This window comes from Gastrolobium bilobum, unplaced genomic scaffold, assembly GCF_033153095.1.
Source record: "Gastrolobium bilobum isolate Gb01-03AN ecotype WA unplaced genomic scaffold, APGP_CSIRO_Gbil_v1 utg18356, whole genome shotgun sequence".
Taxonomy (NCBI): domain Eukaryota; kingdom Viridiplantae; phylum Streptophyta; class Magnoliopsida; order Fabales; family Fabaceae; genus Gastrolobium; species Gastrolobium bilobum.
The window spans coordinates 78,063-148,866 of record NW_026896303.1 but is presented as its reverse complement, the minus strand read 5'-3'; the positions used below and the strand labels follow the sequence as shown (position 1 = coordinate 148,866).

At 34.2% G+C, this 70,804-nt stretch overlaps 5 protein-coding genes across 9 annotated transcripts; 4 read left to right on the top strand and 1 right to left on the bottom strand.

Moving 5' to 3' along the window:
• Positions 1-22,330: 22,330 nt before the first annotated feature.
• On the bottom strand, positions 22,331-24,344 carry LOC133298788 (transcription factor bHLH162-like). The gene is made up of 3 exons (XM_061498131.1): positions 24,096-24,344; positions 23,627-23,965; positions 22,331-22,641 (listed from the first exon to the last, which is right to left on the bottom strand). The coding sequence occupies exons 1-3, from the start codon at positions 24,231-24,233 to the stop codon at positions 22,492-22,494; spliced, it is 627 nt and encodes a 208-aa protein (XP_061354115.1). The 5' UTR covers positions 24,234-24,344; the 3' UTR covers positions 22,331-22,491.
• A 14,330-nt stretch (positions 24,345-38,674) lies between these two features.
• Positions 38,675-40,883, top strand: LOC133298783 (uncharacterized). The gene is made up of 5 exons (XM_061498125.1): positions 38,675-39,030; positions 39,169-39,414; positions 39,515-39,596; positions 40,210-40,424; positions 40,528-40,883. Exons 1-5 carry the CDS (start codon positions 38,783-38,785, stop codon positions 40,646-40,648), a joined length of 912 nt encoding a protein of 303 aa, XP_061354109.1. The 5' UTR covers positions 38,675-38,782; the 3' UTR covers positions 40,649-40,883.
• Positions 40,884-44,178: 3,295 nt separating this feature from the next.
• On the top strand, positions 44,179-50,112 carry LOC133298780 (E3 ubiquitin-protein ligase SIS3). 2 transcript variants are annotated; one of them, XM_061498119.1, is made up of 10 exons: positions 44,179-44,409; positions 44,523-44,561; positions 44,768-44,834; positions 44,957-45,030; positions 45,937-46,075; positions 46,156-46,248; positions 46,527-46,592; positions 48,593-48,712; positions 49,003-49,116; positions 49,306-50,112. In XM_061498119.1, exons 1-10 carry the CDS (start codon positions 44,381-44,383, stop codon positions 49,705-49,707), a joined length of 1,143 nt encoding a protein of 380 aa, XP_061354103.1. In that variant the 5' UTR covers positions 44,179-44,380; the 3' UTR covers positions 49,708-50,112. The 2 variants fall into 2 exon arrangements, with proteins under 2 accessions (XP_061354103.1, XP_061354104.1); XM_061498120.1 differs by lacking the exon at positions 44,179-44,409 and having other exon boundaries at positions 44,523-44,602; positions 44,957-46,075.
• A 4,297-nt stretch (positions 50,113-54,409) lies between these two features.
• On the top strand, positions 54,410-60,562 carry LOC133298777 (protein EXECUTER 2, chloroplastic-like). Of its 4 annotated transcripts, none has more exons than XR_009749862.1 (12): positions 54,410-54,780; positions 54,856-54,972; positions 55,044-55,109; positions 56,373-56,479; positions 56,550-56,631; positions 57,035-57,742; positions 58,400-58,526; positions 58,616-58,785; positions 58,886-58,960; positions 59,566-59,658; positions 59,768-59,970; positions 60,154-60,562. XR_009749862.1 is itself a non-coding variant. In XM_061498113.1 (11 exons), exons 1-11 carry the CDS (start codon positions 54,553-54,555, stop codon positions 59,867-59,869), a joined length of 1,824 nt encoding a protein of 607 aa, XP_061354097.1. In that variant the 5' UTR covers positions 54,410-54,552; the 3' UTR covers positions 59,870-60,562. The 4 variants fall into 4 exon arrangements, 2 of the variants coding, with proteins under 2 accessions (XP_061354097.1, XP_061354096.1); XR_009749861.1 differs by having other exon boundaries at positions 60,150-60,562; XM_061498113.1 differs by having other exon boundaries at positions 56,373-56,432; positions 56,554-56,631; positions 59,768-60,562.
• Positions 60,563-62,424: 1,862 nt separating this feature from the next.
• On the top strand, positions 62,425-64,572 carry LOC133298784 (CASP-like protein 4A3). The gene is made up of 3 exons (XM_061498126.1): positions 62,425-63,026; positions 63,312-63,447; positions 63,683-64,572. The coding sequence occupies exons 1-3, from the start codon at positions 62,509-62,511 to the stop codon at positions 63,872-63,874; spliced, it is 846 nt and encodes a 281-aa protein (XP_061354110.1). The 5' UTR covers positions 62,425-62,508; the 3' UTR covers positions 63,875-64,572.
• The last annotated feature ends 6,232 nt before the right edge of the window (positions 64,573-70,804 follow it).

Below are 70,804 nucleotides of genomic sequence, written 5' to 3'. Positions count from 1 at the left end.
AAAGGCACCAGGTCCCATGTGCCATTATGATGAAGAGCACTCATTTCATCAAGCATAGCTTGTCTCCATCTCGAATGTGAAAGTGCATCATATGTGGTCTTAGGAACAGATACAGAGGACAAAGAGGAAAGGCAAGCAAAATATGATGGAGAAAAACGATGATAACTAATATTGACTGTATACCTGGCCGGAGGGCGAGTATCACGAGTACCCTTACGAAGAGCAAGGGGAAGGTCAATATCCGAAGGTGGGACCGAAGCCGTTGGAGGAAATGCAGTTGAATGTGAGTCCACAGATACATCTGACGAACTATGCTCGATCTCATCAGCAGAAGAGGTGATAGAAGGAGAGTCAGAAACATGGACGAGTAAAGACGGAAGGTAAAGAAGGTCACTTGGGAAGGACGACTGTACAGAATCAGTATCCACAGGAGTAGTAGAGGTTCCAAAAAAGGGAACTGATTCAAAAAAGGAGACCTCCGCCGAGATAAAGTATCAACGTAAAGTGGGAGAGTAGCAATGGTAACCCTTCTGAGACCGAGGATAACCCAGAAAACACATTTATGAGACTTGGGAGCTAATTTATCCAAACCTGGACCAAGATGATGAACAAAACACGTAGAACCAAACACATGTGGAGTTAAAGGATATAAAGCTTAATGGGGAAATAAAATATAGTGAGGTACCTTATGATTGAGAACAGATGATAGCATGCGATTAATGAGATAGTATGCAGTAAGTATAGCATCACCCAAGAATGTGTATGGAACATTACCATCAATTAACAAGGCACGAGTGGTTTCAACCAGATGGCGATTCTTGCGCTCGGCTACACCATTTTGTTGAGGTGTATGAGGGCAAGATGTTTGATGAAGAATGCCATGAGATGAAAAGAATTGTTGAAATTGATGAGATAAGTACTCACATGCATTATCACTACGAAAAGTACGAATAGGAATACCAAATTGAGTTTTTATTTCATTATAAAATAACTGAAAAATAGAAAACAACTCAGATCGCTTTTTCATTAAAAATAACCAGGTACATCTGGAATAATCATCAATAAAAGTAACAAAGTAATTAAAACCCAAAGTAGAAGAATGACGACTTGGTCCCCAACCATCAGAGTGGACCACAGAAAAAGGAGAAACAGCTTGACGACTAAGACGACTCGAAAACGTACTACGAGTATGTTTCCCAAACTGACAAGACTCACAGTTTAACGTAGAAAGAGACGATAAATGAGGAACCATCTTCTGAAGCTTTGCAAGGCTAGGATGGCCCAGACGAGCATGGATAGTAAGAGGAGAATCCACAGTGGAGCAGGCTGAAGAAGAGGGAACTAGTTGATAGAGGCCCTGAGACTCACATCCTTTGGTAATCTCCTTCCCCGAACTCCGATCCTGAAAGATGACAGAGGTTTTAGTAAAAGAAACAACACAGTCAATGGATTTGGTCAACCGACTAATAGAAAGTAAGTTAAAAGGAGAATCGAGAACATAGAGAACATGATCCATAGATAAATTAGGTAAAAAAAGAACCGTGCCAATCCCCCTTGATTGGACCAGAGACCCATTGGCCATAGTAATAGTGGGAAAAGAACCAGTAGTACAAAGGGAAGTGAATAAGGACTTATTACCAGAAATGTGATCAGAAGCCCTAGAATCTAGAGTCCAAGGGCCAATAGAGTGCAACTGAGATATGCCAGCAAAATAATTACCAGAATTACCAGTGGGAGCAATGGATGCAGTAGGACCTGATGTTTGCTTCTCAGTCCACCTAGTCATAAAAGCTTTAGCCTGACTCCAAATAGCTTCACAGGTAATAGCAGGTCGAAAAATCTGCTTGATAGACGGATGAAGAGTAGCTTTAATGAGGCTACACAACTGAGCATCAATCATTTTCCATCGTGTGCGCTCATTTTCCGCCACAAATTCAGCCTTAGTAGTGAGATGGGATGTATAATTCTGCCCATCCAACCAGAGTCGCAGATCGGAAGACCAAGTATCATAATTGGACCCATCCAATTTATCCACACTCAACGGAGCAAGGATATAATTTGAGAAAATAGTAGACTCCGACTTTTGTCCCGCCGGAGTCCCAAAAACAGAAACATTGGAGACAGGAGTGTCCATAATCAAAGGAAAAAGGCAGAAAAAACAGGTCAAAAACTAGCCGGTAGAAGAGGGATCTATGCGTCAACTCAAAAAAAGGTCCAAACACCAAAACAAGACCAGATCCAGAACCTACGCAAGGAGACGAGAAGATCGCAACCAGCCGCGGCCGGAGAAGGGCCTCCACGCGCCACCGGAGTGAAGGAGAGTGGCCGAGCTGTCACGCGCGCGTCAGGGCACGTGTGACCTTGAAATTGGACGAGATCGGTGGCATTGGAACCGCGCGGCAGAGACGATCACGGCGGTATGTGGATCGCCGGAAAAGGTGACCGGAAGGTGGTTCTGGATGAGACAGAAGCTGTATGCAAAGAGAGAAGCGTCCGAAAAGTGACAAGGAGACAGCTCCGGAAGAAAAAAAAAATTAACCGACGATGAACAGTGGGTTCATCGAAAAAAAAAAAATTCAAAGTTCCGTAGGCTCTTGATACCATGTTAAATAACAAGAGAAAAGAGAGGAACATTTGAAATATTTTTGTGTGTATTGACTGATGAAGGCTGTATAATATACAAACAGACTAATGGACTAAGCTCAAACCTAATGTAATCTGACCTAATGCAAAATAAAGAAACCCTAATTACAAAATAAAGAAACCCTAATTACAATATATTTCTAACAGATGAGTTGGAAAAGACAGCAAACAAATAATATGGAGATTGACATTGGATTGGATTCTCCGAAATGCAAAATGCGAACGTGAAGTGTGAATTTGATCATTTGGTGTGTGTCTAGACTAGAAGCACATTTTTTCTGCCACTGAGAGTAGGTACTTTTATACTAAAAAGAAAAAAAAAACACAAAAAATAAAAATAATGTACTTTTTTTTTCATATTTAATAGAAGATATACTGAGCACTCGATACTCTCGTATGACTAAAAATATTTTCGATAGACTAGATTAAACTTTAGGTTGGATCTTACAAAATGCAAGAAATATCTCATGGAGTCTCGTACAGCCGTGTAGGAATTCCCTTTGTTCGTCCAAAAGTGCCATTAACATTACTCTACCTGCCACCATTTTAGATTTAGGTTGACTCCAACTCCTAGCTAACGTGATTCACTTCAAAATCAATTCTTCAACCGTGTTTTAAAAAAGTGGATCACCGAAAGCAAAAAAGAATATGGTCGTCTGAGACTGAGACTAATCTTGTCCTCACAAGCAACCACATAAAAGTCTAAAAAACCTCCTTTGCGCTTTACCTGCCCAAGATTTCCAAGTTAGATATATTTATATTATTGCATCATATAATCCTTAGAACAACTCTAACACTACTACCTTCAATCAATATTTTTTTTTTTGTGTGGAGAATCTTCAATCATTATTATTGTCCTTTGTCCCTGAGCTATGCACCTTTGTGTACCAGTAAGAGACAAAATGTCCTTAAGAAACTGTCAACGAACTTCACTAATCAATTTTGTCTAAAATTGTCTTGTATTTCTTTGAAAAACTAAATTAGTAGCTAAAAATTTTATCACAAATAGACAATTTTAAATATAGTATATAAAAAAAATTATAAAATTTTCGAACTTATATTGACATAAAATAAGACAATTGAAATATTTCTATTAAAGGAATTATTAACAAAAAATAAATAAATTGTTTCTCTTTCAAAAAATTTAACAATTGATGTTTATTTAATCTAAGTATGCGTGTCAGTATATGGCAAGATTGCGTTGGATATAATGAAAGGATTTTAGATTAAAGCAAGCTTCGAGCTCGTTGGCGCTATGAAGGTGTCTGTTATCTTAAATATAAAATAGAAATTAGCCCAAGCCCAAGGAAATCAAGACCTTAACACAATCAAATGACTTTGACAAGCCAATTGTTTTGGGCTCCGGTTAACAAATTACTAAAAGGTTTTATCTGATGGCACAAAGGGTCAAACGTTTAAATAGCCCTACCCTACTACGGTAGTTCAGTTAGTAGAAAAAAATTTGAGTAACTGAAAATGAAATGATTTTGATTCAATCTTCGCATATTATTTTTGGAAGAAATTTAAATATTTTTATTCTTAACTCGCATCGCATTTCGGATTAGTCTTATAGTTAACTCAAAAAATCAAAACTTATGAATATATCGGGAGAAATTAATTTGCCTAAAAAAAAAAACAAGGTTGAGTTAATTAAAACAAAAAAAAAAAAAAAAAAAGCTCTGGCCTACCCACTGACACAAAATCTCCAGAGTTCTAAACAGATCTAGAATGCCAACAATTTGATGATATACGCAGTTAAATTTTAAAGAGGCAGGAATCCACTTACGATTTTTGTTTTTATTTTTATTTTTATTATCGTTAAATTAAAATTACATTATTTATTTTTAACTTTTTTATAATAACAAAAGTAGTAATAAGAATAAAGAGATTGTATCTATAATCTCCCTCCATTTTAAATAAAAAATCACAAACATTAAATAGGTGCTTGTTCATAATTACAGATAAACTCATTACATTATACTTTTTTTATTAAAAAAATGTATTTTTGTGATTATTATACATATTAAATAAAAAAAAAAACTGTTGCCAAGGTTTTTTTTGGCCGAATATCCAATTAGTCTCACTTCGAGAAATGCCGATAAGAAAATCGTAATTAAATATTCAAAGAAAATAATAATTTTAATAGGCGCAGAAAAAAACACTTATCTTTGAAATTTAAGTGGGAAGTACCACACAATATTGATGGAGTTAAACGTACCAAGAGAAAAACTCTTACGTAGTGAGGAAAAATATTTATCTTTTTAAAATATAATTGTGTTATTTTAAGGAGAAAAAAATATAAATTAATATTTTTTATTTAAAATTTAAATTAAAAAACTCATTTTTTTTCACATAATTTTTATTGCTTGTGTTTTTCTTTTATTTAAAATGACATAATTTTATATACAAACGTTAAACCTTGTAAGATACGTGTAAAAATATTGTTTAGAGATAGTGTGTTTAATATAATTTACACATCCTTACATATGTTGAATGAGATATCTAGGACAAGTTATATATGAGAATAATAAGCACTTGCGTATTTAAAATAATTTCAGGTAGGTGGTTGGAAACTTTAGTGTCCCCATTCTGACTTCGGAGCACATACAAAATAATCCGAAGTTTGAGAGATACGACTACGGCACGCGAATGGGCATAAAGGGGAAAGATTTTTTATTTTTTGTTTAGTACATAAGGGGAAAGATTTTCAATAATGATAAGAACAACTACGCAATGTACAGAACTGTCCCAATTCATGGAATCCATTGATGACCCATGTGCCATGTGGTGTTGTTGGGCCAGTGGTCCTTTTTCCGGCACCAAAGAAACGTGAATTGAATTAGAAATTAATCGATAGATATTTGCGTACAATAAAAAGAGCAATGTTGGCATGTTTCTTCTAAGGGTTTTATAAGAATAATGACAAATTTGTTACGCTGAAACAAAAAAATTCGTGAGGTCCAATTTTTCTTTTAAAAAAAAAATATATTGGTGGGAGTTTCTATGTATGTGCATGACTTGAAATTGTTTTCCTCCAATATGAGTAAACAGTTCCCCTTCTTCTAATAACAAAAAAAAGAGCAATTTTGGTGTGTTGTGAGACTAAACATCAATTCTCTCATGTGTTATTTCATATAATCATATTATGTGATAAAATTATAGTAATAAATGATAAGAGAGACAAAAACAAAGATAAAAAGTTATAAAATCATCATCATTGATTTATTATTTATTATTTATTATTAAGATACTCTCATATAATATGGTCAAGTTAAATAGCCATAAGATGATCAATTTCTAATATTTTACTTCTCTTGAGGATGAAAATTTGTTATAAGCTTATCCTTACCCACGCAGATTCAAATTGATACACGGATATGACATTTAAAAAGATTTTGGATTAATCCTTATCTTTCACGGGAAAATATTTTGAATATTACGGATATATGAACACTCGATATATTTTTTTATCAAATATGAAAAAAATAATATATTTATATTATCTCTACGTTTATAATTATTTTTTCATATTTTCTTCTTTTTAATAAGGGAGTGTCTACTCTATTGCATCCAAAACGTGCTTCTTTCAGGGTCCAAGCCCAATAAAAAAAGTACTGATCACAGCTTAAACATTAAGATAATTATATATATATATATATATATATATATATATATATATATGGGAAATGATATTGTAACAACCAATTTGTGTTACTATCATATTACTACCAATCAATCTTACCGTTAGATCGACTATGTTGATCCAACAGTTATATTTATTTTCATCTTTGTGTAGTCATGATTTTCCAAATTTAATACTTTATATTTATTTCCATCTTTGTATGGTTATGATTTCTCATATTTAATGCTTTCACTTTAAATTTGGGGAATCATAACCATACAAAGATGGAAATAAATATAATCGTTCGATCAACATAATCGATCTAACGGTGAAATTGATTGGTAGTAATATAGCAGTAACACAACTTGATTGTTACAATATTCTTCCCCTATATATACATATATAGGGTTTGATGTTTGTCCTTTGAAATGACATAAGTTATGTTAATTTAAAAGAGAGATAGACACAAGAAATGAAAATCATGAGGAGAAAGTGAGTGACTTTTTTAATTTAAATTTTAAATAAAAAAATATTATTTTATGTCTATCTTTCTCTTAAAAATATAATTTTATATCATTTAAAATAATAAATATTTTTCTTATATATATATATATATATATATATATATATATATATATATATATATATGTACGTGGCGATGTATCCCTCAAGACAAATTTATGAAATGGTAAAATATTTATGTTTTAGCTGCATAAATATATTTTTTATTGCATTAATATAAAAGTGAGTGGATTTCAGTAAGTTTCTTCATGATAATATAAATATAACTGAAAAATATTTCTGAAGAAAATAAAAATATTAAACCCTTTCCGAGATCCAAGGTCTTGATATACACACGCACAAAATAACTTGCAACAATGGAAAAATTAATTAGTTTATAGTGAGAGAAAAAAATGGTAAAAGAAGATTTGATCAGAAGACACAAAATAAAGAAGCAAATAAAAAGTAGAAAATTTAAATAAACAAAAACCAATGTTTATACTTTGTTTTTAAGTAATCAGAAATATTTAATATAAAATATTAAATGTTTCTTAACTAATATTTAACTCGAAAAAAAAAACAGAAAAGACTCATCAAATTCAGAACACCAATCGGAACAGAAAATCAAACGTCAGAACCATCGCACTAAAAAAAGAAAGGAAGGAAGAAAGGTATGTCAGAATTAGCTTTTCAAAATTCAAATAGATGACTTTGTTAAATTGAAGTTGTTGTACAAAAGTTCGTAAAATCATTTAAACAACTTAATTTGTAAAAGACATATAAGTAAATAATAATAATAACAATAATTGTTGCACTAAAAATAATAATAATAGTCCGATTCATTCGTATGTTATTTATTAAAATAACTGAGTAATGAAGTGGCAGTTCTAACCATAGAAGCAACTGCCACTTACTGAGTTGCTGCGCTGAAGCTTCGACCTGCAAAAAGCCACGTGTTTTTTACTTCATAAAACAAAACTTTCAATGCTAATTCTAAAACGAGTACTTTGACCTGACTAGAAAACAAACTATTTGACCTCGTGCCACTTTTCGTAGTTCATGTTCCTTTGCTTACCTATATGAATATGATACATGAACCTGGTCTTCCACGATCCGAATTTCTCAGTGTCCTAATCGTATTATCGGTTTGGATTTTTGTTTACTAAGCATATTATTGATGGTCACATAGTCGTAAAGTCATGTATCACTTGATTGTAAAGCCTCGCACTAATTAATTTAAGGGGGCGTTTGGTACAGGAGAAAGTTTTATTTGTCCGAAAATCTCAATTTTCAAAAATATGATTTTTACATTCAGTTTACCATAATATCTGGAAATTTAAAATTTAGAAAAATTCAGTTTCCCGGGAATCCGGCCAAATGCCGTGTACCAAACGCCCCTTAAGTGAATGCAACATGTGACTCAATATCTAGTCTTCGTTAGTGAGTGTATCGGAGCCCCACATTTTGCAGCCCGGTTTCTATGTCAAATAGTCCGACCTTCTTCACGTCGATTTGCGGAAGCATTGATGGACAATAAATTGAAATTCAAACAAACTGAGAGAGAGACAATAGAAAATACCAAAACTTTTAACGTGAAAAATATCTTTGATGTGAAAAGTAAAAATTACGGGACCAAATTAATAAAACTTTCATTATGAAAAATGGGATTACACAAAAGATTCACCATGCCTCAATAACCAGAGGACTTCACCCTATAGAAGGATGGGTTAGACAAGTGTCTCAAACAAGTGTTTCTCTCTGTAAAAAGGATATGTCTTGTTCTTCAGCAATGGCACTAGATTTACTTCCTTAGAGGATCTTTAACTCTAGCTTGCGCTTTCTCTTGTGTATTTCTCTTTTTTCGCTCTGAAGGTTCAACATCTAAGCATCTCTTACAAACAAGAGATTATGGCACCCATTAATATGGGTCGGGTCCATCATGGGCCACAGACCCAACAAATCTCCCCCTTCGTACCCATGAGGGAGAATATTCCTAGCTCCCCTCATCCAGGATATGGGGCCGGAGTAGTCAACCCGACATTTTCACTGCAATCTTCGAACTTCCATGATGGAACCGTCTTGGTCATCATACCCGACCAGTTCAAGTCGGTATGCACCTTGTCGAGCTGTAAAATCTTCACTTCTATTACATCTTGAATCCAATGGTAGCGTAAATGTATGTGTTTTGATTGTGCATAGAAAGTTGAGTTCTTCGCTAAGTGTATAGCACTCTGGGTATCATACTTTAGCACATTCTTCTCCTGAATACGGTCGAGCTCTTGTAGGAAACTCTTCATCCACACTAGCTCTTTACGGGCTTCAGTTGCAGCAATGTACTCGACCTCGATAATAGACAGGGAGACACATTTCTAGAATTTGGACTGCCAAGAAATAGCTCCCCTCTACAAAGGTAGTCAGGTAAACTGTGGTCGACTTTCTCGAGTCATAATCTCCACCCAATTCGGCATTTGAGTAGGCTTCTAACTTGGGTTTTCCTCTTCTAAAGCAAAACACTTGTTGACTGTGCCTTTTAAATATTTGAATATCCACGTGATGGCGTCACAATGATCCCTGCATGGGTTCGACAAAAATTGGCTTACAACCCTGACTGCATAAGAAAGGTCGGCCCTTGTGCATATCATGGCATACATAAGGCTGCCTACAGCTGACTGATATGGGAACTTTGATATCTTGTCTCTTTCTTCATCACTAGTTGGACCTTACTTCTGACTCAACTTGAAGTGTTCATCCATAGAAGTATTGACCATCTTGGAGAGGTCCATGTTGAACCTTAATAGAATTTTCTTTATGTACTTCTCCTGAGATAGCCACAACAATTTCTTTGAGCAATGCCGGATAATTTTCATCCCGTGTATCTGTCTTGTTGGGTCGAGATCTTTCATAGCCAACGACATACTCAAGGCTTTCTTAAGGGCATTAATCTTCCTAATGTCTTTCCCCAATATCAGCATGTCATCTACGTAGAGCAAGAGATGATGAAGTCGACCTTGTCATACCTCTTGATAAACACATAATGGTCTGCTTAAGTCTTCTCGAAGTCGTGTTGGGTCATGAAAGAGTCGAACTTTTTGTACCACTACAAGGGTGCTTGCTTCAGGCTGTACATGCTCTTCTTAAGTCGACATGCCAGATATACTTTACCTAGATCTTCGAAACCTTTGGGCTGCTCCACGTATATTTCTTCTTCCAAGTATCCATGAAAAAAATTTGTCTTCACTACAAGCTATTCGACCTCCAAGTCTTGAGTGACCATTATGCCTAGAACAGTTCAAATTGACGTCATCTTCACCACTGGTGAGAATATCTCCTCAAATTCTATGCCTTTCTTCTGATTGCACCATTTTACATAATTCAAGCTTTATACCTTGGCTTTGGGTTGTTCTCCTCCACCTTGAGTTTGTATACTCATTTGTTCTTCAAAGGTGTGATTCTCATACAATGATTTTATCTCGTCTTGCATAGCTTTCTCCCACTCTTCCTTTCTCAGCACTGGTCACTACCTCTTCATAACTCTGAGGCTCTCCTTTTTCTGCAACAACTGTGTACGCGTATGCAGATATCTGGTAGAAGTGCATCTAACTTGGACAAATTATCGAGTTTGTGGTTGCATCATCTCAGAACCCAGTTCTTCTGTTTCACCTCGTACTTTCGGATGGTCTGATTTCGTGTTATCTTCAGTTTGTGGTTCTTACTGTTGTCCGCCCTCTTCATCATTATGTTGAATGGATTCTCGCTCTACTTCAACTCGAATAGGGGAGACAGGGTGTAACATCGTGTTTGCAGCCGGTGTATTAATATACATATGGTACTAAGTGCCGCCTAATTAACAAATAAAGCGAAAACTAAATATATAAATGGCCCAATTATACTTAGATAAAATGGGAACTAACTTTTTTCCTTCCTTATGTATTGCCATAAACTCCATCTATTTTATCACTACTCAAATTATCACATTTTCCTATACCTCACATCTCTAATACTTGAGACTTCACCAAAACCATAAGGAATTGCAATCAATTACCCAAGTATAATAATCATACACCACCTCGGATAAAATAAAACGGGTAGCATCTGGCTGCATTATGAGGATTTGGGATGCTTCTCAATCTCATTAAATACCTGATTGACAATTTATATGGTTTCTTGCATAATCCACGTATCCACTAGTTTACACCTAGAATTCGTCCATGGATTTTTTACAACAAGGCTCAATGCCCAAAGTTTACATCTAATGCATATTCATTCATCAACATTCATGCAAATATTATAGGATTTGTAAATCCGACACTTGAACAATAAAATGACATATATAAGCATTTAAATAAAGAAAGGCTACATATGCTATATATACCAGCCTTCATCAATATAAATACAAATATCTCTCAAAATGTGTAAGTTATTCAAAATATTGCATGTCATTAAACTTAGACAAAAGTATGACCATGCAACATTCTATCAAAATCATCTACGTAGGATCATCATAACCCATTCTCCAATACATCTTAGCTCTCTAGCTTTGCACGACCCTCTTGCCCTATGAAGTCCCTTCTCCTACTGCGGAAGTACTTGAAATATGATTTCCGAAAAGGGGTGAGATTCACATATCAATAAACTTAGGGCTTTCAGATTAATTCTCCACCCATGATTTCACTTCCTCCATTGGGTGGGTTCATTTTTTCAACCCATCATTTGGGCCTTTTTTTAATACTTTTCCCAGGGGTGTGGAGAAAACTGCAATCAATCTCTTTTCCTAATTCTTCTTTTCCAAAAGGAAGAGCGTGAAATTCTTGTTCCTTTCTGCAGGGACCGGGAGATTGGATCTACCCATAAGAAGAATCGAATGCTTGGTTGATAAATAACTCACTTCTTGGTCTTCAACGGCGGGCCAACCCTCCCCGCCTCATTTTTGGCAGGTTGACAGCAGGTCAGGGCGGACCAACCCATATTGCCACCTCTACTTACTAACCAAAAGGGTAAATTACATTATTGCAATAAGTAGTAGTGGAGCTAAAAAACAGTTGTCATAAACCGAATAACATTACTAGAAAATGGGCAAATAGCGATAGGCGTTTGCGACGAAAAATACACTGTCGCAATTTTCGAAGGAAATTGTGTCCAACACACTATTGTGACAGATATCTCTCAATATGTTTGTCACTAAAAATTAGACGCAAGTTCCGTCACAAGACCATCACAATTCGCAACGGTAATAATCTCAGTAATAAAAATGAAATATTTGTGACGATATATTGCGATAGAGTTTTTTATGACGGGAGAATCCGAGGTAAAACTGGGGAGCAGACTATGCGACGGCGGTGAGATTTTATCCGTAGGAATTTGCGGTGATTTTTATAACGGTATTCTCGAATATGATTTGTGAGGGATTTTATGACAAAATTGTATGCGCAATTTGCAACAAAAATATATTTTGTTTAGGGCTGGCAATATGGGCTGGCCCGCCCCGGCCCGCCACTGACCCTCTCAAAACGGGGCGGGCCAGCCCAGCCCGTTTTAACAAAATGGGCTAAATTTAGCAAACCGCCCCGTTTTATAAGTGGGCTGGTGGGCTGCGGGCTAACTCGCCTAAAATAAAATAAAAATTCATGAAATAAAATAAAAAACATAAAATTTTGCATAAAAATATTTCAAAAAATCTGCATAAGAAAAATTGCTTAAAAACACAAAAAATCTGCATAAAATTCAGGAATCAAATACAAGTCAATCTAAAAAATAACAAAAATATTAATGCATGAAACTGATTACCAAGTTTAACATGTAAAACTATAATTTTAAAATTTTTGTTATTAGATGGAATTCAATGATAGCAATTGATATTATGCAAAACGTAGCTTATATGGGTAGGAGACGTCATTGGATTCCAAATTTATTAGAATAATATTCAATTCAAAAATATTCTGTTCTTATATTCTATTCTTATAATTCCATGTAGGCAGTGACGTTATCTTTAATTCCATCTATCATTGAATTCAATAATATAACAAAAGCGTAAAGTTGAAGGGAAGCAGAAAAAGTTCCTTTCCGCGTGAAGAGTTTTCTCTCTGGAGCTACAGTCTTCTGCATCTGAACACCATCCGCGTATGAGGTTGGCGTAAAGACACCAAATCCGCATAAGAGGCTGGCGCTGAGGGGGAAGTTGGCGTTTAGGCGTGGCGTAGGAGCGTGGGCGTCCTGTGCGTCGTGTAGGAGCTTATTCGGCGATCTCCCTCTGTTGGTCAGAAATCAACTACCGCTGTGAAGTCGGTGGAGCAAAGTTATGACCTTAACATGGAAAAACATATTATCTTCCAGTGACTCGAACGGCTTCATGACAGTAACCAAATACCAAAGTAAAGCTTATAATTACAAATTACTAGAGAAAATTAATAATCAATGAAGGGGGAACTCACGACAAGTTAACAAATGAAATCGGAGATGGTGAGACGATGAGGAGATAGTTGCAGAAAGAGAAACTCGAAGAGAATGGAGGAGACGTTCAGAAAGAATGGAGGAGACTGCTCTTCCGCTCTTGCCTCTGCCGCCTGCTGTTCATATTCGATTTAGGGCAAATGACTGTCTTATTTTACATTTCAACTTTCAACAATTTTAATTTTTTTATATTTAAAAAAATTAAAAGTTCTAAATATTGTAACCCATCGGGCCAACCCGGCCCGTTTTCCTATCAACCCGTTTAACCCAATTGTAAACGGGGCGGGTTACATTGGGTTGGTGGGTTGGAACTCATAACTCAGCCCGCCAATTTGAGTGGGTTAAACGGGCTAGCCCGACGAGCTAGGCCCATATTGCCAGCCCTAATTTTGTTGCAAATATTATGATATAATTAGATGTATTTTATTATACAAAGAGTGTCGGTGTCAATCCCTAACATAATATGATATGCAATTTAAAAAAACTAAAGAAAGCAACAACAAAGACAAGATGAGTGAAATGCAATTAGCAACATATATAGTATCATCGTAAATTTACAACAGTATTACGTTACTGATTCCATCACACGTTTTGTGGCAGTTTAGGGTTTTTATTTTCGTTGCAAATTGTGCGAAGAACTAAAATTATATTTCAAACGCAATATTGTGATGATGTTTTGTCCTCTTATTTTCGTAGCAAATTTGCGATGGAATATTTTCCATCATAGATTGCGACCGAATAACAATGTCAAGAAGTCTGCCTATTGCAACATAATTATAAGATTTTGTGTGAAAAAAATTTCGTCACAATTTGCAATGGATTTTTTATCGCATATCTACCATTACAAATATCGTTTGAGACGAAAAAATTTGCGAAGGACATTGACCATCGCAAATAGCTTGTTTTTTTGTAGTTTATTGATTTTATTTTATTTTTTGGGCAATACTTTTTTAAGTGCTCTTTCATGCCCATTTTTCAGAACATTCATTCAATAGAAACAAAAACATCAATGTTCATTATTTATTCATAATACATGTGTCTTATTTTGAAAAATGATAGTAACCATTGTTAAAAAAGTATAAAAACCATTAATGTAGACTCACCTAATAGCTTAAGCTTTTGGGTTTAATTGGTTCTTCTGATGGTATCAGAGCGTCTCATGAGTTCGATCCTCACCGCCCCCTTTAATTAACAATTAATTTAGTCTTGTGGAGTTTCTTAGAATAGGTAGGTGGGCCTGTGCATTATTCACTCTTCAAACTCGGTGGGCTCTTTTGTGAGGGGCGTGTTAGAGAAGTATAAAAATCATTAATGTAGTCTCACTTAATAGTTTAAGCTTTTTGATTGAATTGGTTATTTACAACCATTACTAAATGCAATACGAGCAATAACAATACTCTCCTTTTGAGAATAGGTAAGAAAAAAAAAATATAAGACTAAATTCAATTAATGGAGTATTTGAGCGAGGGAGGGGTATGGCCATATGCAGTCCTTTTTATCGGTGTTTTAAAACTCTGTCCCACCCCGAGGTCGACCCCTCTGGGTCACTGACTCCCTCTCTGAGGGTTGGGGTTAACAGTTAGACCCTGCATGCACGTTGACCTCTCTAACCCCCGAAACCCCCCGATTGAACCTGTGTCTCCTGAGTCAGAGGGGCCAAAAAGGGTCACTGCATTTTTTTTTTAAAATTACACACGAAAAGACATCGTTTGGCGTGTAAAAAAACAAAAACTCGCTACTGCCTATATCTAGAACTAGATCTGAAATCTGAATTGTTCTTCTTCTTCTCTTTGAATCTTTTCTTTCAGACCCAGACTTAGTCTCCCTAATCCGGTGATCTCCTCCTTTGTGGTAGTGGTTCCTCCTATCATCTTCTGTCTTCTCTCTCCCTTTCATCTAACGTACTGGTTTTTCTCTCCCCACAATAGATCCGTTGCGCCGCCGCCTCTCCTCTGTCGTTCTCTCTTGGTAAGGGATCTCCTTTCATATGCTGTTATAGGTGAATGAGAAGGACAATGAGGGCTTAAATTTGATAATATAACTTTTCATTAACTCCATTGGAATATGTGTTTTATACTTTGATAGTTTGATAGTTCGATTAGCTTGTGTAATATTGACTCATCTCTTCTCTTCTGATCTTCTCTTCCAGACCTGGACTCAGTCTCCCTGATCTGGTGATGTCCTCTGTTGTGGTAGTAGTTCCTCCTATCATCTTCTGTCTTCTTTCTCGATCCATTTCCTCTGTCATACTGGCACCGTAGATTCGTGTTGCCACCGCCTCTCCTCCGTCGTTTTCTCTTGGGTAAGGGATCTTCTTTTACATGTTGTTGTAGTTGTGTGAGAAGGACAAGGAAGGCTTGAATTTTATAATATAACTTTTCATTAATTTCATTGGACTGTGTGTTTTATACTTTGATAGTTTGATACTTCGATTAGCTTATGTAATATTGACTTATGGATGTAATTCGTTGAATTATGTTAAATATATTTTAAATTTTGATAATTGGTGGTTTAATTTTTTTGAATTTTTCATATAGGATATATATATTTCTTTAATGTATAAAACTGGGTGTGTGCCCCATAACCCTCTCCCCCTCCCAGTTAAACCTATGATTCCGTGACCCCTGACCTCGACCGAGTCGATAATGAGATCGAATTTTTAAATACTGGTTTCTGTTGGCTCAATCAAGGATAAAGTTAAATTCTTTCAATTTAATTTTAATAAAAAAAACAGAAGTTGAGCACGTGAAGATTCATTACTTTTCGGCGGACAATTTTCCTGCTAACTATCCAATTTGCATGAAAATGTCTTTTCACGTATTCTCATTCAATTAATCAACTATTAAATTAATTTGATAAAATATTGTTTACAATTAGTCACGTCTTGAAGTGAAGGACAGTTATTAACTATTCCTCAAGCATATTTGACTTGTTAAGTAAAAATAATTAAATTAATTTGATAATTAAGTAAATAACTTGTGCATAAAATTGAAATATCCCGAACTAAAATCATTTTACATTCAAATAGGTTTTTATTAAGAAAATTAAAAGTATTACTTGCACAATTTGGTTACAGTATACAGCATCCCATTCCAATTCTTGGAAGAAAAATTTAAAGATTATTTTTGGTGGCATCCGTATTTTAGAATTATGAAAAAAAAAAACATAGATAAAGATTTTTAAATACTTGTAGTTTTGCTATTTAATAAAAACACAAGTATTATTTTTTATATTTCAATCATGAAAAACTATGAAAAAAATGAAGATTTTAAAAGTAGGGGATGATTATATTGCATACCTATTCAATCTTTTAGCCCTTACTATCTTTTTGTCATTGTTAATTAAATTTAAATCAATGGTCTCAAATATAATAATATTTTTTATTTTATTTCTTTCTCCCTTATTTTTCTCAACTAATTACACCAATTATTTATCACGTTTGATTTAAATATAATCAACTGTGATAAAAAGACAATAAGAAAAAGAAGATTAAATAGTTAGACAATATATATAATCATCCCCTAAAACTTAATATATACGTTATATATTTATTGGCTTGATCGCAACCGTAAGAAAAATCAACTTTCAGAGCATTCTTGTTGAGAAGTTCATTCAAGAAATTAATGCTATAATCTTGAATGTCAAGTTTAATTTCAAATTATTTTCTAATCAATGGTGACATTTAATATTATTTTTCCGGAAACTATTTTATGCAATTAATGGTGACATTTAAGGTATGTGATATGTGCCTCTTAGCCATTTGTTGGAGATTGTTAGGATATCAATATTTGTTAGGATATTATACTGTTAGATATATTATACGGTTAGATTGTTATATTGCAGATTCTTTAGTCTGTTACTAGATAGTTAGATAGTTGTTTTTATCTCTTATCATTTCTCTGTAACAAAGCTCTGTAACAAATCGTGTATCTGTTTTGCCAATTGCCTATTAAAAGGCTGCACACTTGAATAATATCAACAGGTTGCATTACCAAGTTTATCTTGGTATCAGAGCGCACCAAAATTAAACAACGCTTCCGCAGTGTGAGGAAAAGTGTGAAAGCTTGCCCTACGGAAGATGGCCAGCAGCAAGATGAAACCCTCAGATCCTGGATCGCCATTTCATCTGGCAGGTTCGGATAATCCGGGAATTTTGCTTACAACTGTAATGCTGCGTGGAGAAGCCAACTATGAGAATTGGGAAAAGCTCATGAAAAACGCACTAAGAGCGAAAAATAAGTTAGGTTTCGTTACTGGAACCGTAAAGAAACCAGAGGAAGATGACGGGGAAGAATGGCGAGCGTGGGAAATGTGCAATTCGATGATCAATGGTTGGATACATAATACCATTGATGCGAAATTGCAGCCATTCATCAAATGTTTTGATGAAGTAAAAGATTTGTGGGATGATTTGAAGGAGAGATATGCCGTGGAAAATTCTCCACGTCAATATCAACTCAAGACCAGTTTAGCTAATATAAAACAACTTGGAAATAGTGTGGGTGAATACTATACCAAGTTAAGAGCTGTGTGGGACGAACTTGAAGGGAGCAAAACCTGCAAGACGTGTAACTGTGGAGACAAGTGTGCTTACGCAAAGGAGATCGAAGAAGAGAAGGAACATGACCGTGTTTATCAATTTCTCATGGGACTTGATGAGGCTGTCTTTGGCAATTTACGTTCACAGATTTTGAACACCTCACGTTTGCCAAATGTCAACAAAGTGTATGCAATTGTTACGCAAGAAGAAACTCATCGTAACATTGCCCGCCATCAGGAAGAACGAGAAAATGTGGTAGGATATGTAGCTCAGGTTGGATTGAAAGACAAGATGGAAAGTCATGATCAGCACACGATCTCTGGCAAACAAGCCGAGAGAGTGTCGTGTCCTCATTGCGGGAAAACCAACCATGATCCCTCACGTTGTTGGAACGTCATTGGATTTCCAGCAAACAGATTTGGTGGACGGGGACGATCAGGAGGAAGACATCAACAAGCTCATGCCATGCAGACTTGGGAAAGCTCTCAACCAGCCGTAGCATCCTATCAAGGTGATGCACTTCAACAAGCTGCAGCAGCAGCTTCTTACCAGAATAATGTGCCTCCGCAGGTCACAGCGAATTCAATGTTGACACCTGAAATTATGAACAAGCTCATTGCCTTGGTTGAACAGCCATCCAATGATAAATTGTCTGGTAAGATTACACACTTTCAATGGCTTATTGATAGCGGAGCCTCTCGCCACATGACGGGATCCTTGAATTTGTTGACTAAAATTAGAAAGATTAATCCTTTGTCCGTCACTTTACCAAACGGATCTGTTACTCTTGCAGAAAAAGAAGGAACAATGATGTTTAATGCACAATTCAAACTATCCAATGTGTTATATGTTCCCCAATTGAGATGCAATCTGATTTCTGTTTCACAGCTATTGCGAAATAATAGCAGGATGGTAACCTTTACTGATAAAAATTGCCTTTTGCAGGACCAAATACTGAAGAGGGAGATTGGTTTGGGTGAGCTCAAGGAAGGAGTGTATGTGTTTCAGCCCAAGCATGCTTCGGCTTCAGCAGTTCGAGCAGAAGAATCTATGGAGCTATGGCATAGTAGACTAGGTCATGCATCTTATGATATGTTGTCTTTGATTCCAGGAATTAATATTTCGTTGAATAAAAATGTTACTGGTGCGGCATGTGATGTTTGCCAATATGCCAAACAAACTCGATCTGTGTTTCCTTTGAGTACTTCACGCAGTAAAGAAAGTTTTTATTTGGTTCATTGTGATACTTGGGGACCCTACAAGTCTCCTTCCTCTTCGGGTGCTTACTATTTCTTAACTATTGTCGATGATTTTAGTAGAAGTGTGTGGGTATATATGATGGCCGAGAAAAGTGAAACTTATGATCGAATGTGTAAATTTATGGCTATGGTGCAGAATCAGTTTGGGAAAAATGTCAAAATAATTCGTTCTGATAATGGAACTGAATTTAAGTCTAATAAAATGATGCAACTCTTGAGTGAAAAAGGCATTTTACAACAAACAACGTGTGTACATACTCCCGAACAAAATGGACGCGTAGAGAGGAGACATGGACACATTCTTAATGTCTCGCGTGCTTTATTATTTCATGCAGGTATGACAGCTGAGTTCTGGGAAGAAAGCATTCTAACAGCTGTACATCTGATCAATAGAACACCTACAAAGGTTCTTGGAGGAAAGTCACCACATGAGATATTGCATGGAACCCCACCAGAATACACTTACTTGAGAACATTTGGATGTTTGTGCTTCGCTAACTTCAGACCCAAACCCAATGACAAATTCGCTCCACGCTCTCGACGATGTATTTTAATTGGATATCCAACAGGACAAAAGGGTTGGAGATTGTTAGATATCGAGAATGGACAGCGTTTTGTGTCAAGAGATGTCAAGTTTCGAGAACAAGAATTTCCATTCCGAGTAAAGAAGAATGAACCTATTGTCCCTCAGCTGCCTACATCATTCCCTGATGAAACTGAAAACGTTGTAGTTGCAGAAAACGCTGAAGAGCAGTCATGTGAAACTGCCACAATAGTGCAACCCACTACGGACGATAGGGGAGCTCCGATGCTATTTCAATGCCATATTCCTCTCAAGATGTTGTGCCTACAAGACACCAGAGAGCACGAAAACTTCCCACTTATTTGCAAGATTATGCTTGTCACATGGCTGAAACACACTCGCTTCCTCTCATCCGAACCAATGTCACCTCAGGTATTAAGTATCCTATATGCAATTATGTCAGTTTAACTAATTTTTCTAAAGAACATCGAGCCTTTGTTGCAGCAATTGACGCCAATCAAGAGCCTCGAAATTTTCGAGAAGTCATGCGAGATACACGGTGGGTGGCTGCCATGAGGAACGAAATCCAAGCTTTGGAAGATAATAAAACTTGGTACATTACAGATTTGCCTCCACACAAACATGCTCTCCCAAGCAAATGGGTGTTTAAAATCAAATATCGTTCTGACGGTACGGTGGAACGCTATAAGGCAAGGTTGGTGATAGCTGGAAATCATCAAATTGCTGGGGAGGATTACAGTGAGACATATGCACCAGTGGCCAAAATGGTGAGTGTTCGTACACTACTTGCTGTAGCAGCTGCCAAAAATTGGGAATTACATCAACTCGACGTCCACAATGCATTCTTGAACGGTGACCTAAGTGAAGAAGTTTACATGCGGTTTCCTCCCGGATTCAGTGACGGATCCAATCACAAAGTATGTCGTCTTACCAAATCCTTGTATGGACTGAGGCAATCACCACGAAACTGGTTCTCCAAACTCAGCTCTTCCTTGACACATTATGGTTTTATACAATCAAGGGCAGATTATACGCTCTTTACTCTCCAAAGAGGGGACGCTTTCCTAGCAGTCCTAGTCTACGTTGATCATATAATAGTGGCAGGGAATGATCCTAATGCATGTAAAGCAGTCAAGGAGTATCTGAACAAATGTTTCAAAATCAAAGACTTAGGTCCGCTGAAGTATTTCCTGGGTATTGAAATTGCTCGTAGCAAGCAAGGCATTTTCCTTTGTCAACGTAAGTACACTTTGGACCTTCTGTCCGAATCAGGCTTGAGTGGGAGTAAGCCTGCGAACTCTCCCATCGAACAGAATCTTCGCCTCGCCTTGGATGATGGCCCTATGTTTGACAATCCTGAACGATATCGAAGACTTATAGGTAAACTCATTTACCTCACCATCACTCGACCTGATTTGAGTTATGCCATTCATATTTTATCACAGTTCATGCAACAACCCAAGCAAGCTCACTTTGAAGCTGTCGTTCGTGTCCTTCGGTATCTCAAAAGGAATCCTGGCCAAGGCTTACTTCTTAAGTCCGATTGTGACTTACAGTTTCATGCTTACTGCGATTCGGATTGGGCATCTTGTCCTCTCACTCGCATATCCATTACTGGTTTTTTTATTATGCTAGGATCATCCCCAATCTCTTGGAAGACTAAGAAACAAGTCACGGTCTCCCGTTCTTCGGCAGAAGCAGAATACAGATCCATGGCAGCAGCTACCTCGGAGTTAGTTTGGCTCAAATCGTTTCTTACTTCCCTTGGTGTTCCACATTCAGGTCCTATGGAGTTATTTTGTGACAACCAAGCCGCCTTACACATAGCTGCCAACCCCGTCTTCCATGAACGGACAAAACACATCGAAATAGATTGCCATTTCGTGCGAGAACAGATTCTTGCCAACAACATTGTCACTGCTCACGTCCGTTCAAGATCCCAACTTGCGGACCTGTTTACTAAAGCATTGGGACAACGTCCGTTCTTCGAATTCCTTCCCAAGTTGGGCATTTCATCCTTGCATGCTCCAACTTGAGGGGGAGTGTTGGAGATTGTTAGGATATCAATATTTGTTAGGATATTATACTGTTAGATATATTATACGGTTAGATTGTTATATTGCATATTCTTTAGTTTGTTACTAGATAGTTAGATAATTTAGATAGTTGTTTTTATCTCTTATCATTTCTCTGTAACAAAGCTCTGTAACAAATTGTGTATCTGTTTTGCCAATTGCCTATTAAAAGGCTGCACACTGAATAATATCAACAGGTTGCATTACCAAGTTTATCTTTATATGTGATCTTGCGAAAATAAATGGTCATTATTCGCAGTTGCAATTTGTGGTCACAAACTATTTTCATCCGCTTAGATTTAGATTTTCGAATGATTAAGATACAAGGCTAAAATCAAATGATGAAAATCACCACCATCACTACGCTGTGTATGATACTACAAGCTACAGCAAATTGACTGTTTTGAGGGATACAGAAAGCTTTATTTTATAATTCTGATCATAAACACCCATCAAGCTCCAACCTACATTTTTATTGAGAAGTACAATAAATTTAAACATCTAAGTTTGCATGAAATTTTAGACATTCTCATTCCTGCCTGTTTCAGGGCTTGTCCATTAACAATTAAACAGATAACACCCGAAGAAAAGAAACATTTTCTTAACGTACGAAACCTATTTATTTATGAGAAAAATATTTATCATTTTAAATAACACAACAAAAAGGTGAGACTAACACTTTTATTGTTTTTTGTCCACTCTTTCTTCTCTTTTATCTATCTTTTTCTCTCACTTAAAATGATATAATTTTATATCTTTTAAAATGATACACATTTTTTCTTTTATTTATTTGAAGTTATTTTCCGTAAAACTTGTACAGCGTAGCTAATCCTTCACAGCTTGATTCATTAACTAAGGTGCTATGGTCCGAATAACAACGCCCAATGCATGTTGTCATTTTCTAATAATGTGTTGTCCATGCCAATAGTACAACTTTCTGGTGGTGCAATCAACTCCTGAAGCCTCTGATATACCCTTGTTGGCTCTACACCAACTCTTGATATTTTAACCTGATGAAAGAAGATAACAAGTCATGAAAATGAAGAAAAATTCAGCGATCCATCTTCACCGTACATATATATATATATAAAAAAAAAATTTCTAAACCACTTTAGATAATGTTATCTATCGCTATTATTTTTTAATTAAGTATGACCGGTCATACTTAGTTATAACAATAAAACTGTTCTTTTTTTCTTTTTTCTCAGACACTATCGGCTGATGTGGCGGAGAGAGAAAATGTGACCGGTCATACTTAATTAAAAAGAGTAACTATAAACAATCTTATTTAAAATGATTCTAGAAATATTTTCTCCACATATATATATATATATATATATATATATATATATATATATATATATTGCCGTCCTCGTTCATTTGGACGTTCATTTTGACGAGAATAATCAATTCCCTTCTTAACATAAGGTGTGAAGGTTTTTTATTACTGGCCCAAATTGTTTCTCCTAGAAATCGAACCAAAAACCTTTTAGGGCTGTTATATTCTAGGGAAACTGATTTTTTTTTAAATTTTAAATTTTCTGATATTATCGTAAACTTAATGTAAAAATTATATTTTTGAAAATTGAGATTTCCGGACAAAAAAAAAAAAATTCTCCTCCACCAAACGTCCCCTTAGTCCCGAGACTTATTTCTTAGCAAAGCTCGCTTTCCAGTTGTGTCAGCGGTTAAGGAGCGTTTGGTGGAGAAAAAATAATTTTTTATCCGAAAATCTCAATTTTCAGAAATATAATAAAAATATTCAGTTTATAATAATATCTGAAAATTAAAAATTTAAAAAATTCAATTTGAATCCTACAAAATACCGTGTACCAAATGTCCCTTTGAGATTATCTTCACCCTCGTTTAACAATAGCTAGAGCGGAAAAAGAGTTGAAAGCTACTAGCGACCTATATAATATATATATATATATATATATATAAAATTTGTTGGTCTTTATACTATAGTCTATAGATATAGATATATAATTGTACCTGAGCATGAAAAGTGTAAAAAATCTTATCGCCAACAGTAGAGTGGTTTGCAGTGACAACTTCAGCGCCTTCTTCCTCAAGGACAGTAATTACTTCGTAGAGCATGAAGTTCTTGTACAACCCACTTATCAACATCACTTCAATGCCCGAACCCAAGTCTCTTATCTCAAGTAGGGGCAATTTTGAACCAATATTGGAAATACTGTTATTGCGTTGGTTTGATCTCATCAATATGCGCATGGCTTCCTCCTTCTTCTCCTTCAATTTGTCTATTCTTTCTCTCAGATGCTTTATGTAAGTGGCTGCTATATCCAGCTGGTCCTGCTGTGTCAGCATGTCCTGAAGTATTCGTTCATTTAATTTTCATTTCATTGTTGAACAATGATAATTAAGAAGCTAGCTAAGCTAGCCCAATATTATTCAGGCAGGGAGAGTTATTACGTTATGTGACTACCAATCTAAAACGTACCTTGGTGGCTTTGATGTAATTGGAAGGAATAGTAGAAACAAGCTTGAAGCAGAGAGCTTTCATGTGAATTCTGCGGTTCCTTTCTATTGTTTTGCGATCAAGTTTTGATGAATCGCTATTAGTATTTGATTTCTTCATCTCCTCGATCCTTATGTTATTACAAAGAACAAATATATATACTAAGTAGTGCTTCAACTACTTTGGTTTGGGTTTGGGTTTGGGTTTGGTGATGATATTGGGGGAAATGAAGATGATTGAAGCAAGTTTAGTTTGAAAATTGAAGATTACGCGTTTGTTTATATAGACAAGGTCACAACGGAGCCAAGCCTAAAGAATATCTCATGGGTGAATACAAAATTATTGATGTTGTGGTCAAGTAATGGTTAGTAAATTGAAATGACAACAAAGCCCCTGGCGGCTCTTTATTGGTACACTGTACATGGCACCGGAAGTGGGGCCCGGGACCCCAAATGTCACGTGGGTGTCTCATGACTCACACTCTCACTCTCTCCTTTCGTGGTTTGTTAAACTCTTTCATGAATCAGAATGAGTCTTATACTTGGACTAAAGAACCGCGTTGACCCGCAGTAATAAATAAATGATGTTGACCCGCAGTAATAAATAAATGATGTAAAAAGGTTGCGATTATTAGTCAGAGAGAGCTAGATATTCTTACTCGCTAAAATCATTTTTTACTAATTCATTACTTATCTAATTATTATTAAATCAGAGAGAAAAAACATTGAAAATTTTATTAAGAAAAAAAATATATTGATTCAATGATAATTAAATAGGTAGTGAATTTTTTTGACAATAAATATTTCTATCTATTAGAAAATAAGCTTTCTCTTATGTTAAAATTTTACATAATTATCTTTTTTTCATTAGTGATAACTAGATTCTACTTATTTAATTAAATACAAAAATTTTAGAAATGTAAACGTTAGAAGATCCATTTCCTATTTATTAACATGTCATTATTATTGTAATGTTGTTTGGTTTATGTCAAGGGACATCTGGCTCGAGTCGCAATAGCTGACTCGTGACCTTTTACCATGACTGCGATACAACCCGCGCTGTCACCGACCCAGTTTTCGGTTTTTTCTTTTTTGAGGAACAAGATTTTGTGTGCGCCATCATTCGTAGTCCTATAACTGTCAGTTTATTTTATTGATAAAATGATTAATTATAGAAAATCATAATGGAGAGTGGATCCTCGATAGATTTCACATTATCAGATTATGTGAAAGTTTATTAATTGTTGATGGACAAATCAACCTGATAAGAATAAAATAGAAAATATATATTAAAATACAGGGTGAAAAAAAAAAAACAGGTAATTAATCCATCCATTCACGGATGAGAATATCCATTTTCATATGATTTATTTTATGGCAGGGATAACGTGCTTCTACAAGTTCCATCATTAATGAAGAGTGTTTTTCGAGTATATAAATCAATTATTTTTTATACTTTGTATTTGATGTACGTACATGGATTTGTGGAAGAAATCCTTCTGTATTATTCATTTTCCCCCTTGTTTGTGTTCGGTTATGCTTGAATGTTTTTCAAAACAACTTCTTACACAGAAAAAACTTTTCCCTTGCAATGACTCAAATGTAATAAAAAAAAATATTGTAACAACCAATTAGTGTTACTACTAATGTAACTATCAATCAATTTTACTGTCAGATCGATTATGTTGATTCAACGGTTATATTTATTTCCATCTTTGTATAGTTATGATTTCTCATATTTAATATTGTAGGGTTATGATTCTCCATATTTAATGTGAATATGGGAAATCATAACAATACATAGGTGAAAATAAATATAATGTATTAAATATGAGAAATCATAACCATACAAAGATGGAAATAAATATAACCGTTGGATCAACATAACCGATCTAACGGTGAAATTGATTGGTAGTAACATTGGTAGTAACACTAATTGGTTGTTACAATATTCTTCCCCTAAAAAAAATGTTTAAAAAGAAATCAAAAAAGAAAAATGATAAGAATCCAATAAAAATGTAGTAGAAGAGTGTGATTCCAAACGAACAAATTCAAACTTGATTGAAAATGATCTTTTTGATTCTCGAAGAAAAGAAATGGGGACAAAAGGATTGATCGAGAAATATTTCTTTGATTTTTTCTAACATCTTTTTCTACCAGGAAGGCTGTGTTGGGTAAATTGACACATGTTTAGTGCCTGTTAGGAAGGTCTTTTTTTTAGCTTCTTTTTTCCTTATAAACGAAAATTAAGCCAAATAGAATTTTACAAAAATTATTATAATAAAAAGATTTTTTTTATACATCGACATCAACAATATATTTATCCTAAATTAATTAGGATCGGTGGTAGATGAACCCAAAATAAAAGATACGTAAAAGTTGAAAAAAAGATAAGAAAAGATAAAATAAAAATTAAAAATAGAAATAAATAAATAAATAAAATAGTAATAATATATATATAAGTAAAAAAGAAAGGGAAAAGAAGAAGAGGGGGAAATGAAGAGGAAAAGGACTAAAAATGGACCATCTGGAACATAGGAATAACAACGGGTCTATCCCTCCACCATGCTTATAGCTTTTCTCCATTCCGTTCTAAGGCATATCGTTCGTCAATCTATATCTCACTCCATTAAATCTTGTTTTACTAACTTCCCCCAAGTAAGTTCCGATCTACCTCTACTTTTTTTTTTTTGAGCTCTTGGTAACAAACTTTTGTTCTTACGAGAGCATCCAATGGCCTTCTCATTACGTGCCCAAACCACCTCAATCTATGTTCTCTCATATTTTCAGCTAGTACTCCTACCTTTCGTCGAATATCTTCATTTCTTATCTTATCCATCCTCGTATAACCACGCATCCACCTTAACATCCTCATCTCTGCTACTCCCATTTTATGCTCATGTTGTCTATGTGCTGACCAACATTCAGCTCCATATAGCATTGCAGGTCTTACTGCTGTTTTATAAAATTTTCCTTTTAACTTAAGGGGGTTTTTCGGTCACACAAAAATCCAGATTCACTACGCCATTTCATCCACTTGCTCTGATTCTATAATTTACATCCTCATCAATCTCTCCACCTTTTTGCAAAATGGATCTCAGGTATCTAAAAGCATCTTTCTTGGGTACCTCTTGACTACTTAGATGCACAAGATCTTGGTCTACATCTCTTACCAGAGAAAACTCACATGTCAAATACTCAGTCTTGCTCTGACTTAACGTGAATCCTTTAGATTCCAATGTGTTTCTCTACAATTCAAATTTTCTATTAACACCGTCTTTGTTCTCATCAATAAGCACAATATCATCTGCAAAAAACATACACCATGACACTTCCTCTTGAATATTTTTTGTTAGTTCATCCATAACTAAGGCAAAGAGATAAGGACTTAGAGTCGAACCTTGGTGTACACCTACCGAGATAGGAGTTTTTTTTTTATAATGAAAAAAATTCAAAAGTTAAAAACTCCCATGATGAGTTTTTTTAAGGTATATATGTTTTTTTAATGAACAATTTTTTTTAAATGAAATTTCTAACTTACACTTTTTATATAGCCATTAAACAGTTTTTAGCTTTATTTTTAAAACCTTTTTTTTAGCTTTTAGCTTAAAAAACAATGTCAAACAAGCTCTTAGTATCAAATTAAATACAATATTGAATATAATTTTTTCATAAGCTATCATTTGACCATTTTGATGATAATTTCTTGTGATTATATAGCTCTTGAGGTTTTTATCTTGTTATGGAATAATATATATATACTTCCATAATTGTTTTTAAAAATTTATGGAACTCATAATCAATTTCAAGACAATTGTTTTTAACAATCAGTCACGCTATTTGTTGGGTAAATATAATAAGAGTTTTTGTATAAATTTTATGGGGCAGAGGAGTCTTATACCCAAATTTAACCATTAATCTGCTTATATTAACGACTCATATATCTAATAAATTAGAATTGTTAAATATAAATAGTATCAATCACCAAGATTGAGAGTATAACTTACATTGATAGAGATTTGAAAATGCTTTCCTTGCGTCAATACAAAGTTACCTGTTAAGTAGGCCATCGCATATTATTGTCTTATGTGTTCGTGCGAAAGAAATAAGAATGGGCCAGAAAAAAAAACTATAACTTAAATAAAAAATTAATACAAAAACACAACGACTTACAAAGTATTTACAAAAGTATTGCAATTAATTGCGCATGAGATTGGGCGCAACTGGTTGTACATTAAAATAGATGCATTAGGGAACTAGTTGCGTCTATTTATATGTGCAACTAGTCGCACACAAAAATCGACACAACTGATTCCCTAATGCACTAGTTTTTATGCTTGTCTTGTTCCTATTTTGATACGTGTCTTCCACCATCTTCATTGATTTTGGGATACAGATACTTACTTTCTAACAAGTTCAATAAGTTTTACATAATCTACTATCCATTGAAATAATGAGTCACAATTATTTGTTATTGTTGGATAGTGAGAATAGGAATAAGAATTAAATAACATCATTTGTAGAAATAAAATGTGCCAAATAGGCACAAAGAAGCATTTAAAAAAAAATTGATCAGGGATTTGTCGTCACGCAGACCACAAAAAGTTACATGAAATAAAAAAAATCATTTAATTCGGACAATCAAGCGGACAATCAAGCCAAAAGTTATAGGGAAATGTAAGACTTATGTAATAGGAATGAAAAAAAAATTCTGCACTCACAAGTCTCATTGATAGGAGCGCCTCATTCTCTCTTTTTTTTCTAAATTCGTGGGTCCCACCGAAAGCTGCATCTGCAGGAAATTAATTTTCCTTCCTGTTACATAACTCTTACATTTCCCAAAGTTATATCATTCCAAAATTTTAGGGTTTATGACACATCTTTTGTTCTTTCTTTCTACATGGAAGTGTAGATTGTGCCAAATGACATCATCATGTGAGCTACACATATAATTAGGCGCAATACATGAGAAGACACACATCAAAGCAAGCGCAACAGACATTGAGTTTCTCCTATTTTGATATGCAACCAATTTCGTGCACAACTAGTTGCAATACTTTCGTAAATAGTTGTTCAATTGCTGTATTTTCATATATTTTTAATTTAAATTACAATTTTTATTCATTTATTTGTTTTTTGCCGAAACTCAACCCCACACTTTGCTTGTGTTTCTATAAGCAACTCGTTCGTTTATTATTACAACTTAAATTTGTATTTTGTCAAAATTTTCAATTACTTTAATCAAAGCTGAAGTCTTAATCCATTGATCCTAGGGGTAGCTCTCATTCCGTATTCTGCATTGATGAGTTAAAAGTTTTAAATTCAAAGTCCTCCAATTACCTAAGCTCTTTCGAATTCCACATGTACTGAACCAACGGTAATAAGCATGAACCATTGCATCATAGAGTGTTTTAATATTTGTACATTACTAATATTTATTGAAATTTAACCGCAATGATTGATGAAAACTAGCATTAGACTTGAATATACGTATCAATTCTGGTGCAACATAATCGAAATTTATGTGGTACAAAGTTACGCAAGTGCGTAGCACGATCACGCGCAGATATTGTTGAATTTCATGTCGTACAAATTTACTCCTATTACATCAAGCATGCAACTACTACCGAATATCTTACTGAAAAACGCGTCCTCCTTTACTTTGCCAGCGTTCCGATTCAACATAAATAATTGGCTTCATGATTTTAGTCTTATGGATTTGATCCCTACTCAGGCAACAACCTACCTAGTGTTAATTTTAGAGTCCTAGTGTCATGTTTTGTGGAGATGTCTAGTTTGAAAATCTGTCATTCTAGAGTCCTATTATTTTTTGTTCGTTTGCACACCCGCACATATATACTTCCTTTGAGCTCTAACACTCTATAGTTGATACACCACCACACCTATAGCACAAACCGCTTTTCCATCCACCGATCACTTAGAAGTTCTGATTCTCCTACATTAGACATACTCCTCGACGGTCTATGTAACTATCTACTAATCATTCATCCCAATACTGAATATAATATTCTTAGAATTGGTTTATAACCGTGCATGTGTTTAATTATACATTATTTTGGGATTTAAGTGTATTTTTTATTTTTATTTTAATTATTTTTTAGTTTAACTATGTTTAATGTTGATTGATTTGTAATCAGTTATAATCATTTTTATATTCTTTTCTTATTTTTAAAATTTTAAATTTTGAATTGATTTATAGAATGATGTTTTTAGATTTTTATTGTAAGAGTTGAATATACTATTATTTTAATAATAGAAATTGGAAACCAGAGAATTTTTCTTTTATCAAATCATAATTTTTTGTTTAATCACTTTTTTATACGCTCTTATTATTAGAATACCTCGTCAATAAAGACAATTGATTGGAAGTGGTTATACCAATTCAACAAATAATTAATCAAATATTTGTAATGAGTCTTGTGATTTTTGTTTTTTATATGTATCATTTATTTGCTTTCCTGTAAATGGCTTGCCCAAAATTCAAAAGTAAGCAAAAGTAGAAAAAAAAACATGTTTAATAATTAGCAAAACTTTTTTGAAGTGATTAAATTTGATACTAAAATTATAGATTTTGTTTATGTGTCGAATACATGTTAAAAGGTAAGTAAACGAAAAATATTTAAATAATATCTTAAGAACACACGTTTGAAAAAAAGGCATATATCATTAAATTAGACCGCGTGTAGAGCTAGCAAACGTAGCAAAATAAACCGCGAGAGGTGACGTAATCGATGCAGTAACTGTGCTGAACGCTGAATTGCTGACGCCCACTATTGCAGTAGCACAGCTGCACATGTAATTGGAAGTTTGATTGAATTAAGAAATCCACTTTATTTTATTTTATTTTTTATCGCTGATCGTCAGGACAGTACTAGGAGGGCGACTAATTTTTTCGTACTTAAATTTTAATACAACTAAATATTCACGACTCAAATTTCAGATTATTACTTAAAGTTGAAATAATAATATGATTTCTCGCGTATAGATACGGATCCATAAATATTAGTTTGTAACTTTCAAGTATATTTTGAGGGAGGATAACTCATATGCAGATTAGTTAGCAAATTTTATATTAGACTACAAACAATAAGAAGACTATCTTATTTGAGAGGAACCTCTTCCTCACATCCAATTATTGTTGCTTGTGAGCTGTTGGAAGACTTCGTACTTTGAGTTGTAATAATTATAGATTTTTTGTTTGTTTTGTTTTGTGACTTAGGCTTTTGTTTAAAAAAAAAGGTTGAAAAATATTTTATCAATTGATTCGTATATTTGGTAATCATTTTATTTTATTATATTTTAAGAAAAAAGAATAATGTACTTTTTGATAATAATTTTTATATCGAATCTTAAGTAATAAAAAATATAAATTATTACTAATTATATACTCAGTATTAATAATTGTATACTTCAAAAATTATTACAGAACCACTAATTTTTTATTCCAAACCAAATAAACTTTAGTAAAGTTACTTATACAGCTTTTTTTTTTTTATATCAAGTTGCTTATACAGCTTGATATACTGCAAAAGAATTTGGACAAAGTCTTAGCGGCGGCACAGGATGTGTTGAATTCGACGGGTGATCTGTTGACTTGCCAAAATGAGGCGGGTTGAGTTACATATTTTAACTCACCAACTCGTCTCAACCCGTCCCGTTGGGTTGTGGGTCAAAAAACGGGTTGGCGGCGGGTCAGAGTAGGTTGGCCCGCCATGTTAATTTTATTTTTTTTATTATTAGGTAGTGTTTTATTTGTTTTTATGCTTTTGTAATATCCTATTTTTTGTTATCTTAGTACTCTCTAGAAAAAATATAGAAAAAAAATTTATTTATGACAAATGTAATTTATGTATGGAGATAAAAAAAAGTTTGTAAAGAATATCTGACTAAATATTAGCATACGTTTAGACTTAAGTTTAAAAAAAAATTAAAGGAATGTGATATAAAAATAAGCAATATTATAATATTTTATTTTTTATTATTTTTTATTTTTTAAGCGAGTTGACCCGCCAACCCACTATAAAATAGAGCAGATTGAAAAATTTCAACTCAAATTCAAGAGGCGAGGCGGGTCAATCCACTTTTGACGGGTTAGTAGCCGGACGGGACGAATCAGAGCGGACTGACCCGTTTTGTCACCCAAAGCACAGCCAATTAAGACTCTCAAATAGATAAGCATCGTAGAATCAGCACCTATAACTTCTAATTAAAGTTACAAGCCGTTCAATAAGTAATTTCATTTTTGTTTCTAGTCAGTAATCGATAACTATAATTTATTATTTAACATGTAATTTTTATTAGTTAGTTTATTATGATTTAATATAGGGCAATGCTTTTCTCATGCTACATGAGATAATATTATCTCATGTAAAGACATAATTGGATGTATCCCACGGTTAAGATAATGTAGAGACATAATTGGATGGATCCCACGGTTAAAAGAAAAGAAAAAAGAAAAAGAAATGCTGGTTCGGATTGTGATGTGTCTGTGACATAAGATAAAAGTTTTTATGTAACTTGAGAAAAATATTTTTCTTTAATATATATATATATATATATATATGTAATATTTTTTAAACTAAATAATTTAGTGAACCTCTTCAATTAAAACACAAACACATGCGAATTTTGACTCGTCTTTGTACAGTGTTATAGTATCAGACTTGTTACGTCGTTCCCACTTTTCACCACCACATGCAAAACACGCTCTCCTAGTGCTACGGAGGCCTACGCAAGCGAGAAGCTTCCAACAATGATTTTTTCATCGTCAATGTAAATGGGCCAAGCACCCCCAACAATAGGGCCAAATCTATATCAGATCAGGTTAAACTTATTATATATAATTAAATAAAATGAACTTAACTATCAAAAAATAAAAAAATAAAAAATGAGCTTAAATTTTTAAAAAGTCTAATTAGAAAACGGATCACATTTTTTACATGATAGATCTATAAGCTTGCAGTCAGGCCTATAGTATATTATTTATTTTAAATAAAATAAATAAAATTATTATTTTAATAATTTTAAATAATAAAACTATTATTTTAATTATTTTTTAATTATTGAATGCCTAGCAGGCTTAAACAGACTAAAGGCTCATGCTAAGACTTTTACTTTTTAAATATAGAACAAACCATATTTATAATTTGAGCTTACACAAGTTAACAAACCAAACTAGACTAGACCGAAAGTATTTTACACAGCTCTCTAACCTATTTAAATCAAAACTCAGCCTATTAGAGCTAGTTTGGATACTCTCTTTTTTTAATCTAGAAACTACTTTTAAGCTAGAAGCTACTTTTAAGTTAAAGCTAACAAAAAGCTAAAATCTGTTTGGTGATTACATACAATTTTTTGTATAAAAGTGACTTAAAAACACACATTTCAAGAAAAGTCTCTCTCCATGGCTGTTCATTTAAAAAAAACACAATTCAATAAAAGTTGATAAGAGCTAGAGGAGCTTTTGGATTTTGGCTTTTGGCTTTTTTATTTATTATTAAAAAAAAGGTTTTCATTTTAAGAGTTTTTTTAAAAACCTGTTTGACCTAATTTCTACTTATAAGGAGAAGAGAAGCTAAAAATAAGAGGATCCAAACAGACACTTACGCCCCTAATCACTAGGTATATATATTACATGAGTTAGTTTGCAAGAGTAACCTAAAATTCAAACGTGTACATTGTTAGAGTATAATATAAATCATTAAAGAGGCTATATCTAACAGCTTAAGCTTTTGAGTTGAATTAGTTTTTTACATTGTTTCTGAGCCAAGTGAAAACGAGTCCAATCTGACTCTAGAGTCTTCATTGGTAATGGAATCAATACTGCTTTTTGGTTGGATAGCTGGGTGCCAAAGATTGGTAGACTAATTGATAGAGTCACCGGTTCTATACCCGATGAAGCTATCAATTGGAAGGTCTTAGATTGTGTTATCCAAGCAGGAACTTGGCATTGGAACATGTTTGATTAAATGTTGTCTCGATAAGATGTCAGAGTTATCGCCAGTGTGTGTCCTCTATCTAGCCTAAATGGTAATGACAAAGTTATGTGAAATCATTTACCTTTAAATACTTTTCCAATTAGCGCAGCTTACTAAAAAACATTATATTTTGATGATGAAAATGCAGAAAGTAAAGAGAAAGAACAACTCGGATGTAATGACCAGGAAGGAAATGATCTCCCCTCAACCATACAAAGCACAAAACCCCAAGTCAGAAAAGATCATCCCATTGAGAATGTGATAGGTGATATTACACAGGGAGTAACTACTAGAAGTTATTTTAAAAATATGTGTATTCATTCAGTTTTTGTGTCTCAAGTTGAGCCTAAGAACATTGAGGAGGCAATAATTGATGAGCATTGGGTAATGGCTATGCATGAAGAGCTAAGCCAATTTGAAAGGAACAATGTGTGAGAATTAGTTCCCAAACCCAACAGCCATCAAATTATTGGCACTAAATGGGTCTTTCGCAATAAACTTGATGAGAATGATATTATAGTCAGAAATAAGGCAAGGCTGGTTGCAAAAGGGTACAATCAAGAGGAAGGCATCGATTATGATGAGACCTTCACTCTTGTTGCATGCCTTGAAGCAATTAGGCTTTTGCTAGCATACGCACGCATACATAATTTCAAATTATTTCAAATGGATGTGAAAAACGCATTTCTAAATGGTTTCATACAAGAAGAAGTGTATGTAGGTCAGCCCCCTGGCTTTGAGAACCATACCTATCCTAACCATGTTTATAAGCTTAAAAAGGCTCTATATGGATTAAAACAGGCCCCTAGAGCATGGTATGATAGACTTAGTAAATTTGTTTTGTCAAATGATTTTAAAAGGGGTAAAGTTGACACTACACTGTTTATAAAAACCAAGCATGATCATACTTTGTTAGTCCAAATATATGTGGATGATATTATTTTTGGATCGACTAACATAAGTCTTTGTGAAGAATTTTCTAGTATTATGCAGAATGAGTTCGAGATGTCAATGATCGGAGAGCTTAATTTCTTCCTTGGACTGCAAATTAAACAAAAAGAAAATGGAATTTTCATTAGCCAAGTGAAGTATTGCAAATCACTCCTTAAAATGTTTGGGATGGAAAAAGCAAAACCCATAGACACTCCAATGAGCTCAAGTATGTCCTTGCACAAAGATGAGAATGGTAAAGCTGTTGAGGTAACATTATATCGTGGTATGATAGGGTCTTTACTATATCTCACAGCTTCTATGCCTGATATAATGTTTAGTGTTTGTTTGTGTGCTCGGTATCAATCAAATCCCAAGGAATCTCACTTGACTGCTGTCAAAAGGATTCTAAGGTATTTGGTAGGCACTTGCAATATGGGATTGTGGTATCCCAAAGGATTACCACCAAGTTTGGTTGGCTACTCTGATTCTGATTTTGCAGGATGCAAATTAGATAGAAAAAGCACAAGTGGAACTTGTCACTTGTTTGGGAACTCTCTAGTTTCCTGGTTTAGCAAGAAGCAGGTGAGTGTTGCACTCTCAACTGCTGAGGCAGAGTATGTGGCTGCTGCCTCATGTGTTGCACAAATCCTTTGGATGAAGCAACAGTTGCTAGACTATGGGTTAAATTTAGAGAAAGTCCCAATCTTGTGGGATAACACAAGTGCTATAAATCTAACCAAAAATCCTATAATGCACTCAAGGACTAAACACATAGACATTAGGCACCATTTTATTTGTGATCATGTTAATAATGGTGATGTTAGCATTGAATTCATTGAAACTACCAAGCAATTAGCTGACATCTTCACTAAACCTTTGCCTAGAGATAATTTTGTCAAACTTAGAATGGAACTAGGCTTGTATGATCCCATTGCATGACATTCACATGTGCATGTAATAACTTGTCATGATCTGCCATTATGTAGTCTTTTGTTAGCTGTATGATATTAAAATTCTGCTATGTTTAGCCCTGTTTTTTGATGTATGACAAAGGGGGAGAAGAAAAATGCATAGATTTAGGGGGAGTAGCTCATATTTTTTTATAGTACTAACTCCTATCTCAAATTAGTTGTCATCATCAAAAATGGGGAGAATGAAAAACATTATATTTTGATGATGAAAATTGAATTTGAAATAGTCCTCCACTTCTAGATCTTTATGTTAAATCACAGGATGACAAGTAAACTGCAGCAAGAAATACTCAAAGCAAGTTTCGAAGGTAGAGATATTTTTTTTTGGAGCCTTATGAATTTTAGTCAATAAAATTTATATCAAAAGCATGCCTAGGACTGCATTTCATACATAACATAGTGTGAAATTTAAAAGTAATAATAACAATGAGAAAAGAAAAGTTGAATTATTTTTTTTTTTTGGTAAAATGCTGAATTTTGGGTGCTAACTTGATAACTTTTTTTTTGTCTTTATTACCCTTATATCTTTTACCTGTGAATTATCTTTTACAGTTTATCACAGCCCTTCATTATTTTTTTGTTTAAACGGTCATGATCATTCTTTTAATATCAGGGGCTTTATAACTAAAATAAATCAAAAAAGAAAAAAAGAAAAAGAAAGAGCGAGAACCCTAAAGAAGCGATTGAGAGAAAAGAAACACTCTGAGCAAGAAGAAGATTATGAGCAAGAGAGAGAGTAAAAATTCATGAGAGCGTTCAAGTGATTCATCTCGAGATCCACATGAATCTTTCTCTGAATCAAGAGAAATAGGAGAAGTTTGAAAGCGATCAACCTTGCGACATAGTGATGGCATCAAGATCAGGATTCACGCGAAGCGGGCAAATCAAGTGACGATCTGTTTTCTTTTTCTTAAAGATTTGTTTTGAGGCAGGTTGATTCAGACAAGGAAGGATATTTCTTTTGAAAATAAATCTGAATCAATCATTGTCATATGTTTGATCGCTTCAAGCTCCCAGGTGAAATCTAATCAAATCGTTTGAAAAATACTAACCTGCTTGTTTTTTTTGAGAAATTTATGAAAGTCAAGTGTTTACATACTGCCACTATACTTGATTAATTCTGAATAGTATTGTTATTTTTTTTGTTTTAATCAAAGTTATAAACCGGTGTAAGCAAACCAAGTTGGCACTTGGTGTAGTTGTTTTTTTGTAATCGTAAAATTGCAGAAAAACTAGATAACCCTATTCACCCCCTCTAGGGTTATTTCCAGCTTCTCACTTACATTCTTGGTAGCCACTTGGATAATACTTACAACATTTTGTCCCATTCCCCTGTTGATAATGCTAATAATAGTTGGTCTGTGATCTGGAAATGGGAAGGTCCCCAAAGAGTTAAGACTTTTCTTTGGCTTCTTTTTGGTGAAAACTTACTCACAAATACTGAAAGAATTAGAAGACATATGAGTGATTTTGCTTTTTGTCATAGATGTCAGGATCTTATGGAAAATTGTTTCCACATTTTTCAAGATTGCCCGCGGACCAAACAAGTGTGGAAAACTTAGCTCAATGGTAATGTTTTAGATTTTTTTTTCTTTAACAGTGACATAAGAAGATGGATGGAAGATAATCTCAAGTGGAAAACATAAGAGCCCGCTGAAGGCACCCCCAAGGGAGGTAGGTAATGCCTTCAGAGAACACTATCCCTCACCTCTATGCATAAGCGGCCATTGTACACTAACAATGACTGCTATACGTCTTGCCCAAGCAAGACTAGGTTATGATGGAGAAGAGTTTTGGTACTCCAGGAGCATCAAATTTTAAGTGGTCCAAACCAATAAAAATGTGACAACTAATCAAGTGAGAGGATAGAGAAAAGAGAATTTTTTTTATACAAGTGTCAATCTCTCAATGGAAGAAGCACATGAGGGCATGACCACAAAAATATTTCTCGTTATGATGGCTCACCTGTCCCATCCTCCCTTACCTCAACCTTCCACAAAGAAGGTCAAACCCAACCTATAAATATCCCATCTCATCCACAAATATACACATACTATTACTTCTAAGTTGTTACTCTATTCATTTGGAGAGTCACCATAGCCACTAAACACCGTCCCCCACCATTGTTGCACAACACTTGGAAAGCTCCGTAAAAGCCTTGATTTATACCATTATCATTAAGAGCACCCTAGATCAATATTTACCCGATTTTCTTGATCATCGGACAATTCAATCGTCAAACAACAACTTTATTTTTTAACTTTATTTTAAAAATAATTTTTAACTTAAGAAAAGAAATAGCTGTCAAACCCAGGGGAACTTGAGCCTAACCGCAGCGGAGAAAAACCGTTTATTAAAACTTAGGCTCCACTGTCGTTTATTAAATTATTTTAGGGAAAAATGTGTGTCATTTTAAAGAATGTAAAGTTGTGTCATTTTAAGAGAGAGAAAGAGATAGATAAAGGAGGAGAGAGAGTTGACAAAAAAAAAATGAAGGTGTGAGTCTCACCTCTTTGTAAGAGTGAAAAGATATAAGTTCTGTCATTTAAAAAGATAAACACTTTTCTCATTGTTTTAATTTATCAAGAGAAAAAAAAAGTTTTAAAGTATCGGATGAACGATTATAGTACATTTAGTATCTTTGTGTGTGTGTGTTTTTTTTTTTGGACCAAAACGCACTTCATGTTTAGTCGTTTGCAGGATGTTGCTGATATGCTGATATTGATAAGGTTGCAAACATCCGCCATTAAAACGCATACAGTAAGAAAATGTTGGCACCAAATTGCACGACTGAAACCCTTTTTCTTTCTCTGCCACAACCACAACCACAACCATCGTCGTCTCTTCCTCCGAAGCACGTCAACAACCTACTCTGTCGCCGCAACATCCTCAGTACCACGGCACTCACCATCTCCTTCAATTTCAATGTCCATTTTACGACCTCAGTGCCCATATCAGAGCCGGTAGCCGGTGCTAGCGGCCTCTTCCAGATGCCCCCACCTCGCCTGACCAACCGGTAATCCCGTAAACTCTGCCATTCTCGAACGGGTTGTGACCACTTGTGGTGGTGTAAGAGAGTTATAAATAATATATAGCTTAGTTTGATGAAGCCTTGTTGTTAACTATTGTTGGTGTTGGTGGTGCGTGTGGGAAGGTACTTTTTGGTGAGAGCTGGTGAGTCAGAGTTCGAGAGCATGGGAGTGATCAACACTAACCCAGTGGCAAAGACTTCTATGGATAGCGGTTTATCTGAAAGAGGGAAGAAGCAGTCTCTAAGAGCAGCTTTTGATTTAAAAGAAATGGGTGCTTGTGATAACAGCTGTTGGATATGGCCTGCTATTACTCAGAGAGCTTACCAAACTGCTGAGATTATTGCTTCTGTTAATGGAGTTACTCGAAGGTTTGCTTTTTGTCTTTTCAACTTACAACATATGATTTTGATTATCAAGACCAATTAGCACAGTAATTATTTCCATACTTGTTAATTTCTTTTATTTCAGTTATATAGTCCCAGAATATAGCTTTTTGGATGCCCGTGGATTAGGTGCTTACGAAGGAAAAAATTTGGAATCTGTTTCACAAGTAGGATTTCACCTTGTGCTGTTTTCTTTAAGACTTACGCTATATTTTATAGCATAGCAGAATTGCATTTATTTTTTGTTTATAGTTTAATTTTGATGTGATATAAGTTCATTACTCTATTACACTAGAGTCCACTTATTTGTTGACACACGAACACAGATGTGATAATATATTATCAAATGATTATAGTAAAAAAACTGCTAGAGATATGAAATCATTAATATAGTCTTAAGATTTTGAGTTGAATTAGTTTTTTGTATGGTATTAGAGTTAGAGTGACCAAATGGTCAGGAGTTCGATACTGATTGCCTCCACTTTGTGGTAGAATTAAGTAAGTACAAAGTAAACCAAAAAAATGTACGATATCCACGCTTTAAAAAATCCAAATGGCTCTTGCGGGAGGGAGTATGTTAAAGAAATATAAAATCATTAATGTAGCCTCACCCATAGTTTTAAGGTCTTGGGTTCGATTGGTTCTTTATAAAAACATTTGAACTAAAGTCCTATCTTTTTGTCACTACTTACGTTGTTCACCGTTGTTCCTAACTAAGGGGGATTTGCATAATGATGTTAAGAATGTATCTAAGCGTGGGGAATGTTTCAAATGATCCAGGTATATGCATCAGATGGGATATCTCCGAACATTAAACCTCCTCCCTTTGATGACGGAACTCCAAATGAGAGTGTTGCAGATGTTTTTGTTCGTGTAACACAACTCATGTCAATTCTTGAAACTCAGTACTCTGGTGACACAGTTGTTATTGTCTCGCCAGATTCTGACAACTTGACAATCCTTCAGGCTGGTTTGATAGGACTCGACCTGCGAAAGTAACTGCATAGTCTTTCAATTTGGAAATTAAGGTTTTGATTTTGGTTACTTGGTTTTACATCACTTTTTTGTTACTTTGCTTCCTTGTCTCTTAAATTTCAGGCACAGGGATCTGTCTTTCGAACCAGGTGAAGTTCGTTTTGTTGATACCAATGACATTCCCACTTACAAGCAGCCTGCATCTGCTCTATATAAATGTTTGAACCCACCAAATTGTAACTAACTATTTTCTTTGGTTTGAGTTATAGCAGGAAAGTGGATATTGATGAGTAGTTCAAGTTGTCTGCATCTTCTGTTTGATAATATCTTCTTAATTATACTGATAAAAACTTAAGATAATTAGATGAATGTGAGTTTATACATGTAAGTACTAGTCTGATAATCAATTTGAGTTTTGTGAGAGATGATTTGGCTACCCTTGTCGTGTATTATGAATTAATTATCCAAGATTCCTTTTAACACCATTAGGAATTGGGTTTTTCTGTCCATTTTGGACCTGTTAAAGATACCACATCGGAGATGCTTTCTATGTACATTGAATGAGCACTTCTCTCAAATCTAACTTTACATTTTTGCAATCTGAACCCAATTATATTGAGCTATTGGAGATGCTCCATGGAAGCCATCGAAGGAGCAGTGACAACTGTCAACAATATCTGAGTCGGGCCCCAAAAATGAAATCTCCATTTCTCTAAGATTGTGCTACAATTTGTAGCTATCATTAGTACTAGAGTACACATAATATATTCACTTATTGGCGATCCATAGGTGTTGTTCAATGACATGCTGATGTGAATGGTGTTACCAAAAAGGAAATTCAAACTTGGAAATTTGATGAAATTCTATATAAAAAGTTCAGGTCACTAATGAGGTTCCTTATAAATGTTTCAATGTAAAGAAAAGAGTTAAAATCATAATAGGATCCACTAGCACCAACCCTCAAAAGCTGAATGAGCACACTAAAATGAAAGGAAGCAAGGACTTCATCATTATGACAAACAATACAATATTAGGTTTAAATGCTCTTTTGTCTTTTCAAACTCAAATAAGAAAATAAGGATCTATTTGTCTGTCATTACTCATTACAACATGTAACATAGACCTGCAAAGTGTAGCATAATTTCTAGTGGTGCAAAAAAATAAAATAAAAAATGAGAAGACTTATTTTGGTTCTATTTATATAAGTTCTCCACCACAAAGCAAATGAAGAATCTCATTCAGTTGCTCTAGGAATTATGAGATGCAAACTCAATGTGAGACATATTCAGAAAGGTGCTAAAGAAAGGGAAAAATAAGGGCACAAAAATGCACAATCAAATTAGTATTTCTTTCGGAAAATAGGGAGGAGGTGTTGTCAGAACTTGAATGACCAACTAAGGAGACAAAATCAACTCACTGTTATCTAATATATTTAAATCAGAAAATAACTTTTAAAAAATCACCCACTTGTAAAACTAACCACAATATATGTAATGAGAGATCTCCCACATCTATCAACTTTAGCATCACTTTCGACGAGTTTCCCATGGGTGTAGCAATCAATTTGAATTTTTTTCATTCCGTCTTGAATTTTTCTGTTATGAATCTTTCACAAATAATGAGTGTATTTTTGTACCATGAATCCGTCGTGGATTTTTTTGTTCTTTTCTTCCAAATGTTATTGCTGCGTATCAAAATTCATATTAGAATCTTTTGCTTTACTTCATCCTGGTAGGTTCATTTAATCTTTTTAACATATAAAAAAAATCTATCATAATTAATCATGTTATAGGCACCCAAAGTGGTTTGTCTAACAGGGACAAAATTTTTAGGAAAAAAAAATCAATTTCTAATGATATTAAAGATGAATTTAGATGAAATAAAAGAAAATAATAGGGGTTAAATGATTTTGGAGGAAATAACGTAATTTTTGTTTAACTTTTCCCAATAATTAATTAAACTCATACTCAAATACTGACATGAAATGATATATTAAAAGTCCACTTATAAGTCTTTCACTATGAAAAAAGACATCTTCTAAAAGGTTCCTCGAGTCAACAAAGATTGCCCAGTAATTTCTATAATCCCTATGTAAAACTTATCTCAAATCACCTACACAACAATCAATTAAAAGACTTTATTACTTCACCACTTGCAGGAAGCAATCACGGGTATCCTCCAAAGCTTGCCACCACATTATAAATACAAATGTACTAAATATAAACTGTACATCTTCTTTTATATAAATAAAATTGTTTATATAAAATTTGACTTGAACGTCGGAGTGTCTGACAAACTATATCTCTCACATTGTTTCAATGAAAACTCGTGGATTTAGACTACATCAAAAACACTTGTAGAAGAAGATTATCAATTACGACCAGCCTAGGTAAAACTGGTTTTGATCAAATCCAAAAACAATCATTCATCACATAAGTAAAATAATTAAATTTAATTAATAATGCAAAAAATATTTACTGAAATTGTTACATATTTTATCAATAATAATATTTATTAGATATGGTTCAAATGTATAAATTAAATACTATTTTTTATTAACCCTTTATATTATTAAATTCATTTATAAATTCAAGTAAAATGACATTAATATTACATCAACATTTTCACTCTAATTGTTTTCTGTAAAAATAATCTCTAATATTATCAATATTGGATACAGCTTATTAAATTTTTCTCTAAGGTGTGTTTGGTGTGATGTATAAGGCCTGATAGTATAAGCTTATATTATACGTTATGATATTCTTAGTTGTTTGGTGTGACCATTGTACGTATAAGCTTATACGACAGGATCCCTTTATACATCATAATGATGTATAACTTAATCAGGCCTAGGATGATAAGATTAGGCCTGATAAGGGGTTGATGTATTAACCAATGCAATTCTCAAGAATTAATATATTTTTAATATTGGTATATTAAAATAAAAAATAATTTTTCAATATATAATTTTTTAAAATATTGGAGATTTTTATTTTTATAAAAATTAATATATTTTTTGGACATGATCTACATATTTCTATAAAAAATAATATCATCTGATATATTTGAAAGAATTATGTAAATTCATTATTAAAAGGTATTTTTGACAAAAAAATTTTTTAACCTATCTATCAAACATTGGATGATATTATCTTATTCAATATCATGCCAAACGTTAGATAGTATTAAAATTTAATCAAGTCTTATACAATCATATCTTATACTATGAGATCTTATATTATCAGGTCTTATCCTATACTATATACCAAATATGCCCTAAATGCAGTGCTTCATGAACGAGTATTAGTCGGTTGTTTTTCTTTTTGTAAATAAAGGTCTAAACTTTAGTATACGATAAGAGAAAGCAAATTAAAACAAAAACAAAGTCATTTAAGTAAAATTCGATGTACAAATGAAGTATTTCTCTAAAAATGAAGGATATGTTACGGCAAATGGAATTGACATGTTGATGTTTCGCCTCAAAATTGAAAACCAAAACAAAAGAAGAAAAAGAAGAAAAAGAAAAAAAAGAAACGAAAAGAAAAAGGAAGAAGTTATAGCCACAGTCGTACAAAGTAAAACCAAAGTTAGTGACACTTTTTGAGTTTTAACGCAAACCAAACAAACCATTAAAATAGAAATGAAGTCAATGTTATTGGCGGTGCGGTGCTTGTTTTTGTGTTTTGTTAGTTCATCTTCTCGCACCTGACACACACACACACACACTCGTGTTACTGGGTTCTTCTTTTTTTCTAATCCTAATCCTCTGAGTCATTTTGCGCTTTCCCCCCCCCCCCCCCCCCTTTTTTTTTGGCTGTTCCTATTCCTTAACTCCATTTTTTTACGAAACATCTCACTCCGATTCAGATTTCCCTCATTCTCTCTCTCTCCGATTCATGCATTTACCACTGCTCAAGGGACCATCCTTCAATACGACGCCGCTTCTTTATTTTAGGGTTTCGCTTAATCAAATTCCATGGCTATCAGAGGCGTTGATTTCAAATGGTTAGTTCTCTCTCTCTCTCTCCTCTCTATATCTATTGTATATTCATGGGTCTGATTGCAAGATCGCCTTTTGTATTATCCAATTTTGATTGAATGTAACTCGCTCCTTGCAGGTACGATGGGTTTTTCTTGTCCATGCTCGCCACTAGCGTGTATCCTTTAACAACTCAGCTTCTGGGTTTTTCTAAATTTGGTATCATTCTGCATTTTCTCGGAATCAATGTTTTGAGAAATATTAAGAATTAAAAAAATAAAAATAAAACGAAATTTCTGCTACCCAATGTACGCACTTCAGCACATAAGTCATCAGATTATATGAAATGTGTGTTCATGTATTCCTTAACCATTTGACTTGTAGAGTTATTGTCGCAATTAATTGGAAGCGGTATCGTACTTGTACTTACCCGTTGCACATATGGATCATGGTGGGTTCCTTTCCTTGTATTATTTTATTCCTTTTGAAATCGCTATGTATGTTTATTTTCTTCATAAGATAAGGTTGTCCCGCAAATTATCCCTTTTATTATTTTCTTTCACTGGTGTTCAGGTTGACTACACTTCTGTGTTTGTTTTCCGGCTCTTGATGTTTGTTGATAATGGGCTTGCTGCGGGAATGGGTTTGTAAGGCCTTCTATTCTTAACCTGCGTTTTGTAACTAAGATTCCTTTATACATGATGATCACAGAGCATGTTGATATTGTTGATGGCATCAATCTACATGAAACTAATGTGCTTGTGTTAGCATAGTACGGATAACACTAATCCGAACATGACAGAAATTTGCTGCGGCAGGCTAGTCATTTGCCTGAGTTACACAGTGCAGCTGTACCTGGAATGGGTGACATAGCTCAAGGTTAAAAGTTAAAATAGCACTATGGAAGAGAAGGACATAAAAGTTTATGGAATGTATGAATGTACTATGGTTAATATGGCCGGTGGTTTTATGAGTTTTTTATTTTTTTTTACTTTTTTTCATATGTGAAATTCTCACTTAGTTTCTCTTGAGCATTTAGGTGAAAAATCATATATAGTCATTTTGCTTTCATGGCTGATTTCTTTGTATAGGAAGGGGTGAGAAAATAAGGGAAAACAAGAGAAAATGAAAGAAACTGTATTGAAACATTATTGAGAACAATGATTACAACATTGGTTGCAGTTCTAAGAGAAAAACCTACAATATATAGATGTACCAGAAGCTTGTGTTACAAGCTGAAACCGAGACTAACTGATCTAAGATTCAGTTGTAAACTACAACAGAAATTACAACTGAATGCCACGTAGGTATAACAGAATTTAGGGATTAGCCTAGTCACTATAGGTCTGCAGTACTGAAGTACTGCTCCATATGTTGACCCAAGTACATTATTCTATTACTTTGATTCATAACATTAAACTCAACTAAAGTGGTTCTGAATTTTTGTGTTGCATCAAATAAATGAAGTCAAATAATGTTTTAATTCATCAAATCCCAGTACTAATTCAATCTCACCTTTATCCCTCCTCTCCCTTCCTTTTCTATGCTTCTAGAGATTTTGGGCGGCAGCAGAGATATGCTCGTTTCTGTGGAAGAGTAGTAGTCCTTTCAATCCTTGTGTTGCTTCTCTATCCATTTCTTTGGGCTTGGACTATAACTGGTACCCTGTGGTTCAGCAGTGCCAAGAACTGTGTATGTTTTGATTTTGTTTAATCTTCAGTGTTACTCTTGTAAACAAGCTTATGTTGCATAATGCAAATAATTACCTGCAGCTGCCTGAAAATGGTCAGAAGTGGGGCTTCCTCATCTGGTTAATTTTTAGCTACTGTGGACTCCTTTGCATTGCTTGCATGTCACTGGGGAAGGTTAGTAGTGCTCTACTGTTACTCATTATATGTTTCTTTGACTTGCTTTTGCAAAATCTCTTTTTTGTTCTGCTTGCAACTGTTGAAGGTCGGTGATTCTCTATTTTTACTCATTAGATGTTTCAATGACTTGTTTCCATGTTTTTGTTCTGCTTGTCATGGTGTTTTTGTTTCTGAACAACCTATCATCTTCGAATATCTACAGAATAACATTCTTCTTCATTGTTTCTTTTCTAGATTGGTGCTGTACTCATTTTGGTTTGTTTAACTTTTTACAGTGGTTGACGCGAAGACAAGCACACTTATTGCGTGCCCAACAGGGCATCCCTGTATCTGAATATGGGGTAAGCGTTACCTTTACTGATACATATGTTACCATGTTAGTTTTATTGTCGTGGAAGCTCCATCTTTTGACAGCATGACACTGCTGTTTGGCATCAAATAGGAGTATTTCTAAACGTTTTTGTGAATGACATGAATTCCCCCCCCCCCTCCCCCTATTTTTTCCCTTCTGCGAGGAAATGGAGTAAGGTGCAATATATTTAGGGCTCGTTTGATGAACATGATAGGATAAGGATGGATAGGATAAGGGCTTAATAAGCTCATATCCTATCCTAGGTTTGATGCACACTAGATAAGCAGTTTGATATGATTATGTTATCCTATCTTGTGTTTGAAGGGAACTAGATAGTGTGGGGATATGATATAAATAGACAAAAATATCCTTTATAACATGATGTCATATAATTTTTTTCAAATTAATTTTTAAATTTTTGTTCTTAAAAATATAAAAGTTGTAATTTTAATAAAATATATAAAATAGCTTATAAAATTTTCCAAAATAAAAAAATTATATCTTTAGCAATTAAATTTTTAAAATGTTTTCAATTGATTGTCAATTTTTATGTGTGTAACAGTATTTGGATAAAATTAGAGATTTGTTGTTTGGTTAAAATTAATGATTTTTTTTCAAGCATGCATTGAGTTGTGGTGGTGACGGTGGTGGCTAGCCAGTGGCAATGGTTGTGGCTGGTGGCAACGGTGGCAAGGCAGATTATTGTGTTCTTAGGGAAGCTTAAGGAGACGGGGGTTTAATTTTAGAAGAATGAGCTAACACTCCTCCTAACAGGATAAGCTTATTATATCCTCTTGATTCACCAAATAATGGATAAGAGCAGGATATGATAGCTTATCCTATCATACCTATGCTATTCTGTCCACCAAACGAGCCCTAAGTTTTATCTTGAAGTCATAGTGCAGACAATTATTTGTCAAAATTTGGGATAACTTGTAATCTGGCATGGTATTGAAGCTAGCTCATCAGCTGGTGCAATCCTTTCTGATACTGTACTATAGGCATATGACAGTTTGAGTCTGTTGCTTTATTTTCATTTTAGTCTTTTTTTGATTTTATGAATAAAAGAAAAGGATAGAAACTGGGAGAAAGAGAAAGAAAGGGAAAGAAATTGTGGCTTAAGATTTCTTGATATTTATTGATTTACTGTTCTGAACAACAGAACTAGTATTTATAGAGATACAACAATCTTGCAGAGCAAGCTGCACCAGACCTTATTAGCTAACTGAATAATCAGTTGTTTGTTACAACTAAATGTAATTGAATGCCACGTAGGCCTAACAGAAAGTTACATGAGTATACCCAACCTACTCTAGGGGTTGCAGTACATTAGTACTGCACTATCTAATATAGGCAAACTTCAGCCAATGTAGTACACGAGTATTTAATATACTCTAATAATGAACCATTTCAAAGTTTTCATTTTATGAAATCAAACTAATCTCCCAATTATGTACTCAGCAAACTGTCCTGTTGGAGACTGCTTAATAACATAATAGATTATTTTGTTTTATGTGAATTTTTGAGATTACATAATGAATGCTCTTTTCTTTCAGTGTCAGCTTTATGGTTGGCTGTTCTGTTGGTTGTCCTTGTATAAAAATGTTCTGATGCACACTGTTACTGAAACACAGTCCCTTGTATGTGGTTAAAAAATTGCATACGTTTTTGTCCTCTTTTCTCCTACCAAAAAAAAAGTTGCATCCACCGGTATCTTGAATAGAATGAATATCATCTCCCACTTTTGTGGGATTCCCAGAAAGTTACAAAGAAAGTAATGTTATCGAGCTCGTACTGCTGGGTTCTTTCTGGAGGCAATATGATTAATCTAATGCTGTCTCTTCATTTCAAAGATTTGCATGTATGGGGTTGATTGAAGTATGTAGGGGTAATCATGTTGTTAGCAATCTAAATGTATATTCATTTCTGTTTGATTTTCTATACTTGACAAATATTAGATGATAACAGTTGCTATTTTCATTTTGTTAGATTCTGGTTGATATGATCCGAGTGCCTGATTGGGCATTTGAAGCTGCTGGTCAAGAAGCAAGGGGCATGGGCCAAGATGCTGCTGCATATCATCCAGGACTTTACCTAACTCCAGCTCAGGTGGTTTTAGCTGATGTTTCTAGACTTGTTTTCATATTAGAACTCATGTAAAGCAGCAGATATGTTATTCTTTGTCAAGCAGAGTGAACTTTATTGTTACATACATCAGTTAATGAATATATTGCTTGAATTTTCTCATGAATTAGTTATACCATTCTCTTCAGTGTTTTTGTACAACGTGTTTATTATTATTATGTCATATATTTATCTCTCTTATCGAAATTCCTTTTGTACATTTATTGTTCAGTTTCACTGCTGATAGTTGGGTTTCTTGTCTGGGTTGGACGCAGAGAGAAGCAGTTGAAGCTTTAATTCAGGAACTCCCAAAGTTCAGGTTAAAGGCTGTTCCAACTGATTGCAGTGAATGCCCCATCTGCTTAGAAGAGTTCTATGTAGGGAATGAGGTATACTCTTTCCTAATTAAGGGTCCAAAACAGGTCATACCGTGTGCTGTTTGCTATCTATTGCTGGAAAACATGCTTTTTGTTTGACCTCGTGATTTGTTGGAGCCCTGCACTTTTAAGAAAGTTGAAAATGCAATTGTGTATCATAAAGAGCAATTGAAAATAAGTTTCTAACTTACTGTCATGCAGGTCCGTGGCCTACCTTGCGCTCACAATTTTCATGTTGAATGCATTGATGAGTGGCTTAGGCTGAATGTGAAATGTCCTCGGTGCCGTTGCTCAGTATTTCCAAATCTTGATCTTAGTGCTCTGTCCAATCTCCGTGCTGATTCCGAACGATCTTCTGCTAGTGTTGTGACAACAACCAGATACGTGAGAGGCCAACCATCTAGTCAAAGTTATCGGTTAAGATTACAAGGTCTTCTCCGCCCAGTGCGTGCTGGAATTGCAGGGCCAGTTGGTGACACGGATAATGCTTTGGAAAATGCTGAGAACGGTGTTGTACCTATTGTGATTCGAAATGCATCAACTGGAGACCAGGTCTCTTCTGTGGAATGCATGCCTGTCAGTGTTTCCTCTGCACAAAGTTAGACTATATAGTTTCTGAACTGCTGTTATATTTCTAACCCATTCTGGAGAAGGCGAAGGACGCATATCCATATCTGGCGTGTGTATAAATGGTCCACATTCTAACAAGAAATTATCATGATTGATCCATAAAGAAATGGGTCAGTTTCTTTTCGGAGACATCTCGGAGTAGTAGGACTTGGAAAATGAATATTACCTTTTTGCTTAACATAGATTAGAGCCACAGATGTGTAATAGTCTTTTATATTTAGTAATGTAAAGAGAGTTTAAAATTCTATTTCTATGTTGAATTTTGCATTTGCCTTTTACCTTCTTACTCGGGGTAAGATTTTCGTTCACTTTTATTGGGGAGCGGGGTGACATTGGGTTGTGTACATCACAATAGAAATTATATACATTTTTGTGTGGCATGGTGCTATATAACTTTGTGTCGTTTTTCTTGTATATAATTGAGCATATTGACTTACTGTTGCATTGAATCAGTGATCAGTTTGGGACGTGGGACATATTTTGCGTCAGGGATTGGATAGCTCTTTTTTCCACCTTCCCATCCCAAAAGCTCTAACTAATGCTGACTATAGAAGGAATTTTAGATTTTTAGCTGTGGGTGGTTCTTGATATTTCAAAATTGACATCCTTAAAACTGTGTATCACGCAGGGATGAAATTCAGGTAAAGACATACCAAGTATGATGTCGAATTTGGCAAAAAAATTGTAAATATTATTAATTTCAATAAGAAATTACGAAAATGTAGCAGTTTTGAATCAATTTATGGATTTATAGAAATAAGTCGCATCTAAAAGGGGGCGGGACGGGTCTTACCTATTTTTGGGTGGGGCTGGATCGCCCCTCATTTTGGGTGCGATTCATCCAGTAATGACATGCGACACAAATTTTTTAATAGTTTTGCTGTAAAACTTTGAAAGACTATAAATTTTGACTCATTTAAGGGGATTTGGTAAAAAAAAATTCAATTTTTTTTTTGAATTTGCAACAATGGTGCCATCACAAAAACATTTTGAGCCTATTTGGATATACTTCTCCCTTTGCAAAAGCTGCTTTTAGAATTTTTTAGGTGTTTGGATGATAGCTTTAAAAAAAACAAAAGTTAGTAAAAAAGTCAAAATCTTACCCCTTAGTTCCTTCCCTCCTTGTTTCCATCTTCGTTTCTATCTTCAAGTTCAGAGCACTTTCACTTTACATCATAGGCAGTTTACACAACCCACACAACTCCAAATACAAAGGAATTGAATGGTTCCAAAAACTATGGAACCGCCAAATCCGAATTTGAGACTGCCAATATCTCCTCCCATCAAAATATCTCTCATTTTCCCAGCATCCAAACGAAACCCATTCAAGAGTGAAGCATGCGAAAAAAGGGAAAAAAAGTACAAAGAAAGGATTAGAGTTACGAACAGGACAAGAGGTTTCATTTGGGGAAGAGAGAGGGAGGATCAATTGTAAGATGGGACGGAAGAATCTCTGAGGCATAATCTTTGCTAGCTTATTCTGCCACTTCCACGGAATTCCAAATCTTAATCTCTGCACCCGTTTATGCAATTAAATTGAACCCAAATGGAAGGAGAAGGATAAAAACAATGATGATTTCAAAAGAGAAAAAGTACAAATAAATGGGGATGGTAGAGAGGTCGAGGGTGGTGATTGTATCTCTTGTTCTTTGCTTTCGAATGGAGCTATGTCCTATGGCGTTGGAGGATTATTTGGCAATTAGAGAATGCAATATTTACATTTTAGTAATTCTATACTTAAAATATGCTTTTTTATTTTAACATTTAAATGACATTTTTACTTAAAATCACTTTTCAAATATTGCTTCCAAACAAAAAATAATTTTGGCTTTTAAAAAAAACAACTCATAAAAAGTCTTTTTTTCAAAAGTCCATCCAAATAGGCCTTTTATCTCCCAAATTTTTCTAGAAAAAAGGACAACATATGTTTATTTGCTAGGAATGTTTCTAAACATGACAATGGTTTCCTCTCCATCCACACACACACGCAAGAAAGTACAACAACATTTTTTCATATGGAAAGTGCTAGAGTATTGATCTTGTTACTGAAAAAATTGTTGGTTCAGAGACTAATAATGGCGAAAAAGGAGTGCCAAATTGTTGGCTCGGGTTAATGAAAGTTGGTGGAACCGTTGTAACGGGGTAATAGACACAGACGATGAAGTTCTTGTGAAAGAGATGAAGAGACAAGGAAGTAATACTATTAAGAAGATAGGGAAGTGGGAAAACTAGGCCAAAAAATTGATGGCACGTGCTGCAGCTTATGATATTGGTTCGAGGGCCTCAGAGTTTAAACACTCTTGTGGTTATGGCACCATTATTGCAAATTCAAACTATGTTTGTAGGAGACAGAACTTCAACTTAAATAACATCATTCACATTCGTAAAGATAAAATGTGTCAAACGGGGCACAAGAATTTTTTTTTGAAAATAGTTTTTGACCAAATCCCCTTCAAAAAATTGTTAGCGCGTAGATCTCGAAAAATTAAGTAGAATAAAAAAATACCTAATTTAAATACCCGAATCAAAAGTTATGGCTTTTTGAAGTTTCATGACAAAACTATTGAAAATTTTGTACCACGTGTTATTAACGGGTGAATTGCTCCCAAAATGGGGGGCGACTCAGCCCATAATGAGCCCAAAAGTGGACACGCCCAATCTACCATATTTTGGGCACGCATAAATTGATTTAAAACTGTTATGTTTTTGCAATTTCTTATTTAAATAATAATATTTAAATTTTTTCTCATTTATCAATTAAATAGGATTTGAAACTTAAAACAATAGAAAACGACCAGATATAGGTTTGTATCTTTGATTGTTTTTTATTCCTCTATCTATTTAAGTTAAACATCGTTAACTTCAATATTTTATTTTATTTTGATAAAATGGAGGGCCTAGCCCAGCAAGATTATATTAATAACTTTTGCATGCTCAAAGAAGCATGATCCACAAGAAACTTAGTACAAAGGGTGTTCCAAAAAGGTAAAATACTATCAGGAGGACAGGAAAAAAACACCATCTCAATCCCTTCCTGTTTAAAACCTAACTTAGCTAAGGTATCTGCACCTTCATTCATTTCCCTTGACTCCATAGGGTTTGAATAAAGCTATTAGCAATGCTCCTAATGTCCTTGCAGATGGAAACAAAACAACCATGATCATCTTGATTTTCTACACACCAAAGAGCTTCTTTGCTGTCACAACAGATGCGAATTTTCTTACACTTTCAATATTTTCTTATAATGTTGAAAGATAAACTCAATCAACAAAGCTGAAATGATATCGTTTTTCTTGTTTTACACATTGCTTTGGGACTTCTGTGTATGCGTGGTATTCCATTTTAGAGTATCTATATACCTTTTTGAGATTAATTTTGACTAAGCTTAATTGACCAAGTTAGATATGCCATGTCATCTGTTAACGTTATGAATCAATTTTTAAAGTTAACATTGTCAAAGTCAAATCTTTTGAGTAATAAACAGTTGGTGTTATTTTTTTTTTTTTTTAAAATTAGTGAATTTAGAATTTTGTCTCTATTATGCCAGAGACTTGTTTTCTGCATCAAGTGCATAAATATAAGAGTTATGTTTATCTCATTTTACATAAGATAAGTAATTTTCTTACACACACAAAAGGTCCCACCACTTTTTTTTCTCTCTTCTCTTACTGTTCCACTTATATTTTATCTCTACAACATAATATAATCCGTTTCCTACAACATAAGAAAAATATATCCCTAAACATAAATACCCTATCAAATAAGGATTTAAATATGGAAAAATCTATATCATTTTAAAGGACATAAAATTGTGTCATTTTAAGTAATAGAAAGAGATAGACTCTGGGAGAGACGAAAATGAATTCTCTCATGTGAAAAAAAAACATGATATGGTCATGTGAGAAGATCACAACCATACAAAGCTAAATCAACGGTTATGATTTCGTAGTTACCTATTTTAACATTTTTTTTCTCTCCTCCTTTATTACCATTGATCCACCTTTGTATGATTATGATTCCCCACATGATATGGTCATGTGAATTTTCACATGAGAGGATTCAGATCCGGGAGAGATAGTGAGGGGTGGGGAGTTTTAAAAGTGTGGATCCCACCTCTTTGTGAGAGTGAAAGGAGACAAGATTTGTTATTTAAGATGACACACCTTTTTTTCCTTTAAATATACACCAAAATAATGTCTTGCTATTTAAAATAATACAAAATATTGTCATTTAAATTTCATTTTATATATTGGAAAAAATGTGTGTCATTTTAAAGGATATAAAGTTGTGTCATTTTAAGAGAGAGAAAGAGATAGATAAAGGAGGAGAGAGTTGACAAAAAAAAATAAAGTGTGAGTCCCACCTCTTTGTGAGAGTGAAATGATATAATTTGTGTCATTTAAAAGGATAAACACTTTTTCCTTATATATTACAACAAAAGTTAAGGAAAAAGAAGTATCTTTTAAAAGGACATAAATTTATATTCTTTTAGTTGATTTACACAAAGTCAGGAAAGATTTTATATAAATCTAAAAAGTTACTTTTATTTTTCTATCTCCGAGTCATATATAGCAGTTATATATAGCTGACGCCTAAAGTGAAAAATAAAATAATTTTTCATATTAAAAAAAAAAACCTGACTCACTCACTAAAAGTACAGTGTCATCCACTTAACTCCAAAAGTTATCATACTGGATAGCATTGATCTTCAATCCAAATCCCTCGTTTATTCTGGTTTCATTGCATTGGGTTGCAGATTGCACCATATTCATATGGATAATAGCCATTAGAGAGTGGAGTTTGCGTACAACAAAGAAGATGAAGATGATGGTTGCGGCACAAGGCATCTCTTTCTCTTTTCCCCAACTCGGTGGTTTCGATCTCTACCCAAACCCATTCCCAATCTCTTTTTTCCAAACCAGAAAGAACCGCAACCGCAAAATCTGTTGCCGTTGTTCTCACTCTTCCCTCGATTGGGATTGGAATCGTTGGACCCGCCATTTCTCTCATATTCAACAGGCAGAGGGATTCGCATCTCTTCTTCAGGTATCACTCACAATCTCTCTTCCCTCTTCGTATTTACTATATATTACTTTATGGTTTTAATTCTTTGGCTGTCAGTTTCAACTTGAAGATGCAATTGAAAACGAAGACTTTCGAGAAGCGGCGAGGTTGAAAAGAGCTGTAGCGGAAGCAACTTCCGATGACACTGTTGCTGAAATTATGTCTCAGTTGAAGGTCACATAAAATTTTTATTTAAATTAAGTTAATCGCTTGGTCAACAATTTAATCGTTTCTTTATGTTGCAGAATTCCATAGATGATGAACGCTACCATGATGCTTTAAGATTATGTAGATACACTGGAAGTGGGTTGGTAAAATTCTTTTTCTTTTTCTTTTTTATTCTTACTACTCTTTAGATTCTTTTTATTCTCTTGTTCAAATATAATTTGTTGTCAAAATCTCAGAAGAATTAAAAATAATCACACAAATGAATACGCAAAATTTAACATGGTTTGCCTAACTTGTCTACATTCCCGGGAGAAACCAATTAAAATGTCCACTGTTACACTACACACCAATAACATTCACTCGCTTAATCACAATAGATACTGCTATAGCACAATGCACCTCAAGCAATTTTTCGTCACTCACAACTGGGAAACGGAAGGAGTTAAGAGTGGGCGTGCCAAGTGTGCTTGTGAAAAATGTCAGGAATGGAGTGGGTGGGATGGAGGTGGCACTGTGGCGGCTTGAAACCCTTCTCATTTTAACCACAAACTACTTATTTTGAAATTTTAACTTTCCACGCTATCCCTTCCCAGTTCCCACTTATTATTCTCGTGAAACATCCAATCAATAAAATTTTGAGAAAGGTGATATAATTGGAAAGCTTGAGCAATAGTGCCTTGAGATTAGGAAGCTTTAAAAGAAATGCTGCACTGGATTGGAGAAAAAAAGTGTAAAGTAAAGGAGAGCCCACTCCTAAAAGCCATGCTGATAAGAAGGGAGAGCCCTTACTTAAAATGGTTGTTCCATGTTTCACACCCAGTTAATATGGGACAAATGCTCTTGCATCAATGCCATCAGGTTGGAAAGAGCAGTCCATACACACCAAGGGGTGGGACGAACTGGGTTTTGATAACCATTAACCACTTGATGCAGAGGAAAGCCTACTTCTAAAAGGTACGTTGACAAGCAGGGAGGGCCTATATTTTAAGGGGCTATCTGCAGCTGATATGGGAGTCATTTTCCTGTACCAAAGTGTGTTTTATTGAGGTCTGACTGGAAAGATACATGCTAGAATATATTAGGCTTCTTATTTGTGGGCATGGGCCTGTACTAGTACACTTGTACTTAACCTAATCATTAATATAAATATAGCCATTAGGCCAATGTTCTGTATCCCATCAATCATATATTCAATATTACTATTGACAGTTTCCGTTCTCTCTTTTCTATCTTATCTACTTAAACCCTGCAATTTCAACAGTACAGATGGCCTTCATCTGGAAAGTTAGCTTTTAAATAGTATAAATCTAGTGATGGTTGAGCATTCATTATGGTACAATTAGCATTAGATATTTTTTTTTGAATGACTGTTGATGTCAACTAACCATTTTGACCATTATGTGCAGGTGGGTTGGTGGGTAGGCTACTCAAAAGATTCTGATGACCCCTTTGGTAGAATAATACGTGTAAGTCCTGGTATGGGTAGATTTGTTGGCAAGAGTTACAGTCCAAGGTATGATCTTTCTAGTTTCTATTTTGTCCTCTGGTAATTGGGGAGCACTAATCATTTCTGTTTGCTACAGACAGTTGATCACAGCATCTCCTGGGACTCCGATATTTGAAATTTATGTGGTAAAAAATGCTGATGATACATATCATATGCAGGTAATATTCAAATTTTCCAACATAATGATGATTGTTTGTTTGTCTTACCAATACACAAGGGGAAAAAGAAGTCTTCTTATTTCAAATACAAATGGTCCATGGGCAGATTTTGGTTTTTTCTCAAATCTGAAAGAAAAATCTTGTAATTCATGACCAACTTACTTTTCAAAACAAAATTTAATTGAGTGTTCTTATGTAAATATTCAGTAAGTAAACTGAACATAGAATGAATTATGGAACATCATTTTTGAGGTCAAATGTGGGCTTTGTTTCAAGCGTATGTTTTTCTGTTTGCATGTCTTTACTCGGAGTCTATTGTATTCGTTATCTTCCTGTTTCTGTATCTTTTCTTTACGAGTACTTGTGTAATGCTTATGACATTATATCTGTTAACAATTAACAGGTAGTGTACTTGCAACGAGCCAAAGGAAACTCAATGAATAACCCTCCAACTATACCTGCTAAAAGCCCATTCAAATCTGAGGTAGAGAATGAATCTTCAGTTGAGATGCAAGAACATGAAGACAAGGTTGAAGAACATGTAGACAAGGTTGAGAAAAATGATGAGAAAAATATTAATATTGAGGGAGCAACTGAAGAAGGCATTAAAAGTGTAATAAATTTTCTTAAAGATAAAATTCCTGGATTGAAAGTGAAAGTCATGAACATTAATGTTGAAGAGGAAGGAGCTGAGGATAATGATTCTATTAAGCAATTGATGCAGGAAGAAAGTAATAAAACAAGCTCTGGTGAGAATCCTAAAGAGGAAGTTAATAGTCTGGACGAACATGATGAGGTCACTCTAGAAGCTGATAGTCATGCCTCAGCAGAAGAAACGGATTTGGATATGAAGCTTTTTGTTGGTGGAGTTGTACACAATGATGACGACACTCCTGTCAATTATGAATTTATGCGCCTTCCTGCTGAAATACAAGATATGGAAAAAGATTCTTTTGTCTTGCATATTCCTAGGAGAAATTTAGATTATGATACTAGAGAACATAAAGTGCCCAACAATATCAAAGTGACAGCTCTAGCACAAGGAGTCTCGGATCTTGTGCCTTCTGATGTTGCCAAGGCATTTTGGGTTTCTGACGAAGTCTCTTCCAAGGTGAGATTAAGATAAGACATTTAATCATCGTTAAAAAATAGATTTATATTTATTCTGTTTGTTAAGTTATATGCTTTTAGAACTTAGTAAGAATTAGCAAATACATGTTATGATGATTTTATTAGTGATCAATTCATTTGACTGAAGTTTTTTGAGTGAATTACACTGGGTCTCTGACCTCTGTTCAGGTTTATGAAACTTATGCAAAAACCCTCTCTAGTTTCAGAAATTACCTTCTGAAATATTAAACTTTGATCTTTATACCCCATGAGAATTGAGAAGTCAATATACTCATTGTTTTTATTGATTTTTACTTTATTTACTTTAGAAAGATAGAATTTTTCAATAGAATGCATATTAAGTTTTACTTCATGATTTTTTTCCCCCTGTATAGTTATATACGTACTTATATTTCAGAATTGTCTAATTTTAATATCTTGGTTATCATTGCAAGTTGCATGTGTACAAAATGACTTTCATTTCTCCAAAATGTTGGGGCTGGTAGTGTAATCTTGGAGTCTGGTCCCATACATATTCATCTAAAATTACTCTCAAAATATGAGATAATGATTTATTCCCCTGGTCCCTAGCAAAGTTCGTATCTGCAATACTATGCTTTTCCTGACAGTGAACTGACCAATGCTTAACTTGACTAAGGTTTCAAAAAGTGTGCGTGAAATTGTCAAACTTGCTATCAGTCAAGCGCAGAAAAGAAGTAGATTATTTGAGTATACATCTTTCAGTCGGATTACCAGTTCAAGAGGGGATTTAGATCCTTTTGATGGTGAGGTTGCTTATCCTTGTATCAATTATGTTCGTTAGGATTTGAGCAAAGAACAGCTTGAAGAATGAAATCTTCTGGTTGAAATACAGGACTCTATATTGGTGCATTTGGCCCTTTTGGCACTGAAGTAGTTCAATTGAAGCGAAAATTTGGACACTGGAATGGTGTGGACGATGAAAACAATCCTTCAGATATGGAGTTCTTTGAATATGTAGAAGCAGTGAAGTTGACTGGGGATCTTAATGTCCCTGCTGGCCAGGTTTATGCATTTTGAATCTCTTGGTCCTTGTTGTATTATCACATATTTTTACCGTGTTCATGCATGATATGAAAGCTTAATTTTATTTTTTCGTATTCAGGTGGCATTCCGTGCTAAAATTGGGAGAGGCAATCGCAATTCCAATCGTGGGAAGTTTCCCAATGAATTAGGAGTGGTAATTTCACTTTACAATTGGATGTTTATTGGTATGTGTATGTACGCGTGTTTGTATATGCATATTCATGTCCATGTGTGTATCAACATCAACATCAACAACACCTTTATCCCAAATTAATTGGGGTCGGTGGTAGATGAACCCACATGAAAGATACAAAACGGTTGAAAAAAAGTAAAAAAAAATAAAAAATAAAAAATAAAAAAATAAATAAATAAATAAATAAATAAATAAAAATACACAAATAAAATAATAAAATGAAATAAAAATATATGTATATATAAATAAATAAAAGTAAAAAAGAAAGGGACAAGAAGTGTGTATGCTATGCTTATTTTCAAATCTCACTCTAAGCCATCAAGGCTATTTTAAATTTTAATGATATAACCTCACTCTTGCTGTCCCTCTCAACTATGTGCATTTGATGGTTTTGAGAGGCTTTGCCAATTTCCCCTTATTTTCTTTTTCTTGGCTTGCTTCACTTTTTTCCCCTTCGTGATGTTTTTTATTTTTGGCCATTTTGTGTTGTCTTTTTTGAGTTGTGTCATTTTGGACTGTTCTGGAAACATGCAAATTGATTAAAAACTGCACTCCTCCATGAATAGGATGCAAGTTATAAAGGCCAAGGGAGAATAGCGGAGCTTGGTTTTCGAAATCCAAAATGGGTTGATGGAGAATTACTCCTACTTAATGGCAAGGTAGCATTTCTTTTCAATGTACGGGCATGATTATTGGTCTCTACTAGTGGATCTGTTTTTTTTGTCCAATTTCTATAACATTTTTCCATTCTGCTGTTGCCATATTTAGGGCTTTGGTCCATATGTGAAAGGTGCAGATATGGGTTTCCTTTATGTTGTGCCTGAGAAAAGTTTTATTGTGCTATTCAACCGGTTGAAACTACCAGAGTGAGCCATAGTTCCCGAATCCAGTCTAATTTCTTTCTTCTATGACACGAGGCGAGGCATCAAGGATTCTTACAGTGGCAAAGAAAATGCTATTTATTACATTTTGTAAGATAGTTTCACCACACATGCAGGCGCTTATAATTTATTTATTTTTTCCTCCTAGCTTCTCAATCTTTTCATGAGTTCAAAATTCTTTTGTTATTTTCTAATTCTCTTTCCTATCACCTTGTGTATACGGACTTTGCTAACTGACAAAATTGTGTTACATTCTTTCCTTCACAAAGACAGGAGATAATAGTAGAAGTTATATGCTTCTTATGCTCTCTTCAAGAGGAAAGAATATATGATTGTGGTATCGTCAGCTCACAAAGTGCCTCAAGATAAGTTTGGGAAAAAGATGCTTTTCACGGCCATTGTATGTAGGTTCCAGTATAAACCTATCCGTGCTTTTGGATGGTCCGGAGAGAGAGAGAAGGTGTCTTGTGAAAAGCAAGACAATAGCTTCATCCTTTAGGGGGTTGCTTCGCATAGTTGCTTTGTTTAAATGAATGTCATTAAAACGCAAAAGAGGAACCTTTCCAATATACGTTTGGTTGAAGTCTGAAGGAATTTGTGCCTTTATGACACTAAAGATAGGCCCACTCATTAAAGACATCTGATGAATTTTCTCCATTATAAAAGCTTGTAGGGATTTGAACTGGACCAGTTGGATTTCCTGCCATTATTCTTCTCTTTAATTGTTCTGTCTTATCTTAGCTATAAAAGAAGGGAAAAATGTCTATCATTTAAAATTACACAACTTACATCCTTTCACTCTCACAAAGAGGCGGGACCCACACCTTTATTTTTTTTGTCAACTCTCTCTCCTACTTTATCTATCTCTTTCTCTCTCTTAAAATGACACAACTTTACATCCTTTAAAATTATACACACTTTTCCCATAAAAGAATCATGGATTCAGCAATTATTGTAATGAGGAAGGTAAGCCTCGTGTCATGCAAATATAAAGCGGTCATTCTCATTTCCCCATTATTATTATTAAGAATTGTTAAACTTCATTAAGTCATTCTTTATTTTCCTTGGAGGAAATATAAAGTTGTCAGGTACGGTTTCGTAATGTGGAATGGATCATGTATTACGTGTTCAAGAACTTAAAATTGAGGAATTATTGAAGAGAGGTATTATGTAGGAAAATATTTTCGGTGTTTCAGGATCAGAGTATTTGATACTTTTTTTTTACTAAATATAGTAAAAAGTAATATTTTTACACTCTGTTTGTCTTTATATTTATTTTCATCTATATTCTATATTTTTTCATTTTTTGATAAGAAGTACGTACTTCAGAATCACAGAAAATGAGTTCATTATTTAGGCATTGTCACCATATTTAAATGAACTAATATTAATATCAAAATCATTATAGTCAGAGACTGAGTTTAAGTCTTGGTTACACAACTGTATTAAAATTTTGGTTGAGAGAGTTTTGTCATCTTTATAATTCTATCCTGTTTGAACCAGCTAGCTGGATAATCAATAAATTGTTGTGGCAATTCAAAATAAATAAATAAATATAGATATGTACAATTTGTATAGTTGCTTTTATATTATGTTCCAATTTTTCCATCCATATTGTATTAATAAATAACTTGGATAATTACAAGGCCCGTTTGGGATTAATAATAGTAATTCAAAAAATAGAATTGGATGAGTAGTTATGAGATTATAGTCCATTTGAAGCGCAGAAAGCTGGAATTGGATCTTGCTCCAGTCAAAAAATAGAGATGGTTTTAGAAAAACAGCTGGCTACCTCTCATTTGTAAAGAAAATTGCACGAGTGAGATTTTTCCAAAATAAAATTAGCCAGCATGGGTTACAGCATTTGTTTGAAATATATATATATATATATATATATAAAATAAATGCTTACTTAATTGACTTTCTACTCTTACAAAATTAAAATTCAATTTTAATTTTAGAATAATTCGTTGCTTGGTGATATATAATCCCAAAATAAATTTTCACAAAAGTCGGTGAATTTTTCAAACTTAACATGTGAGCGAGCCTTTTCTTGTTTCGAGATTTTACAAATAAGTAAGGTTTACGTACGACAAACAACTGTGTGTTTGGAACATAAAGAAATAACGATGTTCTTTTTTAGTCGAGGAAACTAAAACTGCTAAGCAATCAGAAGAAGTGCAAAGTATCACTTGAGTTTGAGTAGTGGGGTGAGATTTCTATCGCATGCAGAACCCACACTTTTTTCTCTCTGCACTCCAAGAATCACACAATACAGGACCCTCCATTGGGCTCTCCCACAGTTGTTCGACGTGGCGAGATCTTATTGGTTATATGTATAGTGAAAAAAAAAAAAAAAAACCCACAGGGTTTTCACAACGATTTGAGAAGTGAGAAGGTTAATAATTGAAGAATCGAACCCACGTGGCATGGTCTTACACTGAAAAACATGAAGCTAAAAAATCCCTAGTCCCCACAGGCCACAGTTTCTTTTTCGCTTTCTTTTCACTTTCCCCCAACCCAACCCAACCCAACACAACACAACACAAACACACTGTTTTCTTTATTCCACTTTTTTTCTTCCCTTTAAATTCCACCAAGTCCACAAAGCAAAGGCATAACAAAATCATGAAGAACTCATCATCGAGGACCTCCGAGTCCTCGACTCAGTTTGAGTTGCCTCACTCCCCTCTCCGATTAGGATCTTCTCCTCTATCAGACAGCGGCGACCCGTTTCACTCGACGCAAAACTCACCGGACATTCACAGCAGAGATAACTCAAGGGCCATCGTAGTCGTCGAGGCTTCTTCCACGCAATACTCTCATGCTCCACCGTCCATACCTGATTCCGAGCACTGGAACCCGCCGGCGAATGACCCGCCGGTGGTGCTTATTAACCACGCCATGAGGGGGGAGCCTCCGCCGCCTGCGACAAACATGAGCCCTCCTATCGGCGGAGGAGTCCGCCGTGTAGACGGCGGTGGCCGGGGAAGAATAGTGTCGAGCAGCAAGGAAATGGCGAGGAAGGCGGCGTTAGGGTTCCGGTTGAGCGAGGTGGTACTGTGTCTGATTTCGTTTTCGGTGATGGCTGCAGATAAGACTCAAGGTTGGAGTGGTGACTCCTTTGATCGCTACAAGGAATACAGGTTTTCTTTTCTTTTTCTTTTTTAAAAAGTTAAATTGTTTTAATTTTAGTTTACCATATTTTACTTTTCAAGTTTGGATTTGTTGAATAGAATCACAATTTGAAACTATTAAAGTTGTTCAGTGTACTTGTTAATTTATGTTTGAATTGCTGGAGGCAACTTTATTATTGGGATTCAGAATTTTTATTAATGTTCACTTGTTATTGTTGGGTTCTAGGTTTTTCCTAACTTTGTCTGTCCTAGTACAGATTGTAATAATGATGGTAAAGTTCGCTGCTATGGCAGGTATTGTTTGTCGGTGAATGTTATAGCATTTGTATACGCTGGGTTTCAAGCGTGTGATTTGGCCTATCAACTAGTCAAGAGGAGACACTTATTCAATCATCATCTGCGCTTTCACTTTGATTTCTTCATGGATCAGGCAAGTCAATTCCGAGGACTCAATTCAATTTATGCTATGCTCTTGGCTTGAAAAGCTTTTACTTTTCATTGTGTCTCAACAAAGATTTTTCGATATTAGGCTCCACATCTGTATTCATTTCCTTGATTGAAATTTCACTAATATGGTTCATGGTAGTGAATTTTAATGTGAACTTTTTTCGCGTCTTTATTTGTTGAAAACTATTAACATTTTTGTGATAATAATTGATGGGCAGGTTCTGGCATATCTTCTGATATCATCATCTTCATCAGCAGCCACCAGGGTTGACGATTGGCAATCAAATTGGGGAAAAGATGAGTTCACGGAGATGGCCAGTGCTTCAGTTGCTTTGGCCTTCCTTGCTTTTATTGCTTTTGCTATTAGCTCACTAGTCTCCGGCTACAACCTCTGCACTCTCTACCCATAGCAGCATTTTAACCTCGTACAAGTTGTCTGTCTATACTTGTTCTCTCTTCTTTTTTATTTTTTACTGCTGCCGAGGAATGCATTCAAGAAACCATTAAATTTTACTGTACAGACAGACTTGTATACATACACTTGCAGGATATCCTTCGTCTTATAATTGGAAGGACTAAAGAAGGAGCATTTTTTTTTTTTACACAGCTTGGGTTTTGTCAAAAGAGAAATGCTGTTATTTTTATATTTTATTTTTAATAAGAACACTTACTCGTTGTCTTTGGATGGAGCATTTTAGAATTGAGGAGAATTTGAAAAGCAAAGGAATTCATTCCCCAACATTCCTTGCTTGGATGATTAGTTATCCACCTTCTACAATCCTGTCCATTGTCCTCCCCATACTCAATGCTCCTGTGTAAACGCTTCTAAAACAAACATTCACCATTGCAACGATAGCAACATTCACCTTTATTCTTAGTTCCAACATTTGCTCGAACAACACTCCTCAATGGAACAATCATCCCCAACATACCCATGAATCATAGATGTCCCAGAAATCACATTTCTATTTACCATTTTCGCAAACAGAACATGTGCAATACCCGAATCTCCCAAAGCTTAGAACACAAATGGAACAATGCTGACACATACCCATTCAAATCGAAACCCAGCATGATTAACCTGTATAGCTGTTTCCCTTGGTGCGTCAATTTCCAACGGTCACAAGACTTGAGCATAAAGCAATAAATGAAGTTATTTTCAAATAAAAAAAAGGAATAAATGAAGTTGATTTGTCATGTCTGGGTATGAATGAGGTGAGTGGGTTCTTAAAACACGAAGAGAAAGAGATACTCATAACCTTCGTGTCAAGCATGCAACCCGAAAAACCTGCATTGATCGAAATATATCATGAGAGTTCAGAATACTTGATCGAAATGACTCAGAAATTTTAAACTTTATTTGTACAATATAATAGAGCCTTTTATGATAAAAAAATTTCAATACTTCCAGAAGTACCATTCTTCTCTTTAAATTCTTTATCCAAATTCAACCAATAGAATTTCAAATGATTATTCGATGAGCACTAAGATTAGTCTGATGCTATTAGTATGCAATCTACTCAAATATCTGAATCTTCATGATCTATTTGATACATGTTGCAATCTACTCATATTTTAGTAGGGGTTCTAAAATTATTTATATTTTTCTTGTAACTAGAGTGCTTTGTAACGAGTGCGGTAATGAAAATATAGTGAAACATAACTCACATTGGATGAATAATCCGTGTCTCCACTCTTTCTTCCCTTTTCTTTTTTTTATTTTGTGATTGTATGTGTCATTGTGTAAGTGTTCGGTCCCAACAATACTTAAGGGGTTATGTATGAATTTCTCATTTGTAACTAGGTGACAACGTGATGCATAAGACGCTATAAAAAAATGCTTATTGTTACGAAAGCCAATTCAAAAATATTTTACAAATCCTTTTTTGGGAAATAACTTCCTTGCATTTATTTCTTCTGTCACATTTTTTTCTCGTTTGTTTGCTGCCACATCAATTTGTTGAGACATTGGTAGAAATAGCACTGGTGCAACCTATATGAGCTGCTTGGAGACTTGGAGTTGCGGATTAGACTTTTTTTTTTTCCTTGGTCTTGAAATTGGACTGTATTACTAGCCTAAAAAAGAGTACTGTGTTGAACAAGCTCACTCCAACTAATTGGGCCTTTCCCGCAATAACATTATTCCATAAGTCACTTGGTACGATCAATAATTGGGTAAGTAATTTGCCGGAGGTCTTGTATTGTGATGCTGTATATATTAAAATTGATTGTTCAATAGTTTTGATTATTTATATATTTCTATTGTAGAAGCAAAAGAGTACTACTATTGTTTTAGTTAGTTGGTTAGTAATCAATGTGGAGTACAAGACAGCCAAAAAAATTAAATCAAATATTCATAAAATTTTCAACTAATCAATAGAAATATTTCCAAATTTACAAAACCAAATCTAACTCAAATACTTTATAATTTTATATTTACAAAAAAAAAAAATTAATATAAAATAACTATTATTTTATTTAATAAAAATTACATCATTTTTTAGATTTAAAAAAATGATAGTAATAAACGTGGTAAACCATTAATGGGCTGGACTAACTAAAAAAATTTAAGCCCAATCCAACCTAACTCAAGTAAAATTCTAATTCAGGTTTTACTTTTGGCTAAAATTGACTTAACTCGTTTAAAAAAAAAAATTGACTTAACTCATTATGTAATCACGCTTAAGTTGGTGTAATAGGCATATATTATTCTTATTACACATAATATACAGAATAATGACGACTCAAATATATATAATATATGGCAAAAATATTTGTGCATTAGGAAAAGTGTTCTAGATCATTATATTGGACACCACATCTAGGGGTGCTAAACGAGCCAGGGGCCTTTGGCTCGGCTCGTGAAGGCCTGAACTTACATGTCTAAAATTAATTGTTGGACTCATGCTTGGACTTGTATAAAAGCTCGTTTAATAAAAAGGCCTCAGACTCCAATTCAAAAGCTCGGCCTTAGAGCCTCTCAGGCTTGCCTAATATATTATTTTTTTATTTTATTTTTTATTTTTTATATTACTTGGGATAGCCCTCTCTCTTCTCAATTCATTTCATCCCATTTTATTAATTAAACATACTTTTTGAATGATTTTATTTTATATTATACTATTTGAATATACATTAAATTTATGAATATTTATGGAATTACTAGTGCTGTTGATTGTATATTTTGTTTGGATAAATTTGTGTTGTCTTATTTTTTTAAAACATGCTAACTGGCTAAACCAGGCTTTGATTTTTGTAAATGAGCAAGGCCACAGGCTGATATTATATTCGTAACAGGTAACAGGCTAAGGCCAGTCTGACACATTTGAACACATGCTTAGCCCGTTAAGACCAAAGCTCGACTCGGCTCGGCTCGGTTCGTTAACAACCACACCCAACCCTATTCTTTTTTTGTGTGTGGAGGTTACAAGGAATTGAATACAACACCCTACACTACACACACTCCTAACACACACACACCCCACACCACTAGGCTAACCCCAATGGTGCATTTTCTCATGTATAATTATTTATGACTCACGAAATTAAATTAGGAAATATCTTCTAGAAGACACTCTAATATTATCCAACAATCACGAGTGATCCTTATTCATTCCACTATACATACTTTTTTTGAAAAATATTTTCCGTATTCTAGTACAACTGAATACTCAGCACACCATTAATTAAATATGACAAAAAATAGCACTTTATATTATCCTCATCGTTATAGTTATTTTCATTCCTATCTCTTATTTTTCCTATTTCGGCAAAGCAACATGTGCTCCAGAAGCACCGAAAATGAGCTCATTGTTTTGACCATTACCATTATTATTAAGTATTGTTTAAATAATCATTGGCTGAATTTGTGGATTTTGTTTATATAGGCTTTAGCCATGTTATATACAATGGTCATATAACAATATAGGCCGATAAGAAAAGTGTTTTCACTCTCTATATGACTAATTCGTATAAGCGTTCCATTGATTTTATAGCCACGGTTACACATCTTTTTGCATTAGAGAAGTGCCCTCCCTTTTTATGTTTTTATCCGCTTGCGGTCATTTTTTACCATAAAACGCTATTATGCTCGAGTTAATATTATAAACCAAATCAAGCAACATTCATTCCTAGAATGATTTACAAATTTACATAGGTATAGAATTGTATCATTTGATTATTTGATTTTAAGCAAATCCTCCAAACCTTTCCTCAGGTAGCTGAACAGAGGTCCTTGAGAATGAAAGTGGGAGAAAATAATGATGGTGGGAGGGTGGAATGAGAAGTGCTTCTGGGTGGAAGAGAGAAAAGAGAATTTCGTTGAATGTTGAAACACCGAACATAGGCCCTGCCAATTGGCATTGTTCTGTGGTTTTATGATTTAAACATGTTATTTTAGATTCTTTTGATTTAATTTGTGGGTTTCGTATAAGGCTAACTAGAAAATGATTTCATTCTGCAGGAGAAATTATTTCATTTTTGGTATTAGTTGGCTAAAAGTATGTGTTATTATTTTTCTTTTTTTGGTATATATATAAAGTATGTGTTATTTTAATTTTACAAAATATTGAATTATGATGTTAACAAGAACATGTATTGTTAAAGTGCTTGAAGTAATTTTTTTTTTAAATTATTTGAATTTTTAGATTATAACATAGTTTGGCTCCTTGTTACGATATGAGTTATGCAACTATAAAATACATTTTTACATTTTTATTTTTTTAAACACCTTTGCTTTAATTTTTTATTTTATTTTCTAAACCAATGAACTGTTATCTGTATTTATCTTTTTCTTATCAAATTTAAACTAAGGCAGGTGAGAATTATTTTTTTCAATATTAGTAAATGGATATGTAACTTAATTTTTAAATTTATTTCTACTTTTAATTTATTTTCTAAATTTTTTTATATGTATTAGATTTTAAATTTATAAAATTTACATCATCTAAGTCCTTTAAAAATAAATCAAGTACATAAGTAAATACCAGGACTAACTATGAATTAAAGATAATTTCAAGAATTATTAAATGTAAGTATATCATTTACTTAATGTAAAAGAGTATTGTATGAATTTAGAGTTGAAATAGTATATAGTTGTTTATATTAACCTACACACACATATTTTTTTGCTATTGGATATGCAGTACAAGTGGAATGTACATATACACACACAAAATCTCACCATCCGATTATGATCAATAATGAAATCCTGTCTTGCAAGTTCAGTTTCAGATTTCAATCCTTCTCACCATGATTAGTAGTTATTGCTTCTCAATAATTCGGTTTAGCACATCTCAAACAAGTCTCAAGCTTTCAATCACTTGCTTAATTATGCATTTGAGTTTTAATTGCACGCCAAATACAATTAAGTACGGCGCGCCAAGGGATATATTCCGTACTAGCAAACCCCCCTAAATAAATTATTGAAATTTTTTTTGTTTGGACGCATGGCTCCTTTTATCCAAGATTATGATCATTGAACCAAATGGTGGTAGCTCAGTTGGTGTGTGGGAGCTGAGCAGGTGGGGGTGAGGGCATGTGTTCGAATCTCCCCAGTACCACCTTTAGGAGGGGTTTAAAGCCTTAATCCTGGACGCGCTCCGAATCGGACTAATCGCGAAGCGATGAACCGATGTAATATTTTCAAAAAAAAAAATTATGATCACTGATCAGTTACTTCCTACTCCGGCATGAGCTGTCATCATAATTGAGATAATTATATTTGAGTAGAAATTCCCTCTGAAATTATGGAGAAGAAAGAAAAAAAATCAACGACATCAATTACTAGTTGTCAACATGTATCACGCATTTGAAGAAATCAAAATAGACCCTTAATTAGATAATAAAGAGTTGTCAGTTGTCACCTACAACGCGTTATTGTGAATTTGTGATTATTGGATAAATTCATTTAGTCGTGACCGGAATTTTTTTTTTCATAAGCAGATTATATTCATATATACAATATTGATATCATTATGGCTAAAAAGTTAAACTTCTAAATATAATCCTGAGCACCAGTGTTAGCTTCCATTGGTTAATTCTATCTTACGACAAACTCATCTTAATTAATTTAAAATCTCCAATTAAATACAACATGAAGCGTGACTCGGATAATAAGTTAATTTTTTTTGTAAATATACTTTACCTGTGTGGACATTGAAACTCACTATAATTATTTGAGAAACAGATTCTCTTATGGATTATGATTACAATTTCGAGGATAAAATTCCTAAAATAAAACGAAAAGTATCATTTTAATTTCTAATTTGTAATCCGTTAATAAATAATTGGGCTTCTTCCATATAATGTGATTATGTTAAAATAAAATAAGGAGATTCATTTATTTTGTATTTAAAACTAAATTATGCACTACCAAGTACGTGAATTAATTAATACGAAATTATTTTCGTGTAACCAATGATTTCGAATTTAAGTTTTAGATATGTGGCTATGCTAAGAATTAGGGGTGTTAACAGGCCGAGTCGAGCCGAACTTTAATCATAAAAGGCTAAGCCTGTGTTTATATCTGTCAGTCTGACCAAGTGTCAGTCGGCATGTGGCTTGACTTATTTACAAAAAATAAAAGTCTGATTTAGCATGTTTAAAAAAACAAGACAACAAAAATTTATCCAAATAGAATATACAATAACTAACACTGGTAATCCACAAATATTCATGAATTCAATATATATTCAAATAGAATAATAAAGAATAAAATCATTCAAAAACTCCAATAAAATAAGGTGAAATGGATTGAGGAGAAAGAGAGGGTTATTACAAGTAGTATAAAAAATATAAAATAAAAATAATAATAATATACTAGACAAGCCTGGGAGGCTCTAAGACCGAGCTTTTGAATTGGAGCATGAAACCTTTTTATTAAACGAGTTCTTATACTATTTCAAGCCTGGTGCCAAATACCAATTTTAAGCATGTAAACTCAGGCCTTCACGAGCTGAGTCTAAGGCTCCTGGTTCGTTTAGTACTCCTAGTAACAATCACTTTGTAGTCTTACCCGAGTTAACTGTATCAGTCGAGTACTTCATGAACTGGTGGAGAATTTATTTTTGTTTTTATTTTTTTAATAAAAACTAAACTATGACACACTCACCCGATCGAATTTTTTTTATAAAAAGGAAGAATCTCATTATTAAATTACAGAATGGACAGGCTTAATTAATACTATTTTCCTTTTATCAATCGTATTCGTCCACAGTCCACTCGTATTAATTTAATAATTTGGTAGTTCGCACTTCGCCTATCCTCCAACCTCCACGTTGGGTAACAAGCTATCATATCCTTAAAATGTTTCTTATTGACGTAAATTAAAGGATTTCATA

Coding starts and splice junctions, on each gene's coding strand:
- LOC133298788 (XM_061498131.1), bottom strand. CDS start 24,233: ATGAAGAAATCAAATACTAATAGCGATTCATCAAAACTTGATCGCAAA. Junction 23,966..24,095: donor ATTACATCAAAGCCACCAAG/GTACGTTTTAGA, acceptor CGAATACTTCAG/GACATGCTGACACAGCAGGA. Junction 22,642..23,626: donor TTTACACTTTTCATGCTCAG/GTACAATTATAT, acceptor TTCTTTCATCAG/GTTAAAATATCAAGAGTTGG.
- LOC133298783 (XM_061498125.1), top strand. CDS start 38,783: ATGTTGGCACCAAATTGCACGACTGAAACCCTTTTTCTTTCTCTGCCA. Junction 39,031..39,168: donor CCACCTCGCCTGACCAACCG/GTAATCCCGTAA, acceptor GCGTGTGGGAAG/GTACTTTTTGGTGAGAGCTG. Junction 40,425..40,527: donor ATAGGACTCGACCTGCGAAA/GTAACTGCATAG, acceptor CTTAAATTTCAG/GCACAGGGATCTGTCTTTCG.
- LOC133298780 (XM_061498119.1), top strand. CDS start 44,381: ATGGCTATCAGAGGCGTTGATTTCAAATG. Junction 45,031..45,936: donor CTTGCTGCGGGAATGGGTTT/GTAAGGCCTTCT, acceptor CTATGCTTCTAG/AGATTTTGGGCGGCAGCAGA. Junction 49,117..49,305: donor AGTTCTATGTAGGGAATGAG/GTATACTCTTTC, acceptor ACTGTCATGCAG/GTCCGTGGCCTACCTTGCGC.
- LOC133298777 (XM_061498112.1), top strand. CDS start 54,553: ATGAAGATGATGGTTGCGGCACAAGGCATCTCTTTCTCTTTTCCCCAA. Junction 54,781..54,855: donor GATTCGCATCTCTTCTTCAG/GTATCACTCACA, acceptor TTTGGCTGTCAG/TTTCAACTTGAAGATGCAAT. Junction 56,480..56,549: donor GGCAAGAGTTACAGTCCAAG/GTATGATCTTTC, acceptor TGTTTGCTACAG/ACAGTTGATCACAGCATCTC.
- LOC133298784 (XM_061498126.1), top strand. CDS start 62,509: ATGAAGAACTCATCATCGAGGACCTCCGAGTCCTCGACTCAGTTTGAG. Junction 63,027..63,311: donor GATCGCTACAAGGAATACAG/GTTTTCTTTTCT, acceptor CTGCTATGGCAG/GTATTGTTTGTCGGTGAATG. Junction 63,448..63,682: donor TTGATTTCTTCATGGATCAG/GCAAGTCAATTC, acceptor ATTGATGGGCAG/GTTCTGGCATATCTTCTGAT.